Source organism: Martes martes (assembly GCF_963455335.1).
Source record: "Martes martes genome assembly, chromosome: 8".
Lineage (NCBI taxonomy): Eukaryota > Metazoa > Chordata > Mammalia > Carnivora > Mustelidae > Martes > Martes martes.
Window position 1 is genome coordinate 83,358,977 of NC_137895.1, and position 69,828 is coordinate 83,428,804.

Here is a 69,828-nt window from a genome sequence, read left to right on the forward strand (position 1 = left end):
GTTTCCATGAGTTTTTTCACTTCTTCTTTAATTTCCTGGTTGACCTATTCATTCTTTAGTAGGATGCTCTTTAGCCTCCATGTATTTGACTTCTTTCCAATTTTCCTCTTGTGATTGAGTTCTAGCTTCAGAGCATTGTGGTCTGAAAATATGCAGGGAATGATCCCAATCTTTTGATACCAGTTGAGACCTGATTTGTGACCCAGGCTATGATCTATTCTGGAGAATGTTCCATGTGCACTAGAAAAGAATGTGTATTCTCTTGCTTTGGGATGGAATGTTCTGAATATATCTGTGATGTCCATCTGGTCCAATGTGTCATTTAAAGCCTTTATTTCCTTGTTGATCTTTTGCTTAGGTGATCTGTCCATTTCAGTGAGGGGGGGTTAAAGTCCTCTACTATTATTATATTAATGTCGATGTGTTTCTTTGATTTTGTTATTAATTGGTTTATATAATTGGCTGCTCCCATGTTAGGGGCATGGATATTTAAAATTGTTAGATCTTGGGGCACCTGGGTGGCTCAGTGGGTTAAAGCCTCTGCCTTCGGCCCAGGTAATGATCCCAGGGTCCTGGGATCGAGCTGTGCATCAGGCTCTCTGCTCAGCGGGGAGGCTGCTTCCTCTTCCTCTCTCTCTCTCTCTGCCTGCCACTCTCCTACTTGTGATCTCTGTTTGTCAAATAGATAAATAAAATCTTTTTAAAAAATTGTTAGATCTTCTTGTTGGACAGATACTTTAAGTATGATATAGTGTCCTTCCTCATTTCTTATTACAGTCTTTGGCTTAAAATCTAATTTGTCTGATATAAGGATTGCCACCCCAGCTTTCTTTTGGTGTCCATTAGTATGGTAAATTGTTTTCCACCACCTCACTTTAAATCTGGAAGTGTCTTTGAGTCTAAAATGAGTTTCTTGGGGTGCCTGGGTGGGTCAGTGGGTTAAAGCCTCTGCCTTCCACTCAGGTCATGATCCCAGGTTCCTGGGATCGAGCCCTGCATCGGGCTCTCTGCTCAGCGGGTAGCCTGCTTCCTCCTCTCTCTGCCTGCCTCTGCCTACTTGTGATTCCTGTCTATCAAATAAATAAATAAAATCTTAAAAAAAAATAAAATGAGTTTCTTGCAGACAGCATATTGATGGGTCTTGTTTTTTTATCCATTCTGATACCCTGGGTCTTTTGATTGGCACATTTAGCCCGTTTACATTCAGAGTAACTATTGAAAGATATTAATTTAGTGCCATTGTATTGCCTGTAAGGTGACTGTTACTGTATATTGTCTCTGTTCCTTTCTGGTCTGTTACTTTTAGGCTCTCTGTTTGCTTAGAGGACCCCTTTCAATATTTCCTGTAGGGCTGGTTTGGTGTTTGCAAATTCTTTTAATTTTTATTTGTCCTGGAAGCTTTTTATCTGTCCTTCTGTTTTCAGTGACAGCCTAGCTGGATATAGTATTCTTGCCTGCATATTTTTCTCATTTAGTCCTCTGAATATATCATGCCGGTCCTTTGTAGCCTGCCAGGTCTCTGTGGATAAGTCTGCTGCCAATCTAATATTTCTACCATTGTATGTCACAGACTTCTTGTCCTGAGCTGCTTTCAGGATTTTCTCTTTGTCACTAAGACTTGTAAGTTTTACTATTAGATGATGGGGTGTGGACCTATTTTTATTGATTTTTGTGGGGGCTTCTGTGTGCTTCCTGGATTTTGATGCTTGTTCTCTTTGCCATATTAGGGAAATTCTGTACTATAATTTGCTCCAATATACCTTCTGCCCCTCTCTTTCTTCTTCTTCTGAGATCCCAATTATTCTAATATTGTTTCGTCTTATGGTATCACTTATCTCTTGAATTCTCCCCTCATGATCCAGTAGTTGTTTGTCTCTCTTTTGCTCAGCTTCTTTATTCTCAATCATTTGGTCTTCTATATCTCTAATTCTCTCTTCTGCCTCTTTTATCCTAGCAGTAAGAGCCTCCATTCTTGATTGCACCTCATTAATAGCTTTTTAAATTTCAACTTGGTTAGATTTTAGTTCTTTTATTTCTCCAGAAAAGGATTTTATTTCTCCAGAAAGGGATGCTCTAATATCTTCCATGCCTTTTTCGAGCCCAGCTAGCACCTGATAATCATCATTTTGAACTCTAGTTCTGACATATTACTGATGTCCATGCCTCTTTTTCCTTTTTTTTTTTTTTTGTGGTGAGTTTTTCTGCCTTGTCATTTTATCCAGATAAGAATATATGAATGAGAGAAAAAATACTAAAAGGGTGGCAAAGACCCCGGAAAAATATACGCTAACCAAATCAGAAGAGACCCGAAACTGGGGGGAGAAGAAAGGGGGAAAAAATTAAAAAATAAAAAATAAAAAAGTATATATATTAGACTGGTGAATAGAACAGAGCCACCCACTTGATTTTGGGTGTATTCTGGTCTCTTAGGAGAAACTACCTCCCCAAATTTTAAAGACTGAAAAACATATATATACACCAAAATAAGGGTAAACATGATGAAGGGATGGAATATGACTGTAAAGATGAAAATTTTAAAAAAGATTCTAAAAAAGGGATTGATAAGATAAGTTGGTTGGAAAAAGAAAAAAAAAATGTGATCAGGCTGGAGACTAGAACAAAGCCATGCACTAGATTTAGGGTATATTTTGATCTATTGTATCCCAAAATTTTAAAGAAAAAAAACCTATATGTATGCAAAAAATAAGGTTAGGGGCACCTGGGTGGCGTAGTTGTTAAGCCTCTGCCTTCAGCTCAGGTCATAATCCCAGGGTCCTGGGATTAAGCCCCGCATCGGGCTCCCTGCTCCACGGGAAGCCTGCTGCTCCTTCTCCCACTCCCCCTGCTCATGTTCACTCTCTCGCTCTCTCTCTCTCTGTCAAATAAATAAAAAATTAACAACAACAACAAAAATTATTTAAAAAAAAATAAGGTTAAATACAGTGAAGGGATAAAATATGACTATAACAATGAAAATTTTAAAAGACTTTTTAAAAAAGGTATTGATAAGATAAAATAGTTAAAAAACATTAAAAGAGGAAAAGTTAAAAAAAAAGAATAAGAAAAAAAATAATTTAACTTTGCAAGATTAAAGGATCATGGGTGAAAAGCCATGAATTCTGTGTGTTGCTTTCCCCTAGCTCTGGAGTTCCACTGTTGTCCTTGATCAGTGAGCTTGGTCTTGGCTGGATGTTCTTGCTGATCTTCTGGGGGAGGGGCCCTGTTGCAGTGATTCTCAAATGTCTTTGCCCGAAGTGGAATTGCACTGCCCTTGCCAGGGGCCAGGCTAAGTAATCTGCTTGTGTTTGCTCTCAGGAGCTTTTGTTCCCTGAATGTTTTCCGTAGAGCTCTGGAGGACTGGAATGGAAATGGTGGCCTCCCAATCTCTGACCCAGAGGAGCCAAGAGCTCAGGGCCCCACCCCTCAATGTGCCTTCAGAGAAAAACACTCAATCTCTCCCATCTCCCTGGTTTCCAGCCGCACTCTGTGCTACCCGGCCTGTGACTGAGTGTTTCTATTAAACCCAGCAGATTCCTACCACATGCTACCATGCCACTCCTCCTGGAGGAAGATGGGGGGGGGTCTCCCTGGATCTGCCACTTGTGGGGTCTCTGCCTAAAGAGGAGTGGCTAGACTCTACCTTGGATCATGGTTTACACTAACCCTGAGCTGAGAGTCTACTGCTCAGCTCCATCTCTGTAGCCCACTTTCCTGCTCAGATACCTGGGAGCTCTGCCATGTTCAGATACCCCTGGTCTTTCTGTGACCCTGTGGGTCCTGAGACCACACTGTCCCCGCGAGGGCTCCACCCCGGCTTAGCCTCTGGAGCAACGTCCCGCAGTGGAGCAGACTTCTGAAAGTTCTGATTTTGTGCTCTGCTGCTCCACTGCTTGCTGGGAGCCAGCCCCTCCCCCACAGTCTATCTTCCCATCCCTTTGGACTCACCTCTTCTCACGTCCTGCCTTTCAGAAAGTGGTCGATTTTCTGTTCCTAGAATTGCTGCTCTTCTTCTCTTCTATCTCCTGTTAAGTTTGTAGGTGTTTGGAATGGTTTGATAACTATCTAGCTGAACTCCTGGGACCTAATGATATTTCAGTTTCCTACTCTTCCACCACTTGCTTCCTCCTCCTTTTCTTTTTCTTGTCTGATTGCTGGGGCTAGGACTTTCAGTACTCTTTTTTTTTTTTTTTTTTAAATAAGGTATTTATTTATTTATTTATTTATTTATTTGACAGACAGAGATCACAAGTAGGCAGAGAAGTATGCAGAGAGAGAGGGGGAAGCAGGCTCCCTGCCGAGCAGAAAGCCCGATGCGGGGCTCAATCCCAGGACCCTGAGTTCATGACCTGAGCCAAAAGCAAAGGCTTTTAACCCACTGAGCCACCCAGGCACCCCTTTTCAGTACTGTCTTGAATAAAAGTGGTGAGAGTGGATATCCTTGTCTTGTTCCTGACCTTAGGGGAAAAGTTCTCAGTTTTTCCCCATTATGATGTTGGCTATGGGTTTTTCATATATGGTCTTTATTACGCTGAGGTACGTTCCCTGTAGCCCTACTTTGTGGAGGATTTTTATCATGAATCAGTGTTATACTTTGTCATATGCTTTTTCTGCATCTTTTGAAATGATCATATGGTTTTTATCCTTTCTCTTATTGATGTGATGTATCACCTTGATTGATTTGAATATTGAAATACACTTATACCCTGGGAGTAAATCCTACTTGATCATGGTATATGATTTTTTTAATGTATTGTTGGATTTGGTTTGTTAATATTTTTTGAGGACTTTTACATCTAAATTCATGAGAGACAATGGCCTGTATTTCTCACTTTTTCTGGTGTCTGTATTTGGGTTTAGTATTGGGGTAATACTAGCCTCATAGAATGAATTTGGAAGATTTCCTTCCTCTTACAGTTTTTGGAATAGTTTTTAAATAGGTATTAACTCTTCTTTAAATGTTTGATAGACTTTACCCATGAAGTTGTCTGGTCCTGGATTTTTGTTTGTTGGGAGTTTTTTGATTACTGATTCAATTCATTGCTAATAATTTACCTATTCAAATTTTCTACTTCTTGCTTCAGTTTTGGGACGTTATATGCATATAGGAATTTACCCATTTCTTAATGTTGTCCAATTTTTGGCATATAAGTTTTCATAATATTGTTAAAATTGTTTGTGTTTCTGTGGTGTTGGTTGTTATTTCTCCTCTTTCATTAGTGATTTTATTTAGGTTGCCTGCCGCTGTCTCTCTCTCCCCCCCTTTCTTCCTTCTCTCCCTCCTCCCTTCCTTTTTCCCTCCCTCCCTTCTTCCCTCCCTCTTTTTTTGATGAGTTTAAGTAAAGGTTTATCAATTTTGTTGATCTTTTCAAAGAACCAGCTTCTGAATTCACTGATGTGTTCTGGGGTTTTTTGTTTTGTTTTGTTTTTTGTTTGTTTTCGTTTTTGTTTTTAGTTTCTATATCATTTATTTCTGTTCTAATCTTTATTATTTCCTCCCTTTTGCTGGTTTTTTTGTTTGTTTGTTTGTTTGTTTGTTTTTGTTGTTGTTGTTCTTTTTCTAGCTCCTTTAGGTGCAAAGTTAGGTTGTTTATTTGAGATTTTTCTTGCTTCTTGAGGTAGGCCTGTATTGCTATAAACTTCCCACTTAGAACAGCTTTTGCTGGGATGCCTGGGTGGCTCAGTTGCTTAAGTGTCTGCCTTTGGCTCAGGTCATGATCCCAGGGTCCTGGGATCGAGCCCCACATCAGGTTCCTTATTCACCAGGAGCCTACTTCTCCCTCTGCCTGCTCTTCCTGCTGCTGCTCCTGATTATTCTCTGTCTCTCTCTCTCTCACTGACAATAAAATCTTTAAAAATAAATAAATTAAAGAACAGATTTTGCTGCATCCCAAAGATTTTGGACCATTGTGTTTTATTTCCTTTTTGAATTCTTGGTTGACCCTTCACTGTTTAGTAGCATGTTTAACCTCCATGTATTTGTGTTCTTTCCAGGTATTTTTCTGTAGTCGATTTCTAGTTTCATAGCATTGTATTCAGAAAAGATGCATAGCATGACTTTGATCTTGAATATGCTGAGGCTGGGTTTGTGGCCTAATGTGTGGCCTAATGTGTGATCTGTTCTGGAGAATGTTCCATGTGTACTTGAAAAGAATATGTATTCTGCTGTTTCAGGATGGTATGTTAGACCCATCTGATCCAATATGTCATTCAGAGCTGTTTCTTTGTTGATATCCTATTTGAAGGGTCTGTCCATTCATGTAAGTGAGTTGTTAAAGTCCTCTACTATTATTGTATTACTCTTTATTATTTTCTTTATGTTTATTAGTAGCTACTTTATGTATTTGGGTGCTCTAATGCTGGGTGCATAAATAATTACAATTGTTATATCTTCTTGTTGAATTGTTCCTTTATGATTATGTAGTGCCTTTCTTTGTCTCTTGTTATAGTCTCTTCATAAGTCTATTTTGTCTGATATAAGTATTGTTACTCTGGCTTTCTTTGCACTTCCATTTGGCTGATAAATGCTTTTCCAACCCTCTACTTTCAATCTGCATGTGTCGTTATGTCCAAACTGGGTCTCCTGTAGGCAGCAAATAAATGGCTCTTCTCTTTTATCTGTTCCATCACTCTGTGTCTTTTGATTGGAGCATTTAATTCATTTACAATCAAAGTAATTTTTGATAGGCAAACACTTTTTGCCATTTTGTTACTTGTTTTATATTTGTTTTTTATAGTTCTTCTCTGTTCCTTTCCTCTCTTGCTCTTTTTCACAGTTTGCTTTCATTCTTTAATAATATACTTGGATTCCTTGCTCTTTATTCCTTGCATATCTATCAGTGGTTTTTTATTTGTGGTGACCATTAGGTTTGTCTGTAATGTATTAGGCATATAGGAGTCTATATTAAGTTGATGGTTGCTTAAGTTTGAACCCATTCTTTACACCTCTCCCTTGACCCCATGTTTTAGGTCTATGGTGTCATATTTTATATCCTTTCATTTTGTGAATCACTTTACTGATTTTCACAGATATACCAGTTTTTACTGCTTTTATGCTTCTTACTTTTCTTATTCCTACTTATTGTCTTTCTTTTCCACTCCAAGAGTTCCCTTTAATATTTCTTGTAGGGCTTTTAGTGGTAATGAACTCCTTTAACTTTTGGATATTTGGTTGTTGTTGTTTGGTTGTTTTTTTTTAAGATTTATTTATTTGTTTTTTTGGAGAAAGAGAGTGGGGTAGGAGGGAGAGGGAGAGAGAGGCTCATAAGCAGACTCACCGCTGAGCACAGGGCCCAGGATTGGACTCAGTCTCACAATGCTGAGATTATGACCTGAGCCAAAACCAAGAGTTGGACACTCAACTGACTAAACTACCCAGGTGCCGCTAACTTTTGTTTTCTCAATAAAGTCTTTATCTCTCTTTCTATTCTGAATGATAGCCTTGCTGGGTGGAATATTGCAGTGATTTTTCTTCCAACACTTTGAATATATCATGCTGCTCCCTTCTGGCATACAAAGGTTCTGCCAAAATGTCCCCTGATGGCCATATGGGGCTTCTTTTGTCTATAACTTTTCTTCTGCTGCTTTAAAAATTATTACTACTTTTTGCCAGTTTAATTACTATTTCCCTTGCTGTGGACCTTCTTGGGTTGATTTTGTTGGGAGCTCCCTTTGCTGGATCTAGATTTCTGTTTCCTTCCCTCAGATTCAGAATGTTTTCAGCTAGTATTTCTTCAAATTTTCTGCACTCTTTCCTCTCTCTTCTTTTGAGATACCTATAATGTGAATGTTATTATGCTTGATGGAGTCACTGAGTTCCCTAAGTCTGTTTTCTCTCTCTCTCTCTTTCTCTCTCTCCCTCCCTCCATCTCTCCCTCTCTCTCCTTCTCTCCCTCTCCTATTCAGCTTTCCTGCTTTCCATTACTCTGTCCTTCAGGTCACTGATCCGTTCTTCTGCTTCCTTTAGTCTACTATTTAGTCCATGTAGTGTATTTTTTTATTTCAGTTATTGAGTTCTTCATCTCTTTTTCATGATTGGTTCTTTTTTAATGTTTTCTATCTCTTTGTTACTGAGATCCTCCACTCTTTTCTCAGTACAGTGAGTATCTTTATGACCATTACTTAAAATCTCCTCGTAGTCATACTACTTATCTCCATTTTGTTTAGCTCTCTTTCTGTGATTTTTGTCCTGATCTTTCATTTGGGATATATCCCTTCATCTCCTCATTTTGTCTAACTCTCCGTGTCTGTTTCTGTGTGTTAGGGAAGTCAACTACATCTCTCGCTCTTGAAAGTAGTGGCCTTCTGAAGAAGGCAGTGTCCTCTTGTTCATCAGAACCCGGTGCTTCAGCGCTGACTCCTCTGTGTTTTGCATGAGCCCTGTTGTTGAGGCTGAGCTACATTTGCCTTCAGTCTGGTCATCTGCAATAGCTCTCTTTGCCTGTTGTGGGTAGGGTTTGGTTCCTGTGTTGTTAGTGGGCCAGTCTGGGGCTACCTTGGGCTTGAGTCAGTTCAGATGTTTGCCAGAGATGTAGTAGCACCAAACTGCAGGTGTTTTCCTTGTGTTGTCCCCTGAGAAGCTTTCATTGGTGAGGTCAGCAATCACATCAGCTGCCTATCTCCAGCCCACTGCTGGGGCTACAGCTGGACTAGTGTGTATGGGTACCTTCCCCTTCCCCCAGGATAGGAGTCCCTTTCGAGGAATGCTGGCCCGTCTGAGGGCTGTTTGCATGACTACCAGGCTCACTTTGGATAGGCTCTGGCCAAGGGCATATTGGAAGGGAAAGGTCCATAGGACATGATGGGGACAGGGCTCATGGCCTAACTTCTGCACCCTTCCAATGTGGGAGAGAACATACAGCTGCCCAAAACTCTGGCCAAGGCCAGCCAGATTGGAGAGGGCATATCCACAGGAGAACACTGGGGTGGGGATGTTATTAGCAAACTAGGTGCAGAATGTTGATATCACACTGGTTCCCTCAGGTGTCCTTGTGTCTAGGCTGGGAGGCAAAGGAGGGAAATGCTGCCTGCCAGCTTCTTTGTTCCTGGAGAAGTCTCCCGAAGATCCCTGCTCTGCCTGCACATACTCTGAGATTAGCAAACAAATCTCCCTCCCGTATACCCCAGGCATTTTTCAAACTACTGCTTCTATGCTGTATCTCAGCAGGGCTGTTTGTATGTTGTCTCTTTAAGGGTAGGGACTCCATTCCCTCTACCCTTCTTGCCCTCCCAGAGCTGAGCCTGATTTTTAAAGTTCCAGGTATTAAGCCCCTGCTGATTGTAAAAACTATAGAGTTTTGCCCGCATGGTTTTCAAAGCCAAATGTTACAGGAATTTCTTTTCCCTTTGCAAGTTCCCCAGGCCGGGGATTTCTGATGCAAGGGTCTGTTCTCTCCCCTCTCCTCACCCCTTGTGTTCCTCCTTCCTACGGGCAGTCCTGTAAATCTGTTTAGTTCTGGACCATATCTTGGCCCTTTCTACCATTTCCAACATGGCCTTCTCTACGTTTAGCTGCAGAGAATCTGTTCTGCTACTATTCGTGTCATTTTCTGGGTTACTTACAGTGACGTGGATGTTTCTAGATGTATCTGTGGGATACATCTGTGGGATACATCTGTGGCATAGTGAGCTTAGGGTCCTCTTACTCTGCAGTCTTCTCCAGAAGTAACTATAAGTAAGATTCTTCATCCCCTTGACTCATAAGATTCTGTGTCCCTTCACATGGTTAGAAGGGAAACCAATTTCAGAAGTTTTGATTTACTCAGGGTCCAGGTCACTTGAGGAAGTCTGAGCTCCAGCTCTTAGTTAAGGCCTTTTAATACCATACCATTTTTATGAATATGAGGGATCTCATTTTAGTAAGCCAGGTCTGTCCACTGAATCCTGCTGGGATCATGAGAGGCTATTCTCAGCAGAGAGAACTTTTGCCTTTCCTGGGACATCAGGGATCACGGGAATTAGTGACAGAGCCGGTTGTTCTCACCTTCCCCTCTAGGCTGAGTGGGAACAAGGGAGCGGTGGTACGGAGCCCAGCACTGGCAACCAAGGATGTACATTTTGCTGTGACCACAGAGGAAGCCAAGGGAGGCTTTCAGTGTGAATTCATGGAGGGTAGCTCCAGGGCGGAGTGCAGCTCCCCAGTTTAGCTCTACCTTTGTGGAGTCCTCAAAGCGGCCATATGCCCCACCGCTCTCCCCTGGCCCGCATTAGCTCTCTTGGCAGATGGAAGGGTTACTTTTAAATTATGCGATAGCTTTTCCAGTTAGGTATTTTTACTTATGTTTTCATCTTACTCTTTTAGTTTGTCAGCAATTACCCCTGCTAAGCTACTTTACTGAACAAATTTTACACTGTACGTTGAATAGTAACACAAACAAGTCCAACAAAAATGTCTTAGGTATTTTTACTTTTGTTGTTTCTTCAATAGGAAAGCCATCTACCTTCATCTGGAGGAAGTGGGAGGCAGGGACGGAAGACAGGGGCAGAGAAAGGGATGGTCCTCAGGCTTAATCAGCCAGTGCCAGGTATCTTTTGAAACGTATTTTATAAATTACTACCGTTGTTGATTTTGATTGGTTTCGTGTCTCCCACCCACTGCACATATCACCACCACCATGCCCTCTAGTGGGGAAGGCGGCCGTTTCCTCGTTGTGCCACACAGGAGTCGTTGGAAAGCAAGGGACCCCTGATGGTAGGGAGAAATGGGAGGTTATCCATTCATAGGGCTGGTATTGGGAGGAAGTCCATGGAAGCTTTAAGTGCAGGCCCAGGAAGCAGAGACAGGAGGGCCAGAGGAGGGGGCAAGAAAATGGAATAAAAGGTAGGGACAATCATGTAACACTTTCACCTCTCCTTGACCTAGAGTCTTAGAGGAAGACACAGACAAATAGATCACCAAGACTGGCTGATTGTGTGCATGGGTTCCTGTGGACTTGCTCCCTGCCCCTCTTCCCCAACTTCCCCACCCTCCCTTGGGAGCATCTCTGATCTCCCTTATCCAGCAAGATGTGACCACACTTTCCCATCCACATGCCCTAGAGGTGTGTTTTGTGTTTACTCAAGAACAAGTCATGCCTATATTTTCTGCCCCCCCTTTCCAAATCTTGGCCTCTGGTCCCAGTTCCTTCCTGGGTTCCATGCAGTGTGAAGGTTACAAAAGGAGGCAAGTATGTGTTTGTGTGAGGTTACTAAACCAGGCAGTGTGACTCTAATGACCTCCCTCCTGGCTGAAATGTCTACAGAAGAAGGCCTTAGGATGGCCATTTGGTCATGTCTACAGAATCAAAGACTAAGGGAAAATAAAGAACAAAGCACAGGTCAAAATGTATTTTCCAATAATTTTTTTGTTTTTAATATCAATTGATGTTTTAAAAAATACAGAGGTGTTTGACACAGAATAGCACCATTGTGTAGGACACACTCAGTTCCTGCGCCCGGCACCTGAAGGGGGCTCTTCTTGCCTGGGCTGGGGACAGTCACTCACGGGGGGCGTTAGACTCACACCAGTTAGTTTCCTGCCTCTGCCTCGACCCAAAGGTCTTACAGGAAGACAATAAATAAATAGAACACCGAGATTTTATTTTTGCAGTCTGCCCAGTTCAGGTCTCTTAGAAAGAGAGGGGAGAAAAGTCCACACTGTGAGCGGGTGGGGTGAATGGACATCAGGTCAGGTCAGCCATTCAGTGCAGAGCCCTAGAGTGACTGCGACTGGAAAGTACTTGGGTCCTTTGGGTTGGCAATGGATTGTGGTGTTTGTGGGTTTGAGTTTTTACAAGAAGCAGACAGGCCCTATGTCCACACCAAATTCCTGCTCGGGCCCTCCTATGTCCATGGGCGCAATGTCAATGATGGGGAGACGTGAGGTCTTCTGTGACCGGTACTCGATCAGAGTCTTGCCCCACTTACCGGTGTGTTTCTAGGGGAGAAAGAAAGGAGACACTGTCCAGTGCCAGCTGCCCAGGACCCCAAAGCTGAGCCTCATAGAGCACAAAACACAAAACGTGCTCTGGGGCTCCCCTGACCTCCCCTTGGCTTGCCAGAGCCCTCTCCACCTCAACTCCTGTCCCTGCCAGCAAGACCCCCTCCATGCTCCCCTTCCGTCCTGGCTTCCTTCCCTACAGCGACCCTCTCTTCGCTCCAACCTGTGGGCTGACCCACAGACCCACAGTCCTACAGGGGTAACTGGAAATGCTGGGTTGGGCTTCTTTTCCCTGAGCCAAGAGAGGGAAGAAGATAAAATAGCACCCCTCCTTTACCTGTGCCTCTGCCCGTCTTCTCTGCCTAACCCCTCAACTCACACCTCTGAGGAACCCATCATTTTAGGCCTGCACCAGCTATGGGCCCGCCCTCGGCCTCAGGCGGCCCATCTCCCTGGAGGCTCCAGCCAGCCTGACTCACCGTGCAGCCATCCTTCAGGACGGTGTATGTGAAGCGGCTGTTGCCCTCAGCCCGGATCTCCACGTCATTGGAGCCCTGGATGAGCAGGGCCTTCTTGAGGTTGCCGGCTGCCTCGTCCAGGTAGGCGATGCTGTTCTTGCAGTGGTAGGTGATGTTCTGGGAGCCCTCGGTGGACAGCAGGCGTAGGAACGTCATCTGGACGTTGGCAGTGTTGGGAGCCAGGTTGTCGTCACCGTAGCTGAACTGTTCGGGCAGAGGAGTGGTGTGAGGCCCAGGGACAGCATCCCATGGGATCACGGTTAAAGCTACTGTCCCTCCCTTCCTCCTAAGCCCCAGAGAAAATGGGTGAGCGTGTGGGTGGGGTGCCATCAACTCGGATGCAGGAAGAACACAGTCTGGAGGCGCCGTCTCTGGCCAGAGCAGTGAGGTACTCACGTGGAAGCCGCCGTTGATGGTTTCTCCAAACCAGATGTGTTTCTTGTCCTTGCCTTTGCTGCTCCACCAGTTCTTCTTGGGAACGTTCGCTGGGCTGGGGTAGACGCAGGTCTCACCAGTCTCCATGTTGCAGAAAACCTTCATGGCGTCCAAGGTGCAGCCCTGGTTGGGGTCAATCCAGTAGTCTCCTGCGAGTGGGGAGGCGACATCCTCTCAGGGCTCAGACAGGCAGACCCTCCCACGAGGGCCAGGCCTGCCTGGGAGAGACGGAAAGGCTTCTGGGGACACAAGGGACAGAGGCGCTGGTGGCGAGGGCCACGAGTGGCCAAAGGGAGGGCAGATGCAGGGATCCAGGAGCAAGGAGACCCAGGTGGGAAAGTCTGGTGTTAAACGGGGCTGCGAGTTGGCGTGCCTGGGTGGCTCAGTGGTTAAGCCTCTGCCTTTGGCTCAGGTCATGATCTCAGAGTCCTGGGATCAAGCCCCACATCGGGATCCCTGCTCAGCAGGGGAGCCTGCCTCCCTGCCTCTCTCTCTGCCTGCTTGTGATCCCTCTCTCTCTCTGTTAAGTAAAAAAAAAAAAAAATCTTTAAACGGGGGTGCAAGCCAAAGGGCAGGAGCAGGGCCTGCCTGGTGGACAGAGCTCCCCCCGATGTCCCATCTGCCACGTGGCCATGGCAGGACAGGGCCCGGGCTGCATCTTCTCTGCTGTGGGATGCAGGCTCAGCCATCTGCCAGAATCTTCCAGGCCCGGCTCTGCCCTGTGCTCAGGGATGCCTCCTCCCTTGTTCTGCAGGGGCCCCGCCTGGCAGGCTGACTTCCTGCTCTCTGGGGCCAGGGCTCCCGCCTCGCAGGCTCACCGCTCTTCCATTCAGGGTGACAGAGTTTCAGGTCCCGGCAGGTGCGAGCAGGGTTCTTGCGTGAGCCCTCGGGGCTGCGCAGGCTCTCGATCTGGTTGTTGAGGGACTTGAGCGTGGCGTCCACCTCGGCGTCGTGCTGTCTCAGGTCACCAGCTGGCTGGTCGGCCCGCATGTACTGCAGGGGGTCGGGGCCCTTCTCTCTCTGGCCGAGGCCAGCAAAGGCAGACATGTCGATGCCAGGGCCAGGGGGACCTGGAGGGCCAGGGGGCCCGGGGTTTCCAGGAGGACCCTGTAGCGGGAAACAATGGTCAGCTGGGGATCGTAGGGACAGGCCCCTCCTGGGTACATCTCCCCCTGCTAGAATATACTAGAGGGTCTTCTTCCAGTCCCATGGGTGAGGGAGGGCTATGGAAGGCCAGGACCAAGAAAATCCTAGCACCTTCCCCACTTCTGCATCAGCCCGTCTCTTCTGTGGCCCAGTACCAAGCATGGATCCTTTGAATGTCCCAGGAAGACCCAGCATAAAGGATGCTATCATCATTAGCTGCAGGCTGATGCCCTCAAAGAGACTCTTGGCCCCAGAGCACACAAGCTTCCTGGACACCGGGGACAGCCCAGACTGCGAGGAAGGGGTCAGGACACTTACGGCAGGGCCAGTTTCGCCTGACCGTCCACGGGGGCCAGGGGGGCCGATGGGACCGGGGATTCCATTAGCACCATCTTTGCCAGAGGGACCAACAGGGCCAGGAGGACCCTGCACACCAGGAGAGAAGAGCAATCAACGAAGGGACAGTGGGAGGGCGGGGCGCCACTCAGGGGGCCATCCTGCTGTGAAGCCCCGCGCTTCATGCTTCTCCGTCACAGAGCCCAGCCGGGTCTCCACTTGTCCAAGAAATAGCAGGGTGGCCTCGAAGCTCTCCTACCAGCCTAAGCTCCTCATTGTCAGATCCCATTCCCAAGGGGCCCATCCGACAGCCGGAGCTGTTGTCACATTCACCCAGCCTGTGGACTCAGGGGCTTTTCTGGCCCCGGTCACCCCAAGCCAGTCCTACCTCCACTGTGGAGTGAGGCCCTCTGAGGCCTCCCTTTTGCCCGCATGCCTGGTCAGTGCCTGCCCCCCAGCCTCCCGAGGAAGGGCTCACTCCATCTCACTTACTCTAGGACCAGAAGGACCAGCAGGACCAGAAGCACCTTGGTCTCCAGAAGGACCCTATGCAGAAGGAAGAGGCAAAGGTCAGAGGTCAACACAGACAGGGCCCCATCTTCCAGGGTGGGAGGCTATCTTGAACATACATAGGACATGTTCTTCTCCCATTCCCTTTCTACTTCCTTGGGGTTGGAGGGAGGAGCAAGTCCTGGAAATTTCCTGGGGCGATCCCAAGTTGACTGAGCAGCCTGGGACCCTCGAGTGGGCTCTGATCAGTGGGAGGCACTGGGGAGCCATGCATAGACAACACCACTCACGGGGGGGCCAGGCAGACCCTGCAGACCGGTGAAGCCACGGTGTCCCTTCAGTCCCCTCTCGCCAGCCTCTCCAGCTTCTCCTTTGTCACCTCGGGGACCTTGAGGGCCCTGGGAATAAGACAGACACAGGTTGGGTCAGCCAGGCTGGAGCACGCTGCTGGCCTCACCTGAGTCAAGGAGTCCTGGGATCCCCAGGGTCCCCACTGCCCTCCAAACCTGGCCTCGTCGGGAACCCAACAGAGGACACGCAGATACTCACTGGGATTCCCCGGGCTCCAGCCGGTCCTGCAGGACCCATGGGGCCTTGTGCACCCTGTGAGGGAGAGTGTGGAAACAGCGTCAGAGCAAGGGTGGGACAGGGAGGGCCCTCCCTGGCATCTTCCCGTGGCTGGGCACCGAGGTTGCAGCTCCCGTGGCCCAGAGACCTCCTGGACCCAGGGCCTAGGGATCAGGCACATGGGGGTGAGCTCCCAGCTCACTTGGCCACCCCCCTCCACTTCCAGCTTTTACTGAAGTAGGGATACTTACAGCTTCTCCTCGGTCTCCCTGCTTTCCAGTTGGGCCGGCGGGGCCAGGAGAGCCAGGGGGCCCGGGAGCACCAGGGGCACCCACCGCACCGGCCTCACCACGATCACCCTGTTAGGAGAGAGGTCTCAGGCTTAGAGAAGAATATTCCAGAACAGACATGGAGAAAATGTCCTTCCAAACCAAGAGAAGACTCTAACCCCACCCTGCCACTCCAGGCAGAGCTGTTAGACCTCCCTGTCCTACTGCACAGAGACACCCAGACACTCACCTTGACTCCAGCTGCGCCATCTCTGCCAGGGGGGCCGTCAGCACCAGGGCTTCCCTGGGCAAGGGAGACGAGATGCCATGAGAGCTGCCCCTGCCCGGCCCCCATCTGCTTGCCCACCCTGCCCATGGGAGCCCCAGGCTTGTGCCCTTCCATCCAGCTGCAGCTTCGGAAGCTCCCCAAGCTTCTTTCTGCCTTCTTCCCCAGGCACCGGTTCTGAGTCCCTGCGCCCTCTCCCCCCCATCACAACCTTCCCATCACAGCCAGGCACGTGGGCCTATCAGCGCGTCCTGCTGTGCCCTCCTGCAGGGCCCCAGGACTGGGCTGGCCCCCTCTCCCTGTGAACAGCCACCCACCATGCATCCCAAGGCTCACCTCTCGTCCAGGTTCACCGGCAGGACCGGTCAAGCCAGGAGGACCCACGGGGCCGGGGGGACCTCGGTCACCAGATGCACCAGGAGCTCCCTGCTTGCCAGGCTCACCCTGGAGGGACAGAGACAGGGACAATGAGTGTGCACTCGAAAGAATCCTGGCGCAGGACCCGCTGAGCCTTCCCAAAGAACAGGCTGACAGAGGGAGAGCTTGGAGGGTGCGGAGTGGGTGGGAGCCTCAGAGGGTGGTGGTGTTTCTGGAGCGCAGTGTGCGAAGCTGGACCGGGTCCCACTCCCCAGAGGAAGGGGCATCCCTCACTCACCGATGGCCCAGGCAAGCCCGGGAATCCTCTCTCACCGCGCTGCCCAGGTAGACCAACGATACCCCTCTGACCAGCCAGACCTTGGGGACCTGGAGGACCATCAGGACCCTAAGAGAGAGGAGACGGGAGTGAGAACGTGAGCTGCGACCTCGAGTGACCCAGCCATCCACACCCAGCCTGGCTGCCACCCACAGGGACCTGCCCTCTTCCCACCCCAGCAGCGGCCCCTCCCTGGCAGCCGCCCCTCCCCGGCAGCCCCTTCCACTCTGGGCTCTGTGAGCTCCAGAGACTCCTCAGCCCCGGCCTGTGAGGGACTTACAGAGGGACCGTCATCTCCGGGCTCTCCCTTCTCGCCAGGGGGTCCAGCAGGACCTTGGAGACCAGGGTCACCGGCACGGCCAGGGGGGCCACTGTCTCCTCGAGCGCCTTTGGGACCATCTTTTCCAGAAGGACCAGGGGGACCAGGGGGCCCAGGGTTTCCCTAGAAGAGCCATGCAAGAAAGGAGAACTCTTCTCACCCTGCTCCATCCAGGCTGCCAAAGCCCAGGGGTGGCCATCTCCCCCCGGGACTCCCTCCGCATGAAGGACAGCCTGACCCCCACCCGGTGCATCTCTTCCATCCTCTCTCCCCCGAGGGTGCTGTGAGCAGCCAGCCCAGGCTTCTTCAGCCCTTGCAGTTGCCTTTTCTGCTCTACTTGGACTTCCTTCTGCCTGCTCCCTCTCGGCCTCAATCGAACTGCTCTTCCAGGAACAGCTGGAGCCCTGCCCCTCCTAAGCTTAGGTATGCACTCCTCCTGCGAGGGGTGGTGGTAAGCTGGGAGACGTCCTGCCTCGCCTCCCTGGCAAGCTCCCAGAGGGGCAAGATGCAGAGTTTGTAGAGGCCGGGAGCGCAGAGCCTGCTCTAGAAATGTGTCAAGGTGACTGTGTCTGCCTGTCCTGCCCCCCGAGCCAGAAGTCTGAGGGTCGAGCCCAAGTCAGCAGGGAGGGTTGCCCTCGGCCAGCAAGAGGGTCAGTTATGAAGAGAATAGGTCCCCACGATCAGTTAACTAACTACTTGTCCCTGGAGTGGGAACAGGTACGAAGGGAGGGGAGCCAGCCTGGGCTCTTTGGGTCCCTGCTATGGGGCTGTACTGGCCTCTTCAATCCCCCTCTGTGTCTCTCATGCCAGGAGAAAGGCAGGAACCAGCCAGGAGCATCACTTACATTGGAGCCTGGGGGTCCGACACGGCCAGCAGCTCCGGGGAATCCAGTGGCTCCCTGTGTGAGGGGAAGAGAGGCCGTGAATCCTGCAGGCCCTCTGGAGGCCCAAGACTCAGATGGTGGTGGGTCTCAGAGGCTGTTGTGCCAAGGGACAAGGACAGCCATCGAGGGGGAAAGGGCCCGTGGGGTCTGGCCCTGGGTCAGGAAGCTGCAGCTTCCCTGCCTCCAGCTCCTACAGGGGGCTGCCTAGGACCAGAGACCTCCGAGGACCACCGCATACCAGCGGTGAAGGGCTCTCTTCCCCAGCTGTGGGATGGGCTCAGGCTGGGGGCAAAAGCAACAGGGAGAAAGGAGGTGGGTCAGTCCCAGAACAGCAGCGCGGCCACCTCTGCCTAGGCCTTCTTCGTGAGATGGGCCAGAGTGGAGGCGTGGGAGAAGTTGCTGCCCCCATAGTCCCCTCCACCCCACCTGGTGGGAAGGGGGACATGACTCACCGGGGGACCTTGAGCACCTCGGGCTCCTTTAGGACCAGTCACACCAGTAGGACCCTGGGAAGGAAGGAGGGAGGAACAGTGAGGCCCGGTCACCCAGAGGAGGGCTATGAACTTCTGGGCATAGGGCCTGTCTGATGCCCCCAACAATGGACGCCTGAGAGCTAGGTTTTGAAAGGTGTAGCCTTTTTGGCTGGAGAAGCCATCACGGAGGGGCCTGCTACCCCTGCCAAGACAGACTCACGTACTAGAAGACCTCAGGGAGGAAAGGCCCATCTGGTACCTGCAGAGCTGGGCCAATGTCTGCCCCATCCCTCCCCAGAGCCTGGCTGCTTGTCCCAGGCTCTCTGTCCTCAGCCTGCCCCCCAGACAATGAAAGTCAATTTAGCTACTTTGAAACCTTTATCCCTGAGCAGAGATTCCTCCCACAATCTCTCCCTTCTGCAGCTGGGGCAGTGTCTGCCAGGCTGAGAGGCTGAGACTCGGCGGGGCTACACCTAGGCCTCCTGGCTATTCTCTGCCTGTCTGCGCCCCTCCCCCGTACCCAGACACCCCTGCCCCATGGGAACACTCCCTGGGGGAGCTCACTGCTACTCACCTGAGGCCCAGGAGCTCCAGAGGGGCCTTGAGGACCTGGGGCACCAGCATCACCTTTCTGGCCGGCCTCTCCTTGCTCGCCCTTGGCCCCTGGCTGGCCATCAGCACCCTGTCTCAAGGAGGAGGAAGTGGGGGAATGAGAGGCAAGCCAGATACTCCAGGTTCTTCCGAAAGGGCCAGAGGCTGGGTGAGTGGGTGGGTGGGTAGGAGGGTTGGTGAGCAGGTGAATGAGTGAGGATGTGTCCGCCCTGGCCCGAAGGCTGCTCTAAGATGGGACTGTGAGGTCAATGCAGAGGTGCAAGGAGAGAATTCTATTCTAAATTCTATTCCTCCCGCCCCCACAGGAAGGTGCCTTCAGGTTTCGAGCTGGCCTGAGCGGAGGGCTGGGAAGGAGGGTGGACACTCACAGGAGGTCCTGCGAATCCAGCGGGCCCGGGGGGTCCAGTCTCTCCACGTTCACCCTGTGAGAGAAGGGGCCCATTAGCAGTAAGGCCCCATGCCTGCCTGCTTCTGTCCCCTCCTTTAAGCCAGAGCCCTCCGGCCCCACCCAGCCTTTGCACAGTCACCCCCGAGGGAGGACCCCCAAAGTAGCCTCCGGGAAGCCCTGTCCTAAAGACAGGGGATGAAAGTCAGAAAGCCTCTCTTGGTCAGAGGATCTGGCAACCTGAGGCTCTCCACGCTGACCACACCATGGAGAGTTCTTTCACATCTCTCCTCCCACCCCCAGGCCCAAAGGGCCATGCTGCAAGGCAGAGCTGCTTCTCTGCTCCTGGCCCTGGGGACAGGACCGGCTTCTGGGGCAGATACTCACGGGGGCACCTCGAGCACCAGCAGTTCCTGCAGGACCGGGAGGGCCAACTTCTCCCTAAGGCGGGGAGGGGGGACAAGAGCCATGCATAAGGGATAGGGGCCCAGGAGGGCCCTTCAAAAGCAAAGTGCAACCAAGAGGCCTCACAAGGGATGGTCTGTGTTTTCCTTGTTGCTTCCAGCCCACCTTCCTGGGCCTCTGCTGGATGCAGGCCTGCCACCGACCCCACTCCCCACAGTGGCTCCGCGGGACAGGGCACACAGCCAGAGACTCTGCTCTTAAGACTCCCAACCCTCACTGCTTGCAGCCCCCCACTAGGCAGGAGGGGGCCAGCTGTTGAGTGAGGAGGAGAGACAGCAGTCTTTGGCAGGAGGTGGAGAGGTGTGATGAGGAGGCGAGCCAGAGAGAGGAACTCACCTTCTCACCATTGGCACCAGCGGGGCCAGGGGGGCCAATGGGACCAGTCAGGCCCTGGGGAGCAAGGAGACAAATGTGAGGGAGACAGAAGAGTTGACCAGGGATGTGGAGCCCAGCAGGGAGTCTAGGACCTCACACCTGCTGGGCCTTGGTGCACCTTCCCACGCCCCTAGAACTCCCAGTTTTGTTGGGAGAGTCCCCAGAGCTGCCCAGTCTGCACAACTGAGAGGAGCAGGGGGTGCACGCACACGCCACCCTCCTGTCCCCAGAGTGCAGGGCTGGAGACCTGTGGGGTTCCCAGGGCGCCCACAACCAGCATTCACTTACTCGTCCACCGTCCTTCCCGGGGGCTCCCTCGGGGCCTTTCTCACCAACGTCACCCTGTGGGATAGAGAAGATGGGCCACCTCAGGGCAGGTACTCCAGCCCAGTCTCCCCCTCACTGAGGCTCCAGGTGGAGCTCAGCTCCCAGCCCAACAGGATTTGCTGTGGCTTCAGGGTGAGAGGAGGGAGACAGGGGCTTGGGGAGGGTGTCACTAAGAGGCAAACAGAAGCCCAGAGGGGTTTCCAAGATCCTCAAGACATTTAACTAGGGACCTCCCCACCCAGGTGCTGTGGGGAGAGGGGGAGGGGTGAGTGTGGGGCAGGGAAGCGTGGCTTTCGGGGAGACGCGGTCACCCTGGTACTCACCCTGTCTCCCTTGGGCCCAGCGATGCCAGCTGCTCCCCTCTCACCAGGCATCCCTTGCAGACCTGGAGGGCCCTGAGCCCCAGGGGGACCAGCCGGGCCAGATGCACCCTGTGGGGTGGGGGGAGGGAGTCTGTGTTGGGCAGCGCCTGCGCAGGATCCCAGCACCCAAGCCTCCTTTCCTTCTCTTCCTCCTCTGCCAACCCCCTTTCTGTCTTGTCTTCCATCTGCCCTCCTCCTATCTTCTTTTCTCCTGAGTACTTCCCGTTCTTCCCTCTCCCCCAGCAGGACCTCCCGGGCTGGCCCACACAACCCCAACAGCCTCACTTACTTTGGGACCGTCCGTGCCAGGAGTGCCGGGGAGGCCACGGGGGCCCTGGAGGCCCTGGGCCCCGGGAGAGCCACGTTCGCCTGGGAAACCTCTTTCACCCTGTGGTAGAGACACCATGGAGCAATCACATAAGAGAGGGGGGCAGAGGCCCAGGGAAAAACACGGGGTGGGGGGCGGCAGAGCACTACAGGTGCACTGACAGAACGGCACAGGGAGAGGGCAGGCCGGAGGGGACTACCAGAAATGGCCGACACTCACCCTGGGACCCACGAGGCCGGGGGCTCCAGCTTCACCGGGAACACCCTGGGGAACAAAGAAGGATGTGAGAGAGAGCAAAAGATTTTCTGTCCCCCATCCAGGGCAGAACAGCCCTCACACCAGAGGCTGAGCTCGGACTGTCCTCTGTGGAGGCTTTACGGGGACCCTGGAATCCTCCTGCCCTTGCCTCCTGGGCATCAGACGAGATCTTCCCATCTAAGTGGTTTGCAGGTTCAAAGAGCCCCATACTCACCTGGTCACCTGGTTTTCCACCTTCACCTGGGGGACCAGGAGGGCCAGGAAGTCCCTAGAAGGCAAAGTGACATGCGTTAGCAAAGGAGTGAGTTTACTTCCCCAGCCCTCCAGGGAGCCCCAGCACCAGACAGAATCCAGGACAGTAGGAAATCCTCACCACCACCCCCCCGCCCCGTCCCCCTCAGGAGGGATGCCTGCTGCTGCCCACAGAGTCCTGGACACAGGAAGAATGGAAGAGAGGGCCCAGTCCAGCCACCTACCTGGAACCCAGATGGCCCAGGAGCACCCTGCTCGCCTCGTTCACCAGCAGGTCCCTACAGAGGGAAACAAAGGTGGCCTGAGCCAGGACTGCAGAATCAGACAGCCTCGGCCAGAGGGGACTGCAGGGACAGTGGAAGGGCTGCCTGCGGAAGCTGTGCATGCATGCGACCCTTGTTCTTCTCCCACTGATGACCTGCACTCCTGAAACGGCGGTGGGATGCACACTGCCTCGGCTGAGGGTGGGTCTGGTGTCTCAGGGGAGCCCAGATCCTCATCACACCAGGTGGGCCTGAGTTCCCTGGCCTCTGTGCCACCACCCCCATGCCCACTGGGCCACCCACAGAGGCGAGGCAGGGACTTACGGCGGGTCCAGGGGGTCCTGCAGCACCTGTCTCGCCATCTTTGCCGGGAAGACCCTAGAGAGGAGAGAAAGGGGTAATGGCATGACCCACGTCCCTCAGTTCTGCAGACCCCAGCGCTGAGCAGGTATACTTGGTGGCCCAGAGACTCCAGACCTCCATGATCCCCCAACCCAAATTCCATTTCTACCCTTTTCTTTCCCTGGGCCCCTCCATTTCCCAGCCTTCCTCAGTGTGGGTGTCTTCCTTCTGTCCCTGGGCTTCTGACCAAGAGCAGCCAGAAGTCTCTTTGTGTGGACTCCCAAAGGGCCCAGAGCTGTAGGGGCGCTGCCACAGGAATCCCCCTGCTGATGAGGACTCCAGGAGCAGGCCAGGGGCTGCGGCTCCCTCTGCACACGTCCAGCTGGCACCAGCATGGGGACAGGGAGGCAGGCTACTTACTCTCAAACCAGGAGCACCAGGCAGTCCCTTCTCACCAGCCTTGCCAGGCTCACCCTGGAGGAGAAAGGGCAGTACCATGGAGGGAGGGTTGTGGTAGGAGAGGCGGGTAGAACAGGCTGGGGAGCCTGGGGCTCGGGGCCATAGCCTGCGGGATAGCAAAAGCTCAAGCCAAGGGTCCGCACCCCCTCTTCCGCTTGGGAGTGTGACAGCACTGCCCCGTGGACCCATGTCATGGCTGAGGAGCTCTGAAGCTCTCAGGAGCCCCGGGTTCCCCAGATCACATGCACTCCTGCAGGACACAGAGGCCCAGGCTGCCCAGGGCACCGGGGCTCCCACTCATAACTGTCCATGGGTAACTATTCAGGAGTCGCTCCTTTCTCCAGGGGGCGAGGAGAGAGGTCACACCGTGTGGAAGGAAATGGAAGGGCAGGTTGTGACTTACGTTGGCACCTTTGGGGCCAGGGAAACCCATGACACCAGGCTGCCCACGAGCGCCCTGAGGACCTGGAGGACCAGGGCGACCATCTTCACCAGGGGCTCCCTGAAAGAGAGGACAGCATGGTCAGAATGTGGACACTCTGACCACCTCTGTCCCTCCAGCATCTACCAAGTGCCCCCACGTTGGCAGCATGGGGCTCGAGGGGCTGACCACGGTTTTGGCCAGCAGCCCACACCACACGTGCAGACGCTGCCAGCAACAAGGCAGGCTTCAGTGAGGAGCAGCGCCCCTAGAAGTGCACACCAGGCTTTGTCTTCCTCCAAAGAAAGGCCCAAATGCACGAGAAGGTAGCCTTTTCAGAGCTCCACACCTGGGCTGATGTCTGCCATCAGCCCCTCCCCACCATTCTCATAATTCACAAGCTGCCCCCACCCCAAATCCTGTCTCATACCACCTGCCTCCCCACAGACATCCCACCTCCAACTCCTCCCAACAGTCCCAGATGGGAGACTTACAGAAGGACCAACTTTGCCTTGAGGACCAGCATCACCAGGGCGACCAGTGAGACCCTTTGTTCAGGAGAGAGAGAGAGGATGGGTGTCAGGGAAGATCCCAGGCCCTCCCAATCCTGGCCGCACAGGGTTGGAGGGAGCAGGTGGGGAAGGGCACAGGGACTTGGCTCAGAGCTGGAAGTCAAGAGCAAAAGCAGCTCGGCTACTCACCCGGGCTCCAGGAAGGCCAGGCTCTCCAGGACGGCCAGGGTCACCATTGGCTCCTTTGGGACCAGCAAGGCCACTGGGCCCTCGCTCCCCAGGGGCTCCCTACACAAAAGGATTCAGGGAGTCAGCAGGAGGCCATCTGATCAGCACTGCGGGAATCCCAGCTCCTTGTCCCCCACTCACCTTTGGACCTGCCAGACCATCCTGACCTGGGAAACCACGGTTACCAGGAGCGCCCTAGAAGGAAGCGGGAGGAGGACAGGTAGTGAGTTAGAATGGTCCCTGACCCAATCGCATAGAGCGCCTTCCCCGGCTTCAGGAGAGCAATCCCACCAACCCACAAACCACCACTTCTGTGGGGCAGTAGCTACGGCGGGCAAGATTCCAAGAGATTAACTTCCCAGGCCTGTCCTGGTGAGCAGCTCAAACTGCTTCATGCCATCCTGGGGGTGGGGGGTGGGGGTGGGGTGGTGCAAATAAGCAGGTTCGCTGTCCCCACGGCAGTGAGTGGAGAAGAGGGGAATCTGATACTTAGGCCACAGGACTTGGCCAGAACACAGAGCCGCAAAGACAACTTCCCCATCCAGGACACAGCCCACAGAAAGTGGGGACTCCCAGCCCACTTACTCTCTCTCCGGGGGGACCGACGGGCCCAGCACCACCAGGCTCTCCACGGGCCCCTCGTTTGCCTTCTTCACCAGCAGGACCAGGGGCTCCTTGGGGGCCAGCAGGGCCCTGAGAACCGCACAAAAGAGAAACGGGGTGAGTCTTCATGGGGTGCCGGGTGGTTACTGGCCTGGCAGGTGGAGAGCGGCCTTGGCCATTGTTTCAAGGCTGGGGGGACTGGGGAAGGAGGGCTGTAAAGGATCAGCTCAGGGAGAGCAGAAGTGGCTCAGTGGGAGGAGTGAGGGTGGAAAGTTGAAACTGTTCCAATTGGTCAAACCAAAGATGAGAGCTTAAGCTGCATCAGCTTCTCAACCTGTACCTCCCCTCCTCCCGACACAACCTGAGAGGTCCCAGATTAGGGGATGGGGCTACAGAGGAGCAGGGCTGGGGGCTGGCTGTGGGCCCGAGACTGGTGGGCAGATACTCACAGGTTCTCCCTTGGGGCCTTGTTCACCCTTGAAGCCAGCAATACCAGGCTCGCCCTTGGGGAAAGAGAAAGGCAGGTTATCGCACGGGGTTCCCTCCACGGACCCACCCTCAATTCCCAAGGACGCCGGCGTGAGCGCAGGAAGGAGGGATGGCGGGGTTTGACTGTAGGGGTATTGGTGGGACTTGAGGTTCATGCTGGGCCTTACCGTCTGACCTTTCGGGCCCAGAGGACCAGTTGCACCTTGAGGACCAGGTGGCCCACGGGGCCCAGGGAAGCCAGGGGCACCAGCAATGCCAGGAGCACCCTGTTGGCGTGAGAAGAAGGGAGGGGCATCAGGAGAGGGGCAAGGAGGCACTGACCCTACCTTCAGGAGACAAGTCTCAGGGCCACACTCACAGCAGATCCTTTGGCTCCAGGAATCCCATCCGTTCCGGGGTTACCCTGAAAAAGGAGGCAGTGTCATTACAAAGTAAGCAGCAGAGAGTAAGCCCTGGCCACCTCCCTGCCCTCCCAGGCTGCAGATCCAAGGACTGTCCAGTGTAGACAGGGTCCTGCTGGGTGTCTCAAGGGGAGGACAGGGAGACATGTCCCTAGAGTTCAGGATGCAAGTGCTGGGCCAAAACGAAGGTTTGGTGGGTGGGGCTCTGATGGGGGCCCCGGTTCTCTCAGAGTTAAACAGAGTCAAGAGCCTCCGGGCCACAGACCCCAGGTACTTCAGGCCAGAGGAAAGCTGCACTTACGGAGGCACCAGCCGGCCCGGGGGACCCAGGAGTACCAGGTTCACCTCGAGGACCTTGAGCACCTTCGGGACCGCGAGCACCTGTGGGGCCAGCTTCACCCTGGGCAGAGACAGAGGGCAGGAATGAGGAGAAGGCAGGGGGCACAGACCTCTCATGGGCCAGCCACAGGGACGCACCGGCAAGCCAAGTCCCACGCATGTGCCCACTGTGCGCGTGTGCAGGCGTGTTCCCACATGTCCCTACCTGTTCCCACAGGGCCCCCTGCCCCGAGAGAACTCGCCAACCTGATGACCTCGCCCCTCCGCCTCCTGCACTCTCTGTGTCCCCTCCACACCATGACCCCCTGCGGCAGGTGCATGAGTCCGTGCTGCCCAGCAGGCACCGTGCAGCCCAGTCAGCACCCCTCAGGAAGGCCCTGCCAGGGTCCCACCCACCCAGGCAGTGCCCTGGGCTCATGGATGGGCAACCGTGGCGGGCAGCCTTTCCTTCCACCACTCCTGCTCCACGCCCCCATGCTTGTCCGGAGGAAATGGAGGCCCTTGGACAGCTTGGCTCAGGGAACCCCTCCTCTTGGATCAAGCTGTGGCCGGGCTGGCTTGCAGCAAGCCAGGCAGCCTGGGCAAGAGCCAGCTGGGCCAAGCACCCGGCTCCCCCAGTCCAAAGCAGCCCCCCAAAATGGCCTCTACTTCCACTTTCCCTTTCTTTCCTAAAAGGCACGTGTGGCTGGCCTCCAGGCTGTGTGGCCTGCAGAGGGCCTTGGGGAGGGCTGCTGACCTAGAGGCAGGGCGCACCTGCCTCAGGTTTCTCCTCAGGACACTCTTGCTTCACTTTTGTAATTATTATTTCTAAAGGTCAGGCCCCCTCACCTTCCCCTGTCCCTCTTCACAATGGGTCTCCTTCACCCAGCTCCAGGGCCTCAGACACTGTCTGGTTGCCATGGAAACCCAGGGAGGGGAAAGGCAACCTGATGCCAGTGACCTCAGGGAGGCTCCTTATTCATCTCCAGAGAGAATTCCCAGGGAATGCTCGCACCGTGTGCTCCAGGGTCCCGCTAGGGCCATAGGGGCCTTTCCCTGAACCGGCTGGCCGGCCTCTCACCGCCCCCATCAATCCTCAGAAGCACTCTGCTAGCCCTGCTGGGCTGGCCGAGCCCCCCAGCCAAAGCAGGGGCCCTCTCCTGCACCCCTGCCCCTCCCCCCGCCCGTCCTCCAGCTCCCTCCTGGGCGTAGGGTTTGCTGAGCTTTGTTTTCTTCCCTTTGGGTCCTGGTCTTCTGTCCCTCCCAGATCTCCAGAGTCTCGCCATCGTTTCCTGCCTTCCCCAGTCTCGGACTGGACCTGTCCGTCCAGCTCTGTACCCTGCCTGCTTACTGTCCCTTACAGCTGGGGCTGGGAGATGCAAGGTCCTTCCTTGCCTCCAGGAGAGCAGCAGTGGGTGGGGTGGGAGGCACCCCTGAGAAGGGAAGGGGGGACTGTCCGGGGGGCGGTCTGCAAGAACACGGGAAAGGGGACAGGGCACGTACCTTGGCCCCGGGAGCACCAGGGAAGCCAGGACCACCAGCAGGACCCACGGGACCCTGGAGGAAGGAAGGAGGGGGAAGGTGAATGCCACTTCTGGGTAGTATTTCTTCAGCTCCTGAAGTGAGCCACCCCCATACCTCACATTCCTTTGCTCTGCACCCCTTGTAGCTCAAAGTCCCTGGATGAAAAGTATCCCCATGGTCAGTGTCCCTGAACCTGGCTTCCCAAGGCAAAGCATCTAACTATACACACGGGGAGACACAGATGATTCTCTGACCTCCTGATCTAGCCCTCCTCAAAACAATGCCAAAAGCGTGGCTAAGACAAATGAACTATGGCTTCACAGCTTGTTATCCACACAGGAGGGTAACACGGAGAAAGCGCTCCTGCTCCTCCACCTTAGGAGGTGCTTCGCTGGCCTGCAGGCTGGGGCTCAGGCCAGCTGACCCGGCTGAAAGGCACTCACCGGTGGGCCTGCGGGGCCTGGTTGGCCGTCGTTGCCTCGGGCACCCTGTGAGCGGGGAGAAGGAAGCAGGCAAGGTGAGAAGCCCCATAGGATCAAGCCTTCCTCATCCACAGCCCACCCCACCAGAAACCTCAGGCAGCGCTGGGGCCTGGGGCCCCCAGGGAGGAGGGGGAGGCTGGCCGGGCCCAAGTGTGGGACAGCCCCCCTCACCCGCTGCCGAGGGAGCAGCTAGGACCCCTCCGTCGTGGCTGCAAGAACATGGGCTATGGGGCAGCAGTGGGCAAAGCCTGGGTGATTTCCTCACTAGTCCATCATTTCTGAAACTTCCATTTAGAGCCCAAATATCCCCAACTTCAAGGCCAAGTTATCATTTAAAGACTCAGCGATTGAGCCAAAGAAAAATGAAAGAGCCAAACAGCAAACCTAATTCAATTCTTCCTACCTTCTTGCAGCGGGAAACACTTTTGGGGGGCTTGGTTAACCTCCTTAGTTAAGGCTGGGTTAAGGACACCCCTTGGTTAACACCAGGATTCCTCTGGGCTCCACCCCCCTTGCCACCTCCACCAGACCACCTGTTCCTAAGGAAACACAGATGCCCGCAGGACATCTGGCTCTGGCGGGAAACAGCCCTGTGAGAGGGCAGGGCACTGGGCCCAGCCTGAGGACCACATCAGAGTTCATGCCCGAGAGTCCTTGACACTGTTAAGACAAGGCTGCCAGTTCTTTATCTCGTGGACAAGTTTTTTGTGTCTTTTTGGTAAAGATTTATTTATTTATTTGAGAGAGACCCCACACGCTAGTGGGGGGTTCTTCAAGCAGACTCACTGCTCACCGATGAGCTTGACATGGGGCTCAATCTCATGACCCATGAGATCATGACCTGAACCAAAACCAAGAGTCAGATGCTTAGCCGAACCACCCAGGCATACATAGGACCAGTTTTGAGGGTTTCTTTTCCACAGGTTTAGGGCGAGCACTCCCCAGTTTCTCTCTCAAAGGCCCTCAGGTCCTCAGGAACCTTTACCCAAACTCCAGGAACCATTAGGCCGGACAGAGCTATGCCTGGGCCCTGGTCCTTGGCAGGGGACCAGAGCAGGCCGGAAGGCTACCTTTCCCAAGGCGAGGCCCACCTGCCTGCCCCTGCCTCTGCTGGCATGCTAAAGAAAAAGGATGCTTTAGGGGGAGCTCCTGTTTTAGAAAAGAGTCAAATCTTCTTCCTGGCTATGGTCCATTTCTCCTGACGGAGAATCTCCAAATTGGCATTAAATAGAAAACAAGAGGAGACTGGACAGAAAAAAATGTCAGAGGGCACATGAAGCCTCAGCATTGGCCAGAGCCCCTTCTGGGCCAGGCTGGCTGCTTCGGGAAACTCTAGAGCACCCTCCCCTCTAGGGGTTGGCCAGAGGAGAGGCCTGGGGCCCAGCGTGAGCAAAGGGAAGCTGAGCACTGCTCCAGGAGGCCTGCGCGGGGCCAGCCTCCATGGCTCTGCCTACAGCACGGCTGGGAGAGGGCACTGTCTGGCCCAAGGGGGGCACGTGACCATAGCTGGCAGAGGCCAACTCAGCCCAGTCCCGGGCCCAGCCTTGACACCAGGCCTGCACTTGGAACTATGTGACGTTGTCAACTTTCGATGCCAAATCCTGTGCCCGGCCTGCCAGACAGACTACTGTGGGGCCGGGAGGCAGCAAGGCAGAGCAAGGAGGAGGAAGGACAGACATGCAGCTTATCTTTGCCCCTCATGGGGTGCAACCACGGTGGCGGCAGGCCTGGCCAAAGAGCCACAAGCCAGGTCCCCATAATCTGCAGAAATCGCAGTGTTTTTGGCAGCCCCAGCACTCTCTGATCCACTCACACAAAGTGACTCCTGGATAAGGCACCTGGGCATGCTGACAAATGGGGGTCCAGGCTGCCTATTATTTCCCTGATCTGCTTTTGAGGGACATTTCTGCCAAACACATGCATTACATGGAAAGCAGCCAAGGGAGTAAAGCTGGTTTACTTGGGCCAGCCTGGCAAGGGCCTGTGAGGCGGGGCCTCGGAGCTTGGGTGGCTGGGGTATGAGCCCAACAGAAAGCACGGTGTTTCTTAAACATGGCTTTCATCACATTCCTCGCTTGACCGAGCACCCAGAAGGGCCCTCTACCACTGAGGGAGCAGAGCTAAACTCTCACAGCTCCTCGCTCCTCAGGCCGCAAATCCCCTGCAGATGCCCTTCCCCTCCCACATCAACAAGAAGCCGCCAGAGTCTGAGGCTGCCAAGCATGACCTGAAGCAATTTAACCTTTCTGGGCCTCAGTTTCTTCTTCTCTCAAACGGGGAGACTAGGGGTGCCTGGGTGGCTCAGTCAGTTAAATGTCTGCCTTCGGCTCAGGTCATGGTCTCAGGGTCCTGGGATCCAGGCCCTGCCTGCAATGGGGTTGGGAATCCCTGCTCAGCAGGGAGGCTGCCCCTCCCTCTTTCTCCACCCCTCCCCCCCCCAAGCTCCTGCTCCCTCTCTCAAATAAAGATATAAAATCTAAATAAATAAATAAATAAATAAAATGGGGAGAATGGTAGAATCTACCACACAGGATTTGAGGGAAGATTAGCTGAGACGGAGCACATGAGGTATTGACCCCAGGAAGCGCCTGAGCCACAGGGGCCACAGCGTCGCAGCCCCATGAGCTGACCCGGGACTGTCAACACTTTTCTAGAGCATCATCTCAACAACCGGAAAGAACAAAAAGTAGCTCAGCACCATAGCTGGTTAAGTCTGTCCATAACTTCAAACTGGACGGATAGGGAGCGTGTTGGGGGCTGAGAAGGGGACGACCCGAAAAATCCCGACTGCTCAGGGGGAGTCCCGCCCCCACCAACCAACCCTTCCACAGCCCAGCCCTGTCCTTTGTCCTTCAGCTGTGCAGACCTCCGCCTGGGAACTCATGCCAGGCACACTCAGAATCCATCCCTGAGGGATGGCCACTCTCTCTGCCTTACGGGGCTGTTGGGAGGGTCAAGGACAGCCCTAGAGGAAAGTGTCCCGTAAACTCCAAAGTGGGGACCACGCGGTGGCTTTGGCCTTGTCATTACTCACTGCAGCACCAGCAGGGCCAGTCCGTCCTCGCTCACCGGGCAGGCCTCGGGGACCCTGGAACACACCAGGACAGCATAAGCATGAGCTGGCTCACGGACTCTCCACCTGTTCTCCCCAGACACCACAGGGGGCAGCAAGGGCTGGTGGCAGGGGAGGGAGGTGCGGTGGCCCCTGATGATGCCTTCCCAGCTTGCCTAGGACCCCCCGCATCTCATCCAAGGCATTTCTGCCCAGACAGAACCACCGACACTCCTGCTGGCACCACTGGGAGCCTTGTCACTGGCATGTCTTGCTTCGAGCCACAGATGAACTCCCCAAAATGTGGAGAAGAAAAGCAATTTTTTAAAACTGAAGCCCATCTTAGCACAGGACTATGACAAGGAAATGTTGGTGAACCTTGAACAAATCATCTATTCGATAAACGTCCCTTTTCGATCTGATCACAGTGAGATCAGATCTACAAAGCTGAGTAACTCCTTTGCACAAAGGGAACAGTTTACACAGCAGAACCATCAGCTGGCTTTTAGAAGCTGGTGTGAGGGGGTCTGGAGGCCGTCCCGAGGGGCGATGGTCATACTCACCATTGGGCCTGGAGAGCCATTCTCTCCTGGTGAACCACTCTCTCCCTGGGAAAAAGATGCATAGGGTCAGTGAGGGGGTCCCCACTGGCAGCCCCCAGAAAACTCCCGAGGAGGAAGCCAAAAGCTCTGGTCAACTCAGTTAGCACCAAGACCCCCAAACCTCAGTTTTGCAATGGACAATTCCCCCAGCGCTCCCGACCTGCCCTTCTTCCAGCAGGATGCGGGCCTGGCTGTCCCCAGGCAAAGCTAGTCTATGCTAACCCACTGGCTCAATAGCATCTCCCTGACTGGAGATAAAGGAGGCTCATGGTCTCCCTCTGTCCCCACCCCCATGTGCTCCTCCATTCTTACCTTCACACCTGGAGCCCCGGCTTCTCCCTTAGCACCATCTAGACCTGGGTAGCCCTAGAGGACAAGAGAAAACGTTCCATCACTCTTCTGGGAAACACTTTTAAGAAGATTCATGCCCGCCAAATGCTTTTCTCTCCCCTGGGCAATACCTCCCTTCCAGCACCCTTGTCCACAATACTTACTCTGTGACCCTTGACACCAGGAAGGCCTGGGGTTCCCGGGAAGCCGCGAGCACCCTGCGGTCCAAAGAGGAGATGTTCAAGGCAGAGCAGAGGGCGGAGTCCAGGCTGCCCTGCTCTGCTCCAGAACCTTGGGAGCCAGCTCCCTCAGGCCAGCGGGGCAGCCGGAAGCCCAGCACTCAGGTGGGCCTTGCAGTAGGTCGCAGAGCCCCCATACCACACCTCACCCCAGCTTATGCAAAATGGGTTTAAACCAGAGCTACCTGGCATCCCCCCACCCTGTGGGCCTGTGTGAGGATCCTACGCGTCCGCACAGAGGTGTGATGTACGTAGGGGCTGTTGGAATTCCATGTTAGAAGGGAGCTAGTTGAACTGGACGTGCTGGGTGGGAGGCCACTGCCTTAGCTGCAGAGGAGGGAGACTCGGAACAAGGTTTGCAGCTGGGAAAGGGGGGCACTTTACCTGAGGGCCAGGGGGGCCTCTTTCACCAGATTTCCCAGGCTTTCCAGCTTCGCCCTAAAGGGAGAGAGATGTACTTGAGTTTCCCCACAAGACAAGTCAGCATGGTTGGCACGCTCTGGATTACATCTCTCCTCCCCACCGGGCTTCCGTGCCTTTCGCCCACCTGCTTACTCATCTCCCCCACCTCCCCGGGAATCCAGGCTTCAAACGTCTTTCTGGGTCACGATGTATTCTTTTGGAGAGCTGCTCACTGTGTGGGCCAGGCTGGTCCATCTGGACCAGCCTGCAGCTTCCCCAGGGGACTGTCCTCTCTCCCCTCCTGAGCCCTGCAGACCCGGCTAGTGCTGCCTTACCCGGAGAGACTTTTACCATCTAATGGGATTCATAAGAATAGCTCGAGAGCCAACTCTTGTCTCTTCACTTCGTCTGCATCCTTTGCAGACATCCTGACTCTGTGCTTTTCGTAGCTCATTTACAATTAAGATAACGTTGGGCTGTTGAGCGTCTTCCTTTTGTTTTCCCTTCATGACATCTTTTCCCTCTCCTTTCTCCCATTTCTCAATTTCCCTTCCTGGAGCTAATGATGTTTTAATTATTTCCCTTCCCAATGGGTCTAAAGCAGTCCCCAGGCACTCGTAAGCTAAGCTTCAAGGGGGAATGTAGACAGTAGACAGAGTCTGAGGCTCTGATGGACCAGCCCTGCCCCTAAGGACACCTCCACCCTGGGCCAGGCCACCCCTGCCCCCATAGACACCCCCCATCTCCACACCCTTCCAAAGGAGGCAGCCACTCATCGGACCACTTGGGGGTACTCACATCATCACCAGGTTTTCCAGGGGGGCCAGGAGGACCACGGGGACCCATGGGACCCTACAAACGAAGTGAGAGAGTTTATGAGATAGTTGGAGGGGGTTACGATGCCTAATTAGTAGACAAAATTTGGGAACTGCAGCCTTTGGAATCTAAGTTCTCCCATAAGGAAAAAAGATGGAGGTTGGGGTTCAGGAAGCCTACTCAGTGCTGAGAGAAAGCAAGAGGACAGAGCTGATCATACTGGAAGGCAGCAGGCAGCACAGGCCAGGGGTGACCCAGAAAGGGAACTATTGTGACAGAGTTCCTGGTGGTCCTTGCCACCTGGGCTTCTCTGGGAGAGATCCCCGTGGAGCTAAGAAGTGGCACTTCGGGGTCCTCCCCTGGGAAAACTCAGGGCAGTCCTGGGGTCCGCGTGGTACATTGCTGGAGGCCCCCCCAGGGGGAGGGCAGGGTCTGGGCAGGTACTCACAGAGACTCCGGGTTCCCCAGGTTCACCAGGGTTGCCTTGAAATCCTTGAGGTCCCTAAAAAGTAATATGAGGACGCCAAGTTAAGCCCACTAACTGACACACGAGAGCTTGAAAAAGTGTCTGCACTACCACGGAGCAGAAAGACCCAGTACTTACAGGAGCACCAGCAGGGCCTGGAGGTCCCCGAGGTCCCATGGGGCCCTGCAGTGAGAAGAGGAAGAGGGTTACTGGAAGTGATGCGCCAGCGGCCACCAGTGTGCCCCCACCCCAAAGCCAGCAGCCCAGACAAAGGACAAAAAGTTACTCTGTGGGCAGGGGGCCTGCAGGGGCTGCTCCCTCTCATTTCCCACTCCCTGTGCAACAATCTATTTATTTATAGGCACCATTTGGATAGAGAAGCTGGCCTTGCTTTCTCCTGGCCTGCAGCCATGTTTACTAAAGTCTGAGTTTCATTTAGCTCGTGCCAAGTTGAAGCTGCAGGGCTGAGATTTCCTGCTGGAAGTCTGTGGGTGCTGGAGGACAGTGGCTGCTGTCTGCATTCTTCAGTTCTCATTCCAAGAGCAACAGCGACTGGCCTTCCAGCCTCAACCTACATGCATCTCTCCATCCTCATTCTTCTTGGTCACTCCGGCGCGGCATTGGAACTGGCACCCATCACCATTAAAAACCAAATGCTTCGGGCTGACCCCATGGGAGGTTACATAAGTGAGGGAGAAGAGCTGCTCTAAGCAATTATCTGTAAGGTTGTCAGATTCTCTGGCTCTGCTAAGGGCCACCTCCTGCCATTTTGGCTGCAAAAACCCCTTGTCTTTTCTTACCATTGGCCCTTGCATCACTCCCATCTGGGCACCACCAGCCTTCTCGTCGAATCCTCCAGCCATCTGGGCAGCGAAGTTCTGCAAATAAACTCAATGACATTAGAAGCCTGAGAGGCCCTGAGTTGTTCCTTCTCCGCTAGGTAAGCTATAAACCAGGATAGGGGAAAACAAAACAAAACAAAACCAAAACTCTATTTTATTTTTTTTTTAAAGATTTTATGTATTTATTTCACAGACAGAGATCACAAGTAGGCAGAGAGAGAGGAGGAAGCAAGCTCCCCGCTGAACAGAGAGCCTGATGCAGGGCTCGATCCCAGGACCCTGAGATCATGACCTGAGCTGAAGGCAGAGGCTTAACCCACTGAGCCACCCAGGCACCCCAAGCCAAAACTCTATTTTAGATAAACTCTAAGTATTGCAGACTAACTGCATTGGACAGAATTGCCAATGATGCCTGAAAAATCATTCTGGAAATGCGTTAGGAGATGCCAGTGGCATAATCATTTCTGGGAGATACGGAGCTATTTGGAGGAGTCTCAGTTACCTGCATTTCATTGTGTGAAATTATTTTTTAAATTCTAATACAGTAAATACACTGTCCGACCTACATTGAGAAATACAATTAAAATATTCCTCTTAAAGTTCGGGTTTTTTTTTTTTTAAATTCCCAGGCATTTAATGCCCAGCAAAAGACTAAAATCAACAGCTTAAAATATTTCAGGCAAGGAAAGGCATAGGCAAGCCACTGAAATTTAAGAATTTAAAACCTAGCAAACATCAAGACAGCAAATGTGCCCAAACTGGACAATAATATAATCCATCGATGTTTAATTCCAAAAATGTCTTTCGCCGCACACCTTCGCTCAGTGGGGCTCTTTCATGAGAACGAATTGGTGGCTTGGAATGTACCCAGCAAGGACCAGGAGTAAATGTCTTCCAAGGACAGTGGCCACTCTTCTTCCAGGGAACTACCGGCGGCCAGTCATCCTCTCCCTCCGTCCCCACTCCCACGCCCAGGAATCGACCACACAGGACAGACACCTGGGAACCTGGTAACTGAAGACTTGCCCTACAGAAACCCAGCGAGTGCAGAAAGTCCTCCCTTAGCGCCACAGTGTCAGGCCTAATATGTGATTCCACTAAATTATAGGCCCAGGGAGAAGCCCAAGGACGGGCTATGTACACACTGCTCGCAGCCCTGGGAGCCAGCCAGCCAAGTGTGAGTAGCAATTTGGAAGTTCCATTTCCGGAGGGACAGCCTGCAGAGAGGGGACGTAAGGATACTTACTCCACCAAGGCCGGGGGGACCTGGGGGACCAGGGGGACCAGGGGGGCCAGGATTTCCAGGGGTTCCAGGCTCTCCATCTCTGCCACGAGGTCCAGGGGCACCCTTGGCAAAAAGAGAAAAGGGCACCCACGTGAAGCAGGGCTTATGCAAGGACTGCCTGGCCATGGGCTGCCCCTGGGGAGGTGGTCATGCACATGGGAGGAGGGGTGGGAGAGGCTTAGAGGACCTGGGGAGTCCACGGGGGGTTGGGGAACATCTCTCAACTCACTTTTTCGCCTTTGTCACCACGATCACCTCTGGGTCCTTGTTCACCTGCAGGTCCCTGAAGGGGAAGAAAATGTTGAGAGGACGGCAAGACGGGGGACCTGCAGATCAGTTACATGAGAAAGGGATGGAGGAAGGGATTTCTCCCATTCCTACCTGAGGCCCAGGAGGTCCTTTGGGTCCTACAATCTGTGTGTGAGAGAGAGAGAGAGAGAGAGACCCACAGGATGGCATATTAGAGGGAGCCCAAGGAAGTGACCCAGTTGGAGTAGGAGACGTAACCGGGATGAGAGGAATCTATACTTACATCCTTGATGTCTCCAGGTTCTCCTTTCTGTCCCTGAAACAGGACACAGTCTGAGGAGGGAGCCATGCAAGCCCACCAAGCCTCAAGTACAAAACCCTGGCCAAGCATTGAGATGCCCCCTAAAACAGCTTTCTGCTGCTACCTACAAACACCACGGGCTGGGTGTGTACGGCACCACTTAGCAAAACAAGAGGAGAGGGAGAAGGAAAAGCCCTTACCTTTGGTCCAGGTTGCCCTGCAGATGGAAAAAGAGAAGAATGAAAAATTGTGAGATGGAGAAGTACGAGTTCTTGTCACTCAAACACTCCTTAATGGATTAAACAAAGACAAGGACACAACCCCAGAAGGAGGCAGCTTCCTGTCCCTCCACGGGGATGTTAGGGTCACTGGGGTCCTGGGGTTGCTGAGGTCCCTTGAGGAAGGGAGCTGACCCAGACTTTGTTACTGAAAAAGCAGTCGGCATGCAAAAGACTGGAGCAGGGCGTAGGAAGAGGAAATGAGGCACTCAAGGTCTAATAGCACCAAGAAAGGAAGCACCAGAAGCTTGAAGAAGGTTTCCAAGTGTCTTCTCTCCCCACAGGGTAGGAAGCCCTTCCCGCAGCCCGAGCCCTCCCAGAAGTGGAGTTAGGTGGTCAGAAGGGTCTTACGTTCAAGCTGGGTCTCCTCGAAGCAAGCACATGAACACAGCAGGGCATGGGAGTTAGAGAGGGCATTGCAGCGAGGGCCTTCCCAAATCAGTGACCCCTTCCCCCTCTGTGGCAGCAAAGTAGTGAGGCAATCAACACTTCCCTCACGTGGGCCTCAGAAATGATCCGGAAATCTGGACCATAAAAGCAGGTCACCAGTGTTGGCGAAGTGTTAAGGAAGGGCAACTCCTTGCTTCCCTTTCCACTTTCTTCTCCGTTTGAGTAGGAGGGGGACAGCGAGGGCCACCCAAGGAGCCTAGGCATGTGCTCCCCCCCACCCCAGGGAGATGGGGCCTGTGTCCAAGTGCTGTAGAGGGGCCACGGACACGCATGCACCACCCCAGCACCGGTTTGGGCTGGGAGTAAAAATAAATCCACCAGAGTGCAGGCCTGCAGGGCCCCGGCCCAGCCCCACCCCCCAGGAGCCAGCTCTGCCTTCTCTTCTTAACCTGCTTCTTAATTGACAGTTAACTCCAAGAGAGGTAAACGCAAAAGGAAACTGCCACTGAGGCTCCATATTTCAAAGAGGGAGCCTGCCCTCTGTCTCCCCACTAGCCGGCCGAGGTCTCTCCCCACTGAAGACCAGATATTTAGCGGTCTTCTACAGAGAAGACGAGCTGTGGGTCATAAAGGAATTTATCTGCAGTCTGGCCCACAGGGCACGTGATCGCCCTCGTGGCTCTAGTGATCTGCAGAAATGATTCTAGAGTGGACACTTCTGTGGAATCACATCCACCCTTCCTTATGCTGGAAGTGTATTTTGGGGTGGTTTTGGGTGAGGAAGGACCCCTCTAAGTGTCTCAGGCTCATTCTGTTTCAACCTGCAAGCAAGAAGTGGCCTTTCCTTTCAGCCTCGGCTGCTGTGGTCCCATGGATAACCAGTCCCTGCGCTCCGCAGAGAGGACCGGCATCCATGGGAGGGCATTTGCTGCACCTGCAAGTAATTTATTTATGTGGAACAGGAAATAAATAAATTACGACCACCGGCAGCGGTGAGGTCAGTTGAGCAGATGGGGCAGCACTCTCCGAAGGGGGTCTCAGGGCTGAGGCAGTCTTTCATGTCTTCACAGATTATGTCGTCGCAGAGGACAGTCCCAGTGTCACAGACACAGATCCGGCAGGGCTCGGGCTTCCACACATCCTTATCATTATACCTCTGCCCGTCCTGCACACAGCTGCCAGCCTTCTCTGCACCAAGGGCCAGGCAGGGGAAGCAGAGAGAGCCAAGGGAAGGAGGGGGTGGGGAGCCAGAAGAGAAAAAGAGAAAGAGGTTGCAGTCAACTTGACATCACTCAAATGCTGAAGAATGCGGGCTCTTGAACATAGATCACTTGAAAATGATTTTTCTGAAGCCATCCTGCAATCGTCCACACATTCAAGGTCCCTTTATTGTGCACCTGGCATTATGCTATTTGCCACTGAAACCTCGGGGACCCAGCAGTGAAGGGAAGGGGTAGGCGGGGCTACTGTAGCATATTTGCTTCCGGCATCTAGCCTGGGGCAGAGGTGAAGGGGCAGGGGCAAGCTGGAGTGGGAGCAGGGGGTGAGACCCTGAATGGGAACTCAGGGACTGCAAAGACAGGGGAGAGGAGAAAACAGACACCCCACTCCCCCAGCACAGTGACAGAGGCTTTTTTTCTGCCTTCCTCTAGGAATTATGGGATTTGCTAAATACAACTGACAGCTAAAATGCAGAAGGCATGTAGAAAATTCTACCTACAAAAATTAGAATATAGGAACAGCCAGACTCCAAAAGTGAATATATGGGGCCAGGGTAGTGATGGTGAAAGGAGGAGCTGTTAGAATTAGGATAATGTCCCATAATTTAAATCCTATTAGAATCAGGACCAGTTGGGTGGGGGGGTAGGATAGGCCGATTCAGACAACACACTGGGGATCCCAGCAGGCTAACAGAATGCCTTGGGAGGCAGGAAGGGCCAAGAGATACTTCCCTCCCCCACCCTCCTCCGCAGCTGACCTCCAGCCCTTCCCCTCCGTGTAAGAGACCCTAACCTCATCAGAAGCCAACACATCAATGTGGGGAGTGGTGAGGGCTCAGGGGGTTTTGAACGCCTGGCCTGGGCTAAGATTAGCCCAGTCCAGGCCTGGTCTCGTCCAAGAATGCAGACCAAGAACGGCACGGACCAGTCCTCTCTCTCTCTCCCAGCGCCCGGCCGTCTGGAATTCACCCTGCAAACGAAGCCTGTGCTGACAAGAGCTCTCCCGAGAGCGCCAAGGGCTGAAGAGCCCGCACCACGTGCTAGGGAGCGCCCAGCGCTGTTTTTCTCATCAAAATCCCCAAAGCAATGGCAGCTGCAGGGGATGAATAATAGGAAAGAGCCACAAACCAGGTGGGCGGAGAAAGAAACGAGCCTGCCCGCTGCTCTTGAAGGAGACTCTGAAAATCTAAAGATAAACCTTTTTTTTTTTTCTTTGCCACCTGTAGGAACCCGCTCAGCCTTTAGGCAAAATAGTCCCGGCGAGGGTACGGGGATCCCAGGGGGTACGCGGGGTGCCAGTGCGGTGACACGCCCACCGCTAAAATAGCTGGAACGGCAAAAAGCGGGTGGTGGGGCAGGGGAAGGGGAGAGAGGTCTCCCGTCCGGTATAAGGAAAAGCCCGCTCTCACTCAAGAGGGCTCGGGGTGAAAAAAGAAAACGCTGGGAGGAGGGGGTGCACCCGAACGCGGCTCGGATTTCCCGCGGAAGGGCGGCGCCGGGATGCGGGGGGCGGGGCCGGGCGGCGCGGGCGGTGCGAGCCGCGGGGTGACTCTCGCGGCTGCAGCTCTGGACGCGGCTCGCCCACAGACACTGGGAGGGTGAAAAGTAGGATTAAATGACTGCCCCAGAAAGGAGCCAGCCCCGTAACCGGATCCCCTAGGTGTGGACGGAGGAGCCCAGCACCACCATAATTGCTGTTCCAAACGGCTGCCGATAGCATCCCGGCGCGCCTGATCCGTTTCCCCTCGTTACCGCAGCGCCGCATAAAGCGCTCCTTTGTAGCAGGCCAATTAAAAAGTTACCTCTTTCGGGGAACTGTTTTTGCTTCGCCGCCGCTTTGCGCAGGGCTGGAGCCGGGAGGTGGTGGCGGGCGGGCACAGGGGGGCATTGTGGAGAGGGGGTCGGGGAGTCCGGGGGAATCCACCGGACCTCGCCTCTCATGAATGGGGCTTTTCTCGAGCGCACACAGAGCCCGATTCACAGGTCTCCGCAAGGAACCAGTTTAAATAAATACGGGCAGCATTTCAGCCCATCTGGAAGCCATCGCTGCCAATCTCCCAACGCAAACAAGCCTCACAAAGGAGAATTGAGGTCTCTCCCCTCAGCCGAGGGGCACTTTCGGAGGCGAGGGCTGTGAAATGCAGATGTGGGTCAAACACGCCACCTCCAATGAGTTTCTCAAACTCGTGGGCAGCTGGGGAGGAGGGGTGTGCCCCAGCTTAAGGGTTCTGACATCCCTGACGTCCACGCAGATCGTGCTTTTCTCCACGTCACGTCTCTGGGTCCACCGCCCACGGGGGAGGGGGTGACCCGGCTGGGACGCTCCAGGGAGCAGAGTCAACCGCCCCGATGCACTCCCCCTGGGGAGAAGGGGTTGCGACTAGAAGATCTGGGCCCAGGAAACTGTGGAATTCACTTACTCCCGGTAAAGCTGCGGCGGGAGAGCGCTCCGCCACTGACCTGAATGCCTCTAATACCAGATGGAGAATTCCCAAATTCTTCCAAATTATTTTGGAGTGACTTAGCTAATTTCACTGTGCACTAAGCAGAGGTGGGTGTCCGTGCGAACTGAAGACAAAAATATAGTCAGTCCGAGCTGGGATCACTTAGAGACACACCGTATTCCAACAAGTGCCCGGGAACGCGCGGCCAGTTCAGTGCAACACCCGACGACCCGGCCAGAATCTCCTGCCCGAGCTCCCTGCGGCTGCGCCGCAGGCCCCACTCCTGCCCCCGCCTCACAGCCGAGCTAACGAACGGAAAGTCCTCCTCGGCCCAGAGCCTTCCAGACCGTCTCTGGAGACAACCTGGTGGCAGGAGAGACCAAATAGAGCCTGGTCGCCAGAGGGATTTTGATTCCCACCCACCTCATCCTCCGCGCCCCAAAAAAGTTTCCCCCGAGATTGATTTACAGTCTGTAACATACAAAGACAGGGCTGGAATCCCAGCCATCGGAAACGTGCCCAAACACGTGGAGAAAAAGAAAAAAAAAAAAGTCCTCTCTACCTAATACTCTTTCCAGGCTTCATTTGTCCTGAATATAATCCCAGACAGTGGACGTTACCAAAGGAGATGGAAAGGTGCGATCCGAACCGCCTTTGGACTAGACTGTGAAACCACCATCTCTAACTATATTCGGTTGAAATTGTTACAGCAATCGACCAACAGTGCCCCCTCCCCTGCTACACACAGACAGACACAGACCCACAGCTCGCAGCCTGGCTCCACGAGTTCCAGGAACTTAGAAGAGTAACTCATTGTAGAACCTCCGGGGTTTGGAGGGGAGGACGGCGGGGAGGGGGCGCTATTTTCTGGGGGCGTTTGAAAAGCACAATCTGGTTGGAATGTTATCGCCTTTCAGATGGCCTCTCCTACGGGAAGTTTCTGCACCCGTTAGAGGCAGGGCGAAAGCCGAGATGAGAATGAGGGCTGCACCTTGCTCCCGCACCAGCCAGGAGAGGGAGGAAAGGAGAGGCGCTGAAGTCTCAGAGCGCCTCTCCGAAGCCTCTTTGTGGCCTCGGATTTCAGCCCACCAGTTTCAGAGCACCTCCTTTGTCTAACTCCCCTTTGAACCCTCCAGCCACCAACCCCTGGACAAGATTGCGAGGTCAACCCTTTGGTACTTTCTCACTCCTTCGCTAGTGCCCGTTTCAACTTCTCCTAAGATCGATGGGCCAAGACCTGTTTTTGCTGAGCTCCGAGTGCTTCGGGGAGGTGAGTTGTGTGCGTGTGCCCTGCCTAATTACCAAAGCCGGTGGAAGAGAGCGCGCTTAAATCTGCGCTCAAACATCTCGACCCGACACTTTGCACGTTTCAAATTCCTGCGCAACGGAGAGACCTGCAATTGCCTCCAACTGCGACCCGCACCAGAGGACGCTCAGACAGAGCCCTAGCTTGCAGAACTCCGCTCGGTGAGCTCCTGCGCGTCTTGCGCCCAAGTCTCGGCACGCGGTGACCCCGGGAGCCACTCTGACCCGGACCCGCCGGCTCCAGAGCGGGAGAGAGCGCGGAAGGAAGGGTGCGAAGGGACGACACAGAAGGGTGGCAGGCAGGGACATTGGGCGACTTACGGACATCCTGGCCCTGACATCGAAGGACAGCGGCTACGAGCAGCGTCAGCAGCACCAGCGTCTGGGGAGCCCCGAAGCGGATCATGGCTCACCGCGGGGCCTGGCGGAGCCGGCCCAAGCGGAGCGCAGCGAGGCGGCAGGAGCACGGCGTGGGTCCGGGTCTCTACCGCGCCCTCATGCAGGAGGCCTTTGGAGCAAGAGGAGGAGGCAGGAGACCCGGCAGCCCAGCAGCGCTCTGCGTCTTCTCCCCTCCGCGGAGCCCGTTATATGCGCCCGGCCCCTCTCGAGGCTGGCGAACTCGCCCAAACCGCGGGCCGCCCCCGGCCCCCCGCGGGGTTGTAACCTGAGACCCCGCCCCCGGAGCCGGCCTGGGCCCAGCCAGAGCCCGCACCTGCCTGGACTGGACCCCCCCCACCTCTCCGCTAGCCCTGCTTCCCGCCCCCCACCCCTAGTGTGCTGAGTGGCCTGATCGGGCGGGGCGCAGAGACGGCTGCTGTCCTCCCCCCAACCCAGGGCTGCGGCGCTGCCCCCTCCGACCACAGGCGGGAAGGGGGGCCTCCGGCCCCTCCCCTCGGAGTTCTGCCCAGATTGGAGGGGCGGGGGGTGTTTGCAGAGGCGCAGGCCGCGAGCCCTAGACCGTGGACGGAAAAGACTTGGGAGGGAGCCGGCAAAGTGGTAGAAAGGAGTAGCGGGGAGGGTTGGGGGGCTCCGCGTTGGGACCTTGGGCGGAAGGCAGGAAGGAGGGCACAGGGGGAGTTCGCGATGGTATCTGGAACCCTAAACCTCTGAGACGGTCAGGAAGGGCCAGGTTTGGGGAGTTGTCTCTACCTATCTTCTGGCCACTTCTCGGAGTACCTGGCCCGGGGTTCCCACCTGAAGATTCAGAGCCACAGCGCCCAACCCCTCCCCCATCCAGCTTTGCGAAGAAAGAGCCTCCTCTGGAGCCTTGGCAGACGTTGGCCGAAGCCAATCGCCAGGAAAGGGGCCGATGTGTTATAGCACAGAGGAAGACCTGTGTGAAGGTGTGGGGGCGGGGGCAGGCCCCGGGAAGGGGGCTCAAGCAGCCACAGAGGACGGAGGGATCCGAGACTAAACCTGCCTGCTGCCCAGGTGGGGGACTGTCTAGGTCCAGGCTCAGACGTGGTGTCTGCTCTTCCTGGCCCGGGGTCTGGGAGTCCTGGGGGGGAGTGGGCACTGCCTCCAGGTTGAGCAGTCCTGGCCAGGGATGGTTGGTCACTGCCGAAGTCCTGTCCAGGGAGCTGGGAGGCTGGTCCAGCTGGACCAAGTTCTGTGAGCCATGGGAGAAGCCAGAATTTCCGAGTTGGTCCCCTGGCCCTCTGCTGCTTCCCACCTCACCTCACCTTTCCTGATGAGGGCCCTGTGGCACCTTAGCCTGCTGCTGCCTGCTTCCCAGGGCTCAGCCATGCTCTTTAGAGGCTCCTGGTGTCTCCATTGATACTAAAGAAGAAAGGACCCAGAATAGACCTTCTTCCTGTTGAGGAGATGGTCTTCTCTCCCTGAGGACTGTCAGGTCTCTCAAAGAATTTTAAGAAAAACACAAACTTTCATGAAACTTTCTTTGGGGTCTGACTTGACCAGATCTGCCCTCCCCAGCAGTGGAGTTTCTGCCCCACTTTCCTCTGGGAAGTTGAGGGCACTAGGAAGAAGCTACTTCTATCCCCTGGGCTTCAGGCTGCCCCACAGGGAGTTCGGGGCTTCCCCTTCCTCTCTCTAATCCCTCATGCTTTGAAGCTTCTCAGAGTAGAGCCTGGAATTCCAAGTGTGCAGAACTTCTGTGCACGTGTGCTGGCCAGAAAGAAAAAGACGTCTCATTGTTTAAAGAGATGCCTCCATGTTTTGTGCAGCCTGGATGGAAGTGGGTGAAGGACTGAACCACGGCTTCCGACTGCTCTGCCTGCCGGCCATGGGCCTGCCTTCGTTCTTTTCCCAAGCTCCTGTTCAAGGCGGGGCATGAAGCTCTGAGCCTTTCCTCAGCCTCAGCCTCTGCCAGGAGAAAGCGGGGCTCAGGCCTGCAGTGTCCCAGGCCCTCCTTGAGGCCATGGGTCCTGTCTTCCACCTGGAAGGGAGGATGACTGACCAAACCCCACATGTTTCTCAAGACCCCCCAGGGCAAGCCCCCCCCCCCCAAGACTTCTCCAATATCTCTAGAACACAGCTTTCTCCCTGCTTTCCTGAATCCCTTTGGCGCCTGTAGCCTGTGTCCACTTAATAGTCTATGCTACTTACTGTTTTTGCGTGGCTTCCCTTTTTTTTTTTTAAAGATTTTATTTATTTATTTGACAGAGATCACAAATAGGCAGAGAGGCAGGCAGAGAGAGAGGAAGGGAAGCAGGCTTCCCGCTGAGCAGAGAGCCCGATGTGGGGCTCGATCCCAGGACGCTGGGATCATGACCCAAGCCAAGGGCAGAGGCCTTAACTGACTGAGCCACCCAGGTGCCCCTCCCCCCCCCTTTTTTTTTAACCTTTCTATTCATTGGTGTTAGCAATGAGCCTGGGAGCCCCCCTGGGGACAAGAACAGTGCCTAGCACGATGTCAGCACACTGGAGGACTTAGGGAAACCCCATGGACTAGTGCATGTCTATGCAAAATATGATTTCTTTTATGATACAAACAGTATGTAGGCAGCTACAAAGCTAGGCAGTCATTGGGTTGACCTCAAATACAAGTGGCCATAAAAATTTAACCAAATAAAAAAGGTGAAAACACTAAAATATACGAAAAAACCCAAAGCCTGTTTCAAGGTGATCTGGTTTGGTGGGCAGCGAAGTACCACATCCTTCAGAGCGAGGCTGCTCTAGATTTCATCCTCTAAGTCTGTGATTGCTCTTTGCCAGTGAACTCTTTCTACACATAGGAGTTCTGGATTCTGTCCAGTAATCATGGTTCATCTGTGAATACAGTTTAGTTCTCTGCTCCCTATGAGGGAAAACAAAAGTTTCTTTCATCGGAGATGAACACTGATCAAAGCAAAATAAAATTTAACATTTAAAAAATTTTTTATTTTTTAAATTTCTTTTCAGTGTTCCAGAATTCATTGTTTATGCACCACACTCAGTGCTCCATGCAATACGTGCCCTCCATAATACCCACCATCAGGCTCACCCAACCTCCCACCCCCCACCCCTCCAAAACCCTCAGATTGTTTTTCAGAGTCCACAGTCTCTCATGGTTCATCTCCCCCTCCAATTTCCCCCAGCTCCCTTCTCCTCTCCATCTCTCCATGTCCTCCATGTTATTTCTTATGCTCCACAAATAAACAAATTTAAATAGACAAGGGCGCTTGGGTGGCTCAGTGGGTTAAGCCTCTGCCTTCAGCTCAGGTCATGATCTTAGGGTCCTGGGACTGAGTTCTGCGTTGGGCTCTCTGCTCAGTGGGGAGCCTGCGTCCCCGCCTCTCTCTGCCTGCCTCTCTGCCTACTTGTGATCTCTGTCTGTCAAATAAATAAATAAAATCTTTGAAAAAATTAAATAAAAATCTCTGATTTGTGACTCAGACTAGAATTGAACCTATATGTAGCCAAAGGGGTAGAGGGGAATCATGGACTTGGAGATTACTTACCCAGCAATCTCACTATCCAGAACATAGCCAAGAAGCTGAAAAGAAGAGGAAATAAACCAGTGACCGCTCAGAATTCTGAGCGACCAGGATTTAGGGCATGTACTCGAGCATATGCATTTTATACATCCTAGAGTCCCTCTTGCTCAGTGTCTGCTGATTCATAGTTTAGATATTCTTTTAACAGGTAAAATGTCATCTGACGTCACCCATTAGATGCAGAAACATAGAGGTAAGAGAGCAGTTGTGGAATGAAAACAATAACAAGAGCAAGAAGGGACAAGAAGAGAGGAGACAGAAAAGCAATATGAAGTTGACACAGTGAGTAAAAAACCTGGTAACCTTGGGCCAGCAGGGTGGGGGTCAAATGCTCTGGGGTCCTCAGTGGCTCCCGGGAATACCCCGGTTTAGAGCATCTGCCGCAATCTTGTGGTTCATAACGATGAATTTAAGTGTCCAAGAAAATGTTCTTTGCAGTTGAATACGGTCTCTTTGAAGAGGCAGGGAAATGTGCATTACAACTTAGAAAGGTCTCCATTAAACTTAATGAAAATAAGTGTTTGTTCACGTCGCGTGAAAAGCCTTCTAGCCCAGCAGCTCTAAACCAACAAGGAGGCACAGAGACGTGCGGAACTGGACTCGGTGAAGGAAGGGCATCGAAGACTGAGGTTGAAGCTCCCATGTGGCCTCACCATCCACTTACACCCTTGAGGAGAGCCCCGACCTTGCTGCCGGGAGAACACTGAGCAATCAGACAGAATCCGTGCATCTACCCCAGATCCGACCGACTCAGTGAGACAGACAGGTTTAACCAGTCATTTTGTGTCGTGAAAGAACTCTTCTGCTGTTTTCCTTTTACTGGGGATATTAAATTTAGACTTCTGTAGACACAGACTCACTGGGCAAGATATTTGTAGGTAGATGGGAAAGAAAGGAGCTTTCTCTCCCTCTGCACAAATTCCATTTAAAAATAGTGATAAAGTGAGGAAGGATTCACATTCCTGAGAGGTAAAGCCAGCCCCAAATATGGCAGGCGGTGAATGCACACACTTCACCCAACCTCTGGCCACACTTCCCCCAGTCGGCCATGGTGGAGGGAGAGTGGGTCCAGGCGCTCAGTGGCGTTCAGCGTCTCTGTTGGTTGGGCTCAGTTCAGACATCCTTTCAAGATGTGTTTATGTTTTCCTTTGACATTTTTGGGGCAGAGTAACAGAATCAGGACTGTCCAGGGTAGGGTTTCCAGATTTATGGTGGACATTCCTTTGCACTGGAGCATAAATGTGTCACTATGTAGTCTCAAACGCAAACAGCATCAAGAACCACACTCAGTCTCCTCAGCCCTGTCTCAGCACCGCGCAAATCCAGCTCAGCACTCACGCTGAACACCCCACTGCCTTGGGAAATGGAGAGACAGAGGGGATTAAGGGACTGCCTCTGAGTTCATAAGGGAAACAAAAACGGACTGAAAAATGCTGAAAGAAGGTACCCTCCTAAAAAAAAAGAAAGAAAAGAAACCACAAGCACAAAGAGAGACAGAGAACAAGAAGAGCATTCTGGAGGCCACAGAGCAAGCTGGGCAAGGCTCCCTGGGCCAAGGGAGCCTCCGGGATGGGTGGGGTTTTGAAATACACAGCGATGGCGAGAGCACAGGATGGCTGCCATGACAAGGCCAGCAGGACCATGACCCAGAAGACAAGGCAAGGGGCCCAGAACAGTGGGGGGTCAGCCATGGGGGCCACTGGAAAGAAGATGTGGCTCTACGGACAAGATCAAGGCCAGACACAGAGGCTGTCATGAATGCCACTGGTTGTCACTGAGTCTGGCTCGGAGCTGCCTCTCTTCTCCTTTTCCCCTCCTTGACTTCTCTCCTACTAGATAGGCCTTTGGGAGAAAAAGAGAAAGATGTCTGGGTTTTTTAAAGACTTACTTTTTGAAGAAATACAAAAATGATCGTCCCATGTAACTTTTTGTTTTTTAATTACAGAACCCTTTCATACAAAATTTTGCATTTTCTTAAAGAGCACGGCATTCGGCTTTAAGGAACATGTGTCTCTCTCATCAGCTCTTGATGGTGCTGGGGTGATGGGACAAGTGTCAAAGCCTCGGTGCAGAGAAGTCGCAGCACTCCCAGCAGAGGCTACATGGGAAGCAGTCAGTTCCGGCCACAGCCCTTCTCCAAGAGTGACAGAGCATTTGCTCTGTGCACGCTTCAAGCAATGGCCCAGTGCAGTGGCTTCCAGGGACACCCCTTGAGGGGCCCAAACCCTGCCAGACATGTGGAAGTGGCTGGCTTCTGTCTTCCGTCTCTCTCGCTCCTGTGAGCTCTACACTTACAGACACCCAGGACCATGGAGCTGTGCCCTTAGTCATTCGTTCATCCATCCATTCGTCTGACCTACATGAATCCCCTCCCAGGCCTCCTTGAGAGCAGCGCCCGTAACTCAGACACTTCGAGTCTCTGTAGCATGCTGCTGTCACAGAGTCTGTGTTCTAAATTCTTGTTGCTGGAAGTGGGGCCCATGGACAAGCCGTGCCCACCTACCTGGGAACTTGCTAGAAAAGTGGAATCCACTAAGCCAGAATTGGCATTTTACCAAGATCTCCAGGCCACCCGTGCCCATCAAGGCTGGTAAAGTGCAGGCCTGCCTGTGGCAGGCTGGCTGGCTATGTGTGGCCCTGGCTAACGGGGTGGTGGTGTCTGCAGTGAGACATGGCAGTGACATGTGACTGCATATGCAGATATGGCAGGCGTGGGGAGCTAAGGGGCAGCGGAAAGGAGAAATGAGTTGAGGGAAAGGGATGGACAGAAGGTTGGAGAGGAGGCATGACCCCGCAAATACTGCTGATGGAGGTGTGAGTGTGTGAACTCTCAAAGGATGTCTCCTGAAGTAGATGGGAGGCCACTTTTCCTATGTTCCATTTCCCTGATAGGAAATGGGGTCAGCATGAGGCAGGGACTGGGTTCTGTGGGGACGGTGTCAGGGCAGAGCGGAGAGCTAAGTGGATGCTCCGGGGCTGCTCACCCATGAACTCTTAGGGGGTGGGAAGTATCATGGGAAGCAAGGAGCCATACGGGGATGCCTCTGGGCCTGTCAGGGCACGTCTACCTTCAGAGAAAGCCAGGTCCCTGGAAACCAAGTTTATTCTGCCCCAGTGGGTGGGGTGGGCCTGCCCTCCAGGAAGTCCCTGAAAAGCTCAAGGGAACGTGTGGTAAGCTTCTCGTGGCCTCCCCTGCCAAAAACAACCTCTGGAGGGAGCAGGACAGTGTGTACTGCCCTTCTCCACACCGCAAACCCAATGAAAGCACCTTGTCTGACCTGCCCGAGGCACCTGTCCAGGGGAGCCAGAGCCCCACTCTATTCTGCACGCCCGCACCCCGCTCGGGTCTGCAGGCCAGCTTCTCAGCTGACAGCCACCCACTGCCCTCCACACCCCTCCTGGGCAGAGCCCTCAAGGAGCTCAGGGCCCTCAGAGCCCTGAAGTCCTTCTGGACACCCCCCTCCCGTGTCCTCCTTCCTGTCCCCTCCCCCTCCGGTGTCTCACCAGCATTTCTTCAGTTCCACTGGGCTAAGCACAGACAATGCACTTGGCGCTGCTAAGTGGTATGGGGGACACAGAGATCCACCCAGTATGGATCCTCTCCTCGAGGACATTACGCCCTTGCAGGAGATGCTCCTGGAAAAAGCCAGACTAAGAGGCAAATAAGTTCCAATGTATGTGAAGAGGTATGATGCAGCCCAAAGCAGTGCCCCGCATGGAAGCACTCTGTCCTGGCCCTTAACTGAGACTAGCTCTTCTAGACACAGCCTTGGGCAGGGAGGACAGCTTGGCCACACATGTGCCTCAGTGTTACTAATCTCGTTAGGATCTCCAGAGATCTGCCATCTTCCACACCCACCTGCACCCCCGAGTGTAAGTTTCTTCCTCTGGCGGCTTAGTTATGTGACAGGTGAGGCCCCCATAACGGCGTTTGCTCCTTGTCACATGGGAGCCCTGCCCTCAAGTCCTCGGCTGGTGGCACAAGCGTGTCCTTATGCGAGCGAAAGTAAAGAATCCCACCTGTGCTGCCACCGGTGCCAACCCGTCAGGAAGTCAGTCTAGCGTCATCCTCGCAGTACCTAGGAACACACATATCCTTACTATTGTCTCAGGGAAACATAAAAAGAAACGAGGGTTGCCCTTCAACTTGCTCGGTTCAACATGGCAGGTACGCTTCCTAGCTTTCTCCCCTTGGGTGAATTATTCGGCTTCCCTGAACCTTGTCTATAAAATGAGGATAACAGCAATTTGCTCACAGGTTCTTGGTCAGGATAAATGAAGTAACGGATGTGGAATGTCCACATGGTACGTTAGGAGGCTTGGAGGAGGAGGAGGAGGCTTGGAGTCGCGTTTCTTATCCTCGGCACTGCTTTCCTTGGTCACCACCCTAGTTACTGACCCTTGTCCCACCTGCCTGCCACACCATAAAAAAACCCCAACAATCTCACTTCTCCATTTTTTATTGAGTCCCATTAACATGTTTGTCTTACCTGTTATGTTTCCACAACTTTGGATGACAATTGATGGAATCTAGGCTGATTGATGAATATCCTGGAATTTGAGGTTTTCAGCTGAAGATATTATAATTATTTTAAAATCAGGAACGCAAACTCTGGGTGCACGAACTTTCAATACTACCCGAAGCGCGTCCTTGGCACTGGGAATACACGGACCACATCCTTGGGCACAGTTCTTCCCTAAGAAGGAGAGCACGAGCTTGTCACGTTGCTATGAAGACAGGGAAGACAAAAATAGCAACTGACCTTCTCAACAGTTATCAGGCTAAACAAAAACACAAGTTTAATTAAACTGTGGAAAGATAAACATTTGGGGGAAACCACCTACCTACAAGGCTCTTCAATCCAGTTTGATGAGAAGTTTGAGAGGCTCTAACTCAAAAGACATGACAGGGAGAAGCTGATTCTTCCCAGGTCAGGATAGCACCGATGTGGTATCTTCCAGACTGGCACCACAATTCAAAATAAAGGAAAAAGATGCCTCATTATATCCAGGTGTTTCTATGCCTTCAAATCGTGTTTGGAATTGTGTAGTTTTCTTTCTAAATCACTTATTCTGATTCTCTGTGATCTTTATACTTAACGTCATTAAAAAAGGGTTCTATTTTGCCAGGGAAGATAGACTTAAAACAAAACAAAAACCTGCATGGGCCAGATTAGTCCAATGGTCCACAGATAAAACCAAGTGTCCACCTGGTGGCAGAGGGTTGTAATTGCAGGCAAAGCACCCAGAAACCCCGAGGCCACTGGGCAAGTGCACCTAACAGCCAACGTCACATCATTCTACTCTTTCGTAAGGGTTGTAAATGCCCAGCATTCTCCTTATGAATTCAGTTACTGTCTTTATCCTACCATTTTCTGTCATTTTCTAAATGACAGCACTTTGCAGACGTTAGAGTCCCCTAATATTAATGTCTGTGAGTGTCCATTCTCGTGTGCTTGTTCTTGGCATTAAACTAAAGGGCAGGGATTACTTCTGTCTAGCACAGATTCTCCATGGAGATGACACTGAATGGCGATAACTCTAGGGTAGGTTGTCTGAGAACTGGTAGGGTAGTTGGAGAACTGGTAAGTAACATGATCCAGGCCAGGGTAGGGAGAAAGGAGATTTTGAGAAATGCTGGTGGATATAATAAGTTCGTGTGTTTATTAAGAGCAGAGCTTTTACCGCTTTGGTGCCTTGGGCTGCACGGCTTGCAAAGATGCAGGGTGGTGTATCCGTAGGCTCACAAAGGCCTCTACCTTCTCTGCTTTGCCAGCTTGGAAACATTACCTGTGGTTGTGGTGCTCATTGTGTTTCCTTTCCCTGTGCATGGTGAGTTACTCATTAAAGACGTTGCTCTAGCGCTGAGATATGTGAGGTGGGGGAGGGGAGGGAGGCCAGTCATCCCAGAAGCAGTGTGTGCAATGTGAATCCAGCAGTAGGATGTGGTGAGTGGGAGTGAGAAGGCAGGAAAAAAGCAATTTCATTACCATCTTTTCCAGCAGACATTTCAAGAACCCCTATATTACCTATTGTACTAGAGGCACAGATGTATGTAATATACTATTTCTTCTCTTGAATGGCTTAGACATTCTTGCAAATCCCTTGGGCCTGCAGCAGTGAAAAGAATATTGGCCTTGGAGTCAGGAGCTCTTAATTTTATGCTGATCTGTGCATCTAACTTGCTGTGTGATCTCGATCCAATTGCTTTACTCTGTGGGCTTCAGATGGTTCATCTGGAAAGTAGGGTGGCTGAGTGTAGTTTTGTGATGAGAGGCGCTAGCTCTGGCTCATTTGCCTCTCCCCTCCCTCATCCTGCAGAATTTAGTTTTACTATCAATGACCCATCAGCTGAATCTGAAAATCAACCACCGTGTAGCTAAAATAAGAGAGCAACTGGCTGAAAGTTTTCCCACCCAGTGTGGCTAAATCGGAGGGAAACTCTGCTGCCTTTGGGGCCCAGCACCCCTCTCCCAGCCCTACTTGTCTCCTGGGTTCATGTCTGTTGCCAAGGAGAGGCAGAGGGGTGACCTAGAAATAGGAAGCAGGCTGTCTCCAGGTACTCTCCTTCCCCCACGGCCCAAGAAAAAAGGCCCTGGGAGAGAGGACATGTCCAGATTTGTCTCCCCTGAACTGGGCTCAGAAGATGGAAGGGTCCCATCGGCTGCACCTGTGCATCTCAGCCCATCTTCTGGGTTAGAACGACTAATGATGACAGACGCTCCTACAGAGATCACCTGAAGCCTTGCATTTTCTTGCCTGATTCATGGGCCAGTCGGGGGTAGGGAAACATTCCCCGTGCAAGCTGGGCATTGACCTCTGCCATGCCCATTGAGCTGTCCTGGATACAACTCTCCAAGAATGCTAGCTGATGGCGCACCTGGGTGGCTCAGTCGGTTAAGTGTCTGCGTTCAGCTCAGGTCATGATCCCAGGGTCCTGGGATCCTGACCCGTGTCAGGTTCCCTGCTCAATGGGGAGTCTGCTTTTCCCTCTCCTCTCCACTTCTGCTCTCTCTTGCACTCTCTCTCTCAAATAAATAGTCTTAAAAAAAAAAAAAAAGAATTCATTAGTTAATCAGCTGGTGTTTGTATAGGGGTAGTCTGTGGACAAAAGCATGTGTGTGCTAACCTGAGGGAGCGTTCAGTGAGCGACTACTATAGGCCCAGTGCATGGGCATTCTGTGAGAACACAAGAAATGTGGTCTAGTCCCTGCCATCAAGAAAGCTTCGATTACATTTCAAGAGGTGGCCCCTTGAATGGGCTATCAGGGACAAGGAGATGCTCTTAACAGAGCTACCTGCTAGAACTTGCTGTGATGATGGAAATAGTCTACACCTGCGCTATTCAACATGGTAGCCACTAGCCACATGTGGTGACTGGTCCCTTGAAGTGTGGCTAATGCAATTGAGGAACTGGATTTCTGAATTTAATTTATTTAATTTTAATCGAATGGCTGTAGTTACCATACTGGACCACACATCATGTCCTTGCTATGCAAAGAGCACCACACATCACACCACACCACTGGGAAGCATGTCAGAAATACAGAATTTCACACCCCACTCCTACTGAATCAGAACCTTCCTTTTTCTTTCTTTTTTTTTTTTTTAAGATTTATTTATTTGAGAGAGAGCAAGGGGAGGGGCAGAGGGAGAGAACATCCAAGCAGACCCCTGCTGAACATGGAGCCCAACGCGGGACTCAATCTCACCACTCTGAAATCATGACCTGAGCCAAAACCAAGAGTCAGATACTTAACCGACTGAGCCACCCAGGCACCCTAGATTATACCAGTATTTCTGGGGGATGAAACCCAGGTACCAGTGTTTTTTAAGTCCCCCCAGGTGATTCCAATGCACACTAATGTTGAGACCGGCTGCCCTGGGGCCATGCAGTCAGCCTGGGTCACGCTCTGGTGGCCGAATCCCCGTGAGGGCCAGCGACTCAGTCTTAGCCTCTCAGTTCACTTGTTGGGCCCTGCTGGCTGGAAAGCCAAAGGGAGTTATTCATTCTCAGCAAGTGTAAGAACTGGCTGGGGCTTGTGTTTGTTTCCAGCGCCTAAGTGAGATGTTCATTAGTTTTTGACAAAACATGTCCAAATGCCACAGCACCAAAGGGTGTTGAGCCAGCCGGATGACTGAAGACTGGGAAGGGAAGGGCTGATTCACTTCCTCACTCTGGGGCCTGGATCCCCTGGCCTCCCAGGGCAGCCCCATGAAGGGAGCTATTCTTCCCATCCAGGGTGGAGGCGGCTGGTTTTTCCAATGCAACTTGCCTTCAGTTGCCCCTTCCTGCAGCTCCAGCAAGTGCCCAAGGGTCACTGGGGCCAAAGAGAAAAGGTGGGTTTTCCTGAAGAGCCAGACTCTCATCCTGTTGATCTGAACGGGACCTGAGAGGCCCCAGTCACTTTCTAGTGATGAGTGACATTTGCAGAGATGAGTCTTCATCTCCCAGCGGACAAAGGTTTAGGAAAAGCACATCTGAAATCAGGCTCTGAGGACATTGTGCCCCACTCAGGCTGTCTTAAGGGACGAAGCTGCAGTCCCCACACGGGGCATTGATTTCCAGAGTCTCACTGAGGAATATCATCCTTGACTTGGGTCATATGGCGACACAAATGATTCGCTTTGGAGATGAGATCCGCAACTATATGACTGTTAGCTCATTTTTCTTGACATGTCCATAGAATTTCTTAAGCTTTGTATCCATAGCTCTTCTTATGCATTCCAAGCTGACCTTGGGATACTCAGTCAATATAAGGGTACCCTCAGGCAGGCTATGAGGCAACCAGCCATGATTTTTGCCCATGTGGGGGCAAGGGAGGAGAAAGGGCCGGCACTGGGTGGGTCCCAGGACAGCCAGAGCAGGTGGCTCTCTGCTCTCCCCTCTGCCTCCATGTCTGCCTCCACATCCACCTCCATGTTAGCAAGTGTCTTGCAGATATCCAGATATCCTGAGAAAGCTTTCTTAGCCAGCAAGCCCCTAGACCACAAGTGACATCTGAGTGAGGCTCTCTCTGTGCTCTGACAGGATACAAGCCCATTTCCTGGGGGAGCTCAGAAAGGAAGCAGGGGGAGGATTTTCTCTCCTCCATGACTGCATACGTGAGGTTATGTCTAATGGAAAGAGAGACTGGCCAAAGGTTACCCCCTCCAGCTTTATCAACTCTGTAGCTGTCTTGTTGTCTCTCTGAAGTCTCCATGTCATCCACTTCCAGTGTTGTCTGGGCTGTGCAATTAGCACTTTGCTAAATGCCCCCTAATTCTTCAGTGGGCCTTCATTAGCATGCCATAAAGCTTCAGGGCCTAGCAGGCTACTTGGAGGCCAAATAGTCCAACCCTCTTGACTTAGAGATTGGGGAAACGGGGCCCAGAGAGCAGTGCTGTGAGCCATATTGGAGCCTAATGCTAAAGGAGAAATCATTTCAGATCTATTGAAGAGTTTGATATTTTGTTCATTGTGGACGACTTAAAAGTCTCTTTATTGTAATCACTGACGTTTTTGGTTTTTTACACAGAGGTGAGTGCCTCACTGTAGGCCAGGCCCTGCCAGGAAGGGTGGAGAGTTGCTCAAGGCAACGCTAGTTTTGACCAGAGGCCAAAGGAGAACTTGGGTCTTCCAAATCTACAAACTTCTTTCTTCTCTGTTGGCTTCAAGTGCAAAGTCCTATCTCTCCAAATAAGTCCAGAGTTCTGGTGGGCAGGGAACTAAATTGGTAGAATAATAACCCACTTGCAAGGTTATTGCCCAGCCAGGGAAGTAATATTTGAAAATTTAAGAAGCTGCAAGATCATTTCCTAAATACAGGATTGCTGCCGATGGTGGTGTCCACATCTTGTTGCTGCAGTGAGATAATAAGAGCTATAGCGACACATGCCAAGATGCGGACCAGCTCCCCGGCCCCACCCTCTCTCACCTGTACTACTTTCCAAATGAAGAAGCCCCCTCCATTTTTTCCAAACCCAGGCTGATGACGTTCTTCAAGAGTTCTGTTACTCACCCCATGCTCCCAGCAGAGAGCACAGCCTTAGATACACGAAGAATGAACAGTGGTCAGCAGCTGAGCCCCGAAGATCACCTCTTCTTTCTGCATAATGGCTGCATGATGTGGCATGTTCCTCTGTATGGGGACACCATGACACAGCATCCGCTCATTGATGGACACTCAGTTGCTTCTTTTTGTTCTCTCCTTCCCTCTCCTGCTGTCCTCCTTTCCTCTCCATCTCTCTTTTTCTCTCCCCCGAATGTTGTGGCTGGGAGAATCCCTCCAGGGTTCTGCACTGCAGAGAAATGTAATGTACAGAGTTTTCTCAGATAAAGTACATGTTCCCTGCCCAGAATCAGTACTGCTTGTGGTCTGTGTCCTCTACTTAGAGGGTCAATGGGGCCCCCCTTGAAGGGAAAGCCCGTAAGCCCAAATGTATGGAAATCACGGTTTGGTGGTGAGACTACAGAGAACTCATTCCCCAAGTCTCTGTGAGCATGGCTGCTGGAAGAACCCATAAAGGAGAAAGGAGAGCCATCTTACCATGAACCAAGTTGGGTCAGCTTTGCTTTGGCTACAGCCAAAAGAAAGTACACGTGGTTTTTCTTCTCTCCCTTTATTGTGTCATTCCCCCCACCCTTTTTTAAAGAAAGAAATCATACTTTTAGTATCGTTTCTAATAGGCAATTCATTTCCATGACTCAAAATTTCAGAAGTACAGAAAGTAGTCTCCTCCCAGTCACTTACTTCCCCTCCCAGAGGGAACCAACTTCACCAGTTCTCTGGCATCCTCCAGAGGGATTCCAAGTATACCCAAACAACGGTCTATAAGTGCTCCCACTCCCGTTACAAACGGTAGAAATCATCCCTCCCCTCTCTTAGCACAAATGGGAACATACTCCATACACTGGTCTTTACACAGGACTTCATTTTTTGTATCTTGGAGATGATTCCCCCATCAACCCACTGAAAGCATTCTCATAGTTGTTTTTTTTTTTTAAAGATTTTATTTATTTGACAGATAGAGATCACAAGTAGGCAGAGAGGCAGGCAGAGAGAGGAGGAAGCAGGCTCCTTGCTGAGCAGAGAACCCGATGTGGGGCTCGATCCCAGGACCCCGGGATCATGACCTGAGCCGAAGGCAGAGGCTTTAACCCACTGAGCCACCCAGGCGCCCCAGCATTCTCATAGTTTTAATGTGGTTTACTACTCCATTGTATGGCTTACCACAATTTCTTTAACCAGTTCCCTCTTGATGGACATTTGGGCTCTTTCTAGTCTTTTGCCGAAGTAATGCTGCAGTGATGTTTGTATATATGTCATTTTGTACATGCACACATTTATCTGTAGGATTATTTCCTACAAGCAGAATTGCCGGGTCAAAATTGATGCGCATTCAGAAGTTTGACAGGTAGTGCCAAGTGCCCTTGCACAGAGGTCAGGCCAGTCCCTGCCGTGGCCCGAGAGTGCCCCTGTGAGCACACATTTCCCAGCTGCTCCTGCCATGGTTTATAAAGGAGGACTCTCACAATAGCCACCTGTACGGTCACTAACTTTTCTTTGTCAATCCAAAAAGTAAAAAATGGCATCTCAGTGTGGTTTTGCTTTGCGTTTCTCTTATTAAGACTGGCTTTGGTTTGGTTTGGTTTTGTTTTCTAGGACTTCTTTGTTCGTGCGCTTCGCCCACTTTCCTATTGTATATTTGTATTTGGGAAGCACCTGATTTGAGCGTGTCCTTCCCACAGAAGGTCAGACCTTGTCTGCGGTAAGAGTGGTCAAGTCCATTTTGTCTTTTGACTTCGCCTGTGGTGATTTTGTTTGTTTGTTTGCCTTGCCAAACTTTTTATTTTTATCATCAACTTTATCATAATTTTATGATTTCTGCTTTCACTCACAGATTTCAAAACCATTCAGAGGTATTTTAGAGTTTGATTTTTGACATTTAATCTTTTAATCTACATGTAATTCATCTCCTCTTAAGGTGTGATGGATGAATCTGACTTTATTTTCTCCCCCAGTTGTCTACACAGGATATTTATTGAGAAGTCTGTCATACTGCATTGGTTGAATTGCCATCTCCATAGGTAGTAAATTCCACAGTTTCTTGTGCCTGTCTGGGCTTCTCCTCTGGTGTCTCACTGACCTAGGCACTTGTGTGCCAGCACCGGGCCCTCTCTTTTCCTTTCAGTGTCACTTGGACTTGACTATAGGTCCCTGGGTTTGCAGACGCTGGACTGGGATGGGGTGCCGTGGAGGAATAGCAAAAGTGTTGGATAACATCAGAAAACTTCTAGGCTTTCTCCAAAGCCTCCCCACATCTAAAATGGTTTTTCTCTCGTACTTCCTCTCTAAAGAAAAACAAAGAGAACAAAGACATTATTTGCCTCATTAAAAAATTTGACTATTTGTCCACCTGGAGGGTATCCCTTTTTTCCCGTGCACTCTGCTGTACTCAGGAGAGGGGGGCTTCCATTCCAAGTCTAGGAGCTTGGGGAGGCCTGGAAGCAGGGCTTTGACCACCATGTGGCTTCTCCCACAGACTTCTGGAGCTTCCAACCCAGCACTTGCCGGTGGAGTGTAAATTGAGCTCGTCTTTATCTTAGAGACATGACTGCAGACCCTAGACAAACACATTAACAGCCACTAAGACTAAACCAATACTGGCCAATAAACAAATCCCCAGGAGAGATTATGCAGAAGAATCCTCCCTCCCTCCACGTGGCCCTGGGGCTCCTGCTCCCTCAGCCCTCGGCTCCTCCCCATCGTGCTCCCCCACCAGATGAGTCCATACAGTCTACCAGCAGCTGCCCTGCCGTGGGTCCCTTTTCTAGCCCAGCACGGTCCCCATGCACTCAGCAAGTAATGACTGCAAATAACATTAAGCGAACAAATCTCCTTAGAAGGAACAGCTAATAGTTCCAAACTATCAAAAGGAAAGCTTCTCCTTTGGAGGTAGAAATCATCCCATATACCAGAGGTTTTTCAACTTAAGGTCTTCAGATGTGCCTCAGAGGTTCCCTGAACCCCTGCAGTGATTTGCAAAATTCATAGGTAAGCCTGGTGGGGAGTGCTTTTTCTATGTAGTGAGAGAGGAGGGTCCTCAGTGTTCATAAGAGTCTAATACTTTAAAAAAAATGTCTAGTTATCTACGGATAAAATTACATCTGGAATTTGCTTCAAAACATCCCAGTCCGAGTGCAGGGAATGGGTAGGGTAGTTGTAGTTACAGATGAAACAAGGTTGACCATGAGCTGATTGTTGTCAAACCTATTGATGGGGGCTTGGGAGTTTATTTTATTATTGCCTCATGAGAGAGGGAGGGAAGGAGGGAAGGGGGGAGGGAAGGAAGGAAAGAAGGAAGGAAATAGGAAGAAAGGAAGGGAGGGAGGGAGGAGGGAGGGAGGGAAGAAGGAAACCCTTGTTACAGACAAATGGAAAGAACCAGATGGCCCACAGTGTACAGCTGCCCTCTCCCAATTCCAACTTTACAGGAACCACTCCTGCCTTGGTAAGTGTTTGGGAGCCTGGAAACTGTGTGGATGCAGAAGCGTGTCCCCTTCACTCTCACCTCCACTGGGTATGCTCAGCATGGCCCAGAGAGCAGCTCAGGCCCCCTCCCCATGCCCATCGCAGGCCTCGAGGGCCAGGGAGCCGGTCATCCAAGGCCCTTGGCTCCTCACCCCAGCCCAGGTAGACAGAGCCCCGGTTGCCCGAGCGAGGTGGTGCAGAAGCGGGCTGTGGCCACCCCGTTTGGATGTGCTTGGAGTAGAAAATTCACAAATTCCAAGCTCCTCTCCCAAAGCAAACCTCCCCCGGCCCAGGTGGCTGCGCCTGTCCTCCCTCCGACAGAGACGGCTCCACGGGCCGCCAAGCGGGAGGCTTTGAAAACCGGCTTGTGTTTGGGTTGTGAAAGCACCAATGTGTGCCCTGTTTGCGCAGAGAAGGAGCATATTTTCTCCCTTCCAAATGCAAACTCAAAAGATGCTCCATGGTTTTTCTTCAGACTTTCCACAGGAAACATAAATAAGGAAGAAAAATGACCATAGGTGCAGAGCCCCGACGTGGGACGCCGGCCCCGAAGGCGAAGGCACTGCTGGAACAGGCGCCCTCTGTCCCTTGGTGACAGCCTCCAGAGCCCTGGGCGCGCCTCTCCTCCAAGCAGCCTTCGAGGCTGAGGCCGGGGGAGCCACAGGACCAATTCTCAGGTCCTCGCCCAGCCCATGGGTGGCAGGTGCCCAGGCTGGGCGGCTGTGGTGATCCCTTAGCTGCCTAGCTTTCCATCTCCTGTCTTTGCTTGTGTTCAAGTTGAACAAACCGTGCTGCTCCCAGCCCAGGGGCCCAGCAGCACAGTGAGTCCAATGCTGAATCGGAGAGTGAAGTGTGGATATGGCTTCCCAGGAGCCCGAGGCCCCCAGTTGACCAGTCCTCCCTGTGTTGGGCTCCGTCGTGCAAGGACATCCCACCCCTGGTCTGCGGTCTCTGCCCTCAGAGAGCTTATAATCTGCACGCAAACACAAAGTAAGAGTGGCTGTAAGGCAGTGTTTGAGAGCACACTATTAAAAATAAAACAGAGAGACCAATCTTGAAAATTCCCTAGGCAAATTCACACAAGCAAAGCTGAATGCAGTGTATTTTGCAGAACGAACTCGACATGAATTATTTCTTGCTTGTGCCTCTGGAACCTCTGGAAAGCCTAGGCAGAGAACTGTTGCCCAAGATTGACAGGAGGTTAAGCACTGACCAATTCCCTATCTTAAGAAAATTCTAATATCGTAAGAAAAATTCTAATATTGAAACCAATCACCATGAAGAATAACAGCCACTGCTTTCTCACCCTATACACTGCTTTACAATAATATACCCCCAGAGCCTCATTCCAGTTTGGTTCTATAATTTCCAGCTCACTTATTATCTTTTTGGTGAGTGCACCGTCAGTGTTTACTAATTACTACTTTGGTGATTTCTTGGTTTTACTTCTGCTATTTCTGAACTTTCGACAATGCACATATGCATTGACTGACCCAGCGTTTGTATAATCTTAATGGACTTTTTTTGCACACAGAGGATCAGAGTAACTCCTTCTCATGGGTTATAAATACCGGCTGACTGCTTCTGTGTTGGGAGTTTGTAAAAACTGTATTTCCAGATCAGCTGGGCCTGACAAGAAATAGAGAATGGAAGTCAGTTTGGCCACTGATGCCAGAGCTAAAGCAACATGCTGATTGGTTCATTACAAGCTTCGGTGGCTCGAGTGTCCGCTAGGGCCATAGCTGCAAGGCTTCAGGGCTGCCATTTCTGTCTCTTGACATCCGAGAAACTTTCTTCACGAAATATTTTCCTCTCCTTTAATTTCTCTTTTTGGATAGACCCAACAAGCCCATTGTGCATCTGCAAATTAAAAAAAAAAGATGTAATATCAGTTCCTAGAACTCTGTGATAAGTCAACTACACAAAGCAAGGACACCACTGGGAGATGCTTCTGAGATTACGCTTCCAACCAGAGTTAGAACTGGCTTTGATGCACCACATTCAGAGAAAGACCACAGGAACCATTTCCTTTTCAGCTGAGGTTTATTTATTCTGTTCATCTGAAGCTAGAGCCAATAAGCTAAATAATTTTCAACGGCTAAGAAGGTTTCTCAGATTAGGATAATCAATCCCGTCTCAGAAAAGCCAACCAAGCTGCAGCCCAGCGTGCTGTATCCAAGAGAGGAGCCGGTTCTGAGAGGGGTTTCCCTAGTGATGTTTCCAAGAACAGAGGCCCAGGCTGAGACTGGCTCAGAGAAGAGACGCAGAGCAGGAAAGGGAAGGTGGTGTGCTGACAGGGGTGAGGAAGAGTGATGGAGGAGAGGTTGTCAGGGCCTAGGTGGCTCAGAGCATGGGCTCTGGGGTCGCATGGGTCTGGGTCCGAAGGGCTCCCTGGGCTCTGCCACCTAACAGCTGTGCAGTGTGATGTGCTGACATGTTTCCTGACCTATGAAAGTGGCACAATACTAGCACCTGCCTTATAAAGTGATGGTGAGATGAAAGAAGACAGAATATGGGAAGAAATCATGGGCAGCTCTCAGCCAATGGAGGCTATTCCAATCATGTAAACAGAAAGAGCGAGGGGACATGTCGGGGTTGGGAAGAGGGGACACGGTGGGAGGGGTGCCAAGGCCTGACACTGCAGACCGCACCACCCCCCACCCCCAGCCCCGTCTCCAGCCACCTGGGACAGCACATCTCCCAGTCCAGACAGACGGCACATGTGTTTATTGAGAAACCATCCACGACAGTTATTGGAAACTTTACATTTGCAGGGTCTCCGCACACTGCCTAGCTGCCACGGCTGGCAACACTTCCCCATGCAGCTCTCTTAGCTGCCCCAGGCCCTCTGTCGCACAGCCGCTGGGCCTGGTGTGCAGAGGGCCCCCTGGTGCCTGGCCGCCTCCCCTCCCCTGGCTCTACGTGATTTCTGACTTGCTTTTTCCAAATGTGAAATCTTTGAATGAGGTCATTTCAACTGAGGGGTGGGGTGTGTGAGGGGAGGGTCACCAAGGCAACATTTCCTAAGTGCAGAGGTCCCTGGGGTGACTTTAGGCGGAACCTGGATAAACGTTTTTCATTTTAATAGATACATATTTATTGTTAAATGTATTTATTTTGAAAAGGTAGAATATCGATCCCATGATAGAGTTTTTAGTTCAAGTAAACTTGAGTAAAGCAAAAGAGAATGAGAGAGTTGATTTAAGGAAACTATTAAATGAATAATAGTCCAGGTGGTCCTTGGACCTGACAGGTAATTCTGGGAACGCTGCACACTTGCTCTCAGCCCTGACCTACAGTTTCCTGGACACACTGGTCTGATGGACTTGGTTTCGATCACAACAGGATGGTCCTGCCTTGGGCTGACCAGAGAGAGGGGCTACTCCATGCCCAAAGAGCTCCAATGACATGTCACAGCTCCCTCGACTGTGTTTCTATCTGCCCCCTACACGGACACCTGGCCTGCCTTGCTGTCCTCAAACACGACTCTTGTATTTCAAACTGTTCAAGAGCCCTCCATAACTCCTCCTTTCCTACAGGACAGAGACTGACTCCTCGGCCTGGTACTCAAAGCCCTTCTCCATCCATCTCTCCATTTCTGCCACAGGCCCATGTACTCACTGCCTGAACATCTGGTGTCCTCCCTTTGGTGTCCCCTCTTCCCCAGCTGCTCTGTGGATGGGAGTTGTCCACTCATCTCCAACCTGTCCTGTGATTCCTCGGCCTCCTCCCAGGCCCCTGCATCCCCTCCTCCTACAGACAGGACTGGCAGTCTAGCAGAACGCTCAAGGCCAGCCTGTGGGTTCTGATTCTGGCACTACTGCTTACCCGCTGTGTGTCCTTGAGCCAGTTACTTGCCCTCTCTGGTACCCCATTGCCTCATCTGTAATGAGGGCCACTGACAGCACTCCTAGAGCTGTTGGGAAAGCTGACTGAGATGCTGCTCCTGGCACAGCACCAGATACACAGTAGCAACAAGTACACATCGGCGGCCACACCTTCCTTGAACTTGGAGTTTAGTTCTAGCACAGAACAGCATTTTGGCACTCCTTTCCCAGGGAGGAGGTGTTTGATAGATACTTGTCGACTGATTGTGGATGTTCTGGGCTGCGTTTTCTACATTCTTCTCTTGATCAGAGGTTCCAGGGGGCCTGAGAGCAGTGTTCCCTTTCCTGGGTCTAAGGGTCCCTGCAGCCCTGAAAAAAAAAATCGATTCCTAGGTTATCTCGCCACCTTCTCTTCTCTGGGTGAGTCCTCTTTGGTCTCGAGGGCTCTTTGTGAGGCTGCCTCTTCTTCCTTCAAGTTTGGCCCAACATCTAGAATCTTCCCTGGAATTGCCAAGGCCAGCAGAGGAGGCATGTGAAGCTTCCACAGAGCAGACTGGAGGAGACAGAGGCCAGGGGCTGGACACACAAAAAGGCCATCTTCTCGACTGGAGAGAGGCCACCAGCACACACTGACCCAGGGCCCTGTTGTGCCAGGCACGGAGAGAGGGGTGGCCTTCGAGACCCAAGCTCTGCCCCTGGTCCTGGCCCACTTCAGTTCTTGCTCTGGTTGACTACAGAGATGGTTCCAGAACCTGGTGGTAAGCATCAGTTTTCCAGTGACCAGCCGGTGGCCACAGGCCTAGACTAGCAGCAGGCCTTCCCTCCCCCATCCAGTCCTCAGCCTTCTCTGAAAGAAATGTGTGTTCCCTCAGCCCTCCCCCTCACCACATCCCCTTCCTCCCACAGAGCCCGGGTCCCCAGGCTGCAGTCCAGCAGTCCCTCTGAGCAGACTCCGGGCGAGGCTCGGCTTTGTTAGAAAACCTCATTAGCAGAGACAGCGAGGCCGGGGCGGCGTGGGGTGGCATTCCAGGTGTCAGTTGAGAGGGGCCGCAGGAGGAAAGGCCATTAAACCGCGCTGAGGTCAGCCCCTCGCAGAATGAAAACAACAAACTGCAACCCAGGAGAGGGCTGGAAAGTACACTGGCAACTGAAAAGGGGATGTCCCATGCTCGGCGGGGAACGGAGGGCCCTGCCTGGTCCTGGGAGTCCCAAGGGTGAGGTCTGACCAGCCTCCACTATGTGAAGCCCCAGAGGATGGAGGCAGAGCCTCAGGAGACTCTGAGCCCCCAGTGCCCAGCGCATGCAGACACTCAACAAACATGGGATGAATGAATGAGTATTTAGCCCATTCCCAGGGAGGAGGGCCAGTATCTCCGACTTCTTGAGCGCTCACTAGGTGTGAGGCCCAGTGTTAAACTGTGTATAAGCTCTTCATACGGCAACAACCCAAGTAATGTTATCAGCTCGATTTTAAAGACAAAGAAGGATAGCTACCAGAATGTGTTGTCTGGGGCTCCTCTGGCCCTTCAAGAACTCTCTAGAACTCTCCCTACCTGTACCTGGAACTTCTGAACCAGCGACACATTTCCTTCATTCCACAACTAGTTATAAAAAGGCTGAGGGAGCACAGGAAAGCTCACTCCTCCTCCTGAAGGGCGATTAGAGTGAACGGCTGGTATCTGGAATTCCCTGTCCAGAGAGGGAGAGGGGCTGCCTGGAGTCTGGGCACAGAGTCTGTTGAGGGAGGCGAGGACAGCGGCTGCCTGTGTGGACGCCTGCTTTGCTTCAGTGAGTTCTGTTTGCCCCTGCTGGGCAGGGACGTGCAGGGGTGGGTATTTTTGTCACCTAATGGGGAATGCTCATGATTTATGAAGTCCTTTTAACCTCAGGCTGCCTCATAAAGGAGCTTTGAGGGGACTCCAGGGAACCTAGTTATGAAAGACCTTCCTTTCTGGGGCTCTGTTAGAGGAGGCCTCACTGCCTGCCTGCTGCCTTCAAGGATTAGACACCTTGTGTGCCCTAGTCTGGGTCTGGGATGATGGGGGCCGGGGACCCCAGGAAGACTGGCTATGGATCTGTGCCTTGTTCCCTTAACCCTGCTCAGGCTTCTCGTCCTTTACAGCCTCTTAGCTGAAACCGGCCTCAAGAGATCTCTGATCCCTGACCCCTCAAGCCCTTGACTTTTGAGGCCCAAGCTTCCACTGGATGAGTCATTCGCCTCACTGAGCCTCAGTTTTCTTACCTGCAAAATGAGTATAACACTGCCTACCTTTCTGAGGACAGCCCTCAGGTGTCTCATTTGTTCTTGTCTCTCTAGCACCTCAGGTGGGACACAAGAACAGTGGATACAACATGGCAATTTGTCCAAGGGAATTCTAATGGATTCCACCAGGAGGAATCAGTGGAATGTGTTTGAAACCTGCAAGCAAGGTGCCTGGTGAGCATTTAGAAAAATCTGGCTTAAATCTGAATTTTGAATTTGATTCTTCCCTGCAGATGTGGAATGGAGACCCTGGACCAGATTGTGAGATGGGGTCCCCTGGGGGCCCAGCTCTCTCCTGCCAGACCCCTTGGGGCCAGCTGCAGAGGATCTTTGCCTCTCTCCCTTCCAGGCGCCCCTCCCCCAACTGGACCTCCCGGGCCTCTTCCCAGCCCTGCAGCAGCCCCTGTGGCCCCTCTGGGGCGGTGGGCGTCCCTGTGTCGCGCAGCCAGGCCAGGCCCCTCTCCAGGGAAGGGGCCGAGGGGTGTGAAGGACTGGTGTGTGTGACTTTGTTTATTTTCTCTGAAGGATCCTGCCTGAGTCCTGCTATAAAAATAACCTGCCTGGAAACCTCATCTCCAAGGGGGAGAAAGAAGCTTTTGTATCCAGAAAAGTGGCTCTAACGGCCTCCCTGTGCCTTCATCTCAGCCCCACACAGCAAGAGGAGCTGGCTGAGGGGATGAGGAGCCTTGGCCCAAGGGAGGTGTGCAGGGCAGTAGGGGGGTGGGGACGGCCCTGGTGGGGGAGGGGGCTCAGTGGGGGCTCCCCTCCCACAGCGCTGCTGAAGCACACACACACCCCCACTCCTGTCTGCATGACCCTGGAAATTCAGGAGGAGGAACTGAGGGAAAGAAAGAAAGGAGACATTAATAAGAGATACAAACCAACCAAGTTGCACTGGATATCGAGAGAGACAAACAGGCCATAGAGAGAGGAAAATCAAGTCCTACAGAGAGGAGAGACACTGGAAGGAGAGTGAAGCCAAAGGAGAAAGAAAACAGAGAGATGTTCACCCAGCAAGATGTGGCTGGAGCTCAAGGAATCAGAAAGATTCTGCGGCCAGGTTTATAGAGGGAGCTAAGGCTTTGGTCCAATTCCTGGGATCCCCAGTGTGTCCCCCTGCTGGGGGAGGAGGCCAGGCAGGGTCAGAGATGGGCTCTAGGGCCCTTCCCTGCTCCTTTGCCCTGGCCAGCTCCTGCTCTGGAGCAGGCTGGGGTGGTAATGAAGACACAGGCCTGACTCAGGTCTCTCAAGGTATGCCTTCCCAAGGGCCAGGTCCAAAGGCAAGAAGGGATTCTGCAACAGTGAAAGAATGCTAGCATTGCATTTGGAGGCCTGCATTCAAGTCCCAGTTCTCCCACTTGTTAGCCTGGTGACTATGTGAAGTCTTCTAGCCTGGCTTTCTTACCTGTAAACTATAAAGAATAGGCCCCCCACCACCTCGCAGCACCGTTGGGCAGATCCATGGAAGGGTACCCAAATGGTGCCAGTGAGACGAGAAGGGATGAGCCATTTGAACACATTTCTCCAGGGGCTGGGGGTGACCGTAGAAGTTGCCAGTCTCGGTAACCAGCGCCACTCATGGTGTAGCAAGAATGTCAAAGAGAAACTCACAGCTTCAGCCGTCTAGGGAAGAGTAGGTTCCAATATTAACCATGAAAGTAAAGTTTTTCTCCTGTTAGAAATCTCCTGTATTTTTTCATCACCAAGACTTGGGATTGATTCACATAGAATCAGGTTGGTAGAACACATACCCCTGAAGACACTCTTACACTTAAATCCAGCGGGGAGGCTGAACTCTCCTGGGATAATTTATGGAGCCAGCAGAAGATAACGTATTATTTCCCCTAGGGCTTGGAGCTGGTGTTTTGGTGGTAGTGGTGGCTTTTCTTTTCTTTTTTTGTGACACAGATCAAAGGAAGAACAGAGCTGGGGTCCAGGATGCTTTAAAGGAACTCTTGGAGGGGCACCTGGGTGGCTCAGTGGTTGAGCATCTGACTCTTGATTTCGGCTGAGGTCGTGATCTTGGGATCGTGAGACTGAGCCCTATGTCAGGCTCCACATTCAGTGCAGAATCTGCTTGTCCCTCTCCTTCCCTTTTGCTTGCTCGTGCTCTCCCTCTCTCCCAAATAAAGAAAGAAAACCTTTTACAAAAATAAAGCAACTCTTGGAGGTACAAATTAACATGTGGAGAAACTACAAAGGAAACTCTATTTTGGGGACAAAGAGCTGGGCAGCACAGCTGTTTGCTGAAGCTAGGAGAGGGCTGGGGGGGGCTACAGAAGCTATGATCAAAAGTGGGCTGTGGGCACAGCAGAGCCTAAAGCATCCCCAGTGGCTTGAGGCTGAGCAGGGACCCAAGAGAGGAAGAAATGGGGGTAGGACTGCAGCAACGCAGCTACTGGGAAAAAGAAAGGAGGTGGTCTGGTGACGCAACTGGAAGTGTCCCACAAACTGGACCTCAACAGCAACAAATTTGAAAAGCAACTAAAGGAATGTGCTCAGGACACAAATAACATTAATAGTTAATACAAATGGTTAGCATTTACCGTGTGCCAGGCCCTGCTCTAAATGCTTTGCATGCATTATTGCATTTAGTCCTTATAAAGGTCCTTCCCCAGCATCCACCACATCCCCACAGTGTAGCAGACTCTCATGCTGGACAGGGCTGACCCCAGTCCTAGTTCCATGGGTAGGCCCTGGTAGATCTGAGCCAATCAAGGTAACACCGTAACCCATGCCAGAGGAACACCTTCAGGTTGATCCAAGTAAAGTGTAGACTAGGACTTGACTTAAAAATGAGGGAAGAAAAGGTGTGAGGCCTGGCACTGCTGGCAGCCATCTTAGGATCATGGGTGAGCCATACTGAGGATGAACCAATATATCAGGAAGGCAAAGCCAAAAGAACCACAGAGAACAAGCAGAAGCCCTGATCAAACTATTCCTGAAACCTTCATGACTTTAGGATATTCATGTGAATTAGTGAAGTCCATGATTAAGATAGTTGAGTTAGATTCTTTCCTTCTTTCCTCCCTTCCTCCCTCCCTCCCTCTTCCTACCTTCCCTCCCTCCCTCCCCTCCTTCTTTTCCTTCTTTTTATAACTTACAGCTGAAAGTATCCAAACTGATGCAGAATACGTCACCCGGGGAGGTTAAGTAACTTGTCCAAAGTCGAGTAAGCTACCTGATAAGTGAAGGAGCTGGGATTCAAATGAAGGCAGGGTGAATTTAGAGTCTGTGCTCTCCCAACAGCATCAAGGAACCCTGCAGCAGCCGCACTCTAACCACACACCAGCTCCGTGCCAAATCCCCATCCAGGGCACCTCACTGCGTCCTAATGGCAGCCTTTGGAGATGGCAGCCACTGTTATCCCTGCTTGTACAGATGAGGGAACTGAGGCTTGAACAGGTTAACTAACACGCTCATCATCACACAGCTCTGAAACAACAGAGCAGAACTGAATCCAGGTACCTGCGATCAGGGTGCTGGGCCTTCTCTCCTGTTCTTTGGGCAGAGGCTGCCCAATAGTGCTTCCAGACAGTCTCTTCCATTCCCTTTGAGGGTGAACTGAGTTCTAGTTGTTTTATCCATATTGGTCTTAACTCCATGGTGATTGCACAGGTAGGTGCGCATTAAAGGGAGGTAGGAGGTCAATTTTAGCCCAGAACGTTCCTATTGTTCCAGCAATGGGGTGGGCTGCCTGGGAGAGTCTGAGCTCTCTGTGGTGGGCAGGCCAGCAGGCCAGGGCTGGTGGAGAGGCCTGTTGCCTGCACGAGCAAGGCTGGAAAGAAAGGCTGACGTTCCGTACTTCCAAAGCCTCAGTTTCCCCATCTGTATAGTGGTTAGGGCAGGACTGGGTGAGGGCTGACATCTCTTCCAGCTCTAACATTCTCGAATTCTGGAATTCCCGGAGGCAGGACTCCAGGCCCCAGGGTCTAGCCAGGAAAACAGAGACGAGGCTGTTTGGCCAGCTGGGTAGAACAGTGGAGCTTATTGAACCCACGGTTCCCTGAAACAGAAACAGCCAAATGGCGCAAGCAAAGATAAATTCATTTGTGGGGCTGGTGAGAGCAACTGAAAAAAATGTAGGGCTTGAGGGCTGTCCGAGGAGAGCCAATTTTCAACTGGTGGGCTGTGATGGTGTGCCCGCAGGATAGAAACTGTACACCGGGCCACAGTCTGCCCCAGCCAGAAGGAAGACAGTGAACCTGGACATGACTGTCCCCATCAACAGCACAGGGACCTAGAAGCCCTACATGGTCAGGGCTCCCTCACGTGGGTTCACTTCCCCCAGAGACCAGGGAGAGCTGT

At 52.5% G+C, this 69,828-nt stretch overlaps 1 protein-coding gene across 2 annotated transcripts; it reads right to left on the reverse strand.

Moving 5' to 3' along the window:
- Window positions 1-11,327: 11,327 nt before the first annotated feature.
- COL2A1 (collagen type II alpha 1 chain) lies at window positions 11,328-42,384 on the reverse strand (the record flags this gene model as incomplete). Of its 2 annotated transcripts, XM_080810646.1 has the most annotated exons (53): window positions 11,328-11,911; window positions 12,394-12,636; window positions 12,829-13,016; window positions 13,686-13,974; window positions 14,332-14,439; window positions 14,842-14,895; window positions 15,150-15,257; window positions 15,409-15,462; window positions 15,678-15,785; window positions 15,946-15,999; window positions 16,318-16,425; window positions 16,637-16,744; window positions 16,956-17,117; window positions 17,840-17,893; window positions 18,331-18,384; window positions 18,926-19,033; window positions 19,332-19,385; window positions 19,736-19,789; window positions 20,150-20,203; window positions 20,477-20,530; window positions 20,839-20,946; window positions 21,167-21,265; window positions 21,425-21,469; window positions 21,678-21,731; window positions 21,940-21,993; window positions 22,303-22,356; window positions 22,741-22,794; window positions 23,183-23,281; window positions 23,695-23,748; window positions 23,902-24,000; window positions 24,082-24,135; window positions 24,526-24,633; window positions 24,993-25,046; window positions 25,200-25,298; window positions 25,391-25,435; window positions 25,735-25,833; window positions 27,255-27,308; window positions 27,719-27,763; window positions 30,792-30,845; window positions 31,373-31,417; window positions 31,724-31,777; window positions 31,906-31,959; window positions 32,365-32,418; window positions 33,181-33,234; window positions 33,647-33,700; window positions 33,803-33,847; window positions 34,465-34,542; window positions 35,753-35,854; window positions 36,021-36,074; window positions 36,173-36,205; window positions 36,324-36,373; window positions 37,988-38,197; window positions 42,300-42,384. In XM_080810646.1, the coding sequence occupies 53 exons, from the start codon at window positions 42,382-42,384 to the stop codon at window positions 11,765-11,767; spliced, it is 4,467 nt and encodes a 1,488-aa protein (XP_080666772.1). In that variant the 3' UTR covers window positions 11,328-11,764. The 2 variants fall into 2 exon arrangements, with proteins under 2 accessions (XP_080666772.1, XP_080666773.1); XM_080810647.1 differs by lacking the exon at window positions 37,988-38,197 and having other exon boundaries at window positions 36,324-36,356; window positions 42,265-42,384.
- Window positions 42,385-69,828: the final 27,444 nt, after the last annotated feature.